This window comes from Castanea sativa, chromosome 12 (assembly GCF_040712315.1).
Source record: "Castanea sativa cultivar Marrone di Chiusa Pesio chromosome 12, ASM4071231v1".
Taxonomy (NCBI): Eukaryota; Viridiplantae; Streptophyta; class Magnoliopsida; order Fagales; family Fagaceae; genus Castanea; species Castanea sativa.
The window spans coordinates 50090986-50163074 of NC_134024.1; the positions used below are offsets into that span (position 1 = coordinate 50090986).

The 72089-nt window shown below is 36.6% G+C and overlaps 3 protein-coding genes across 6 annotated transcripts in view; 2 read left to right on the forward strand and 1 right to left on the reverse strand.

Moving 5' to 3' along the window:
- Nucleotides 1-16270: 16270 nt before the first annotated feature.
- On the reverse strand, nucleotides 16271-33614 carry LOC142619875 (E3 ubiquitin-protein ligase PRT1). Of its 4 annotated transcripts, none has more exons than XR_012841609.1 (8): nucleotides 33412-33614; nucleotides 28984-29012; nucleotides 28724-28903; nucleotides 19049-19375; nucleotides 18773-18928; nucleotides 17990-18102; nucleotides 16730-16998; nucleotides 16271-16611 (listed from the first exon to the last, which is right to left on the reverse strand). XR_012841609.1 is itself a non-coding variant. In XM_075793222.1 (8 exons), the coding sequence occupies exons 1-7, from the start codon at nucleotides 33492-33494 to the stop codon at nucleotides 16746-16748; spliced, it is 1125 nt and encodes a 374-aa protein (XP_075649337.1). In that variant the 5' UTR covers nucleotides 33495-33614; the 3' UTR covers nucleotides 16271-16611; nucleotides 16730-16745. The 4 variants fall into 4 exon arrangements, 2 of the variants coding, with proteins under 2 accessions (XP_075649337.1, XP_075649338.1); XR_012841610.1 differs by having other exon boundaries at nucleotides 16725-16998; XM_075793222.1 differs by having other exon boundaries at nucleotides 16730-16982.
- Nucleotides 33615-61171: 27557 nt separating this feature from the next.
- Nucleotides 61172-62370, forward strand: LOC142620845 (uncharacterized). The gene is made up of 2 exons (XM_075794145.1): nucleotides 61172-61504; nucleotides 61840-62370. Exons 1-2 carry the CDS (start codon nucleotides 61172-61174, stop codon nucleotides 62368-62370), a joined length of 864 nt encoding a protein of 287 aa, XP_075650260.1.
- Nucleotides 62371-66229: 3859 nt separating this feature from the next.
- LOC142620846 (serine/threonine-protein phosphatase 7 long form homolog) overlaps nucleotides 66230-72089 on the forward strand; it is a 6304-nt gene continuing 444 nt past the window's right edge. The window contains exons 1-3 of the mRNA XM_075794146.1: nucleotides 66230-66732; nucleotides 71073-71184; nucleotides 71304-72070. Of these exons, the coding sequence (XP_075650261.1) occupies nucleotides 71074-71184; nucleotides 71304-72070 (878 nt within the window). The 5' untranslated portion in view covers nucleotides 66230-66732; nucleotide 71073. The remainder of the gene's footprint in view (nucleotides 66733-71072; nucleotides 71185-71303; nucleotides 72071-72089) is intronic.

Genomic DNA, 72089 nt, shown 5'->3' on the forward strand with positions numbered 1-72089 from the left:
ATACCCTTGATTTTGCAAACAAGAGCTAGAATCTCTTCCTCCCCATGTATCACCATAATTCCTCCTTTTCAGGGCACTTTAATCTTATGATGCTAGGTGGAGGAAACAACCCCTATGGGTTGAAGCCATACTCAGCTAAATATTATAATGTTTTGTGATGTCCACCACATGAATTCTATAGTTATGTCCAATGGGACAATCTTGCAAGTGATCTTCACTATCCATGTTGAGGCCAATCTTAAGAGCAACCCTAAATGGGTATACATTCAATGTGGACCCATTGTCTATTCAGTGCTTCTAAGAAACCATCAGTTTCCCCATAACACATGAGCTTGAGTCCTCTTTAGATTTGTAAGGACCATATCTTCTTCATTTTGTTTTTCAGTTGCCTTAAGGATGGCTTATAATGTTTCCCACTCCTTGTGACATTCATTACACTTTCTCTTGGTGTTTTTTCTTAAGCTTGGAAATTCCTTTGGAAGCAAATTCCCAAATGGCCATAGAACTCAAGAGTTTTTCTTCTTCCTCATCCCAAATTCCTTCAAATTGAACCTCAACCATGTCCACTTCCATTACCTTTATCAATTGGGAACAACCCTAATCAACTTCTTCTACCTTAATGAAGTTTTGATATGGGGGAGTAGCTTAATGGTAATTAAGCAAGAGATTGTTTCGGATGTTGGACTTGGTGATGATGTTTGGATTCAGTAAGGTCTCATTGTCTATTAGATCTTATATCTTATGTCTAAGGTGGAAATAGTATTTCTTACAACCAGGTTTTTGGTGAAAGTGACAAAACTCATTGAGATTTTAGCTAAAAGGCATAGGATTAGGCATGGGTGTTGGATCTCAAGGCTTAAGGTATCCTTTGGAGGTTAGATTCTCGCAGGCTTGAGCAAGGGTCATTCCTATGTCAAAGAACTCTTGGGCCTCGACAAGCTTTCTTGGCTATGTTATGGTAAGTCATAGGTTGTCGTGGCATGATGGTACTCACACTCATGGGGTTGGATGGCTTGGCATTGGATGAACCTTCTCAATATGGCTTCTTGATAGGAGGCTTCCCCTTATTCTTTTTCAACTATCCAATATTGATAGCATCTTCAATCCAAGTTCCACAATCACATAACTTTCTAAAGGAACTAATAGACATTGACAAAAGTCTATTGTTGTATGCTGGAAGCAAGTTCTTGATAATCATGTTGATTTGGTCCTTTTCATTAAGCCTATTGACCATCTTTGATGCCTTACCCTTCCTCCTTGTCATATACTAAAAATGTCTCATTGGATCCTAGCATAGTTGTCTCAAAATTGTTTAACGTCACATCAATCATGATGTTGAACACAAACTGCTTCACAAATAGATCCACCAAGTCACTCCACACGGTTTTATTACTTGGATTCAAGTTATAGTACCACCTTAAAGCACCCTTTGTAAGTGACAAAGGAAATGCATACAAGGTTTGGTTATCATCTAATCCATTCATCTCAATTAGGATTGTGTATCATCTAACATGTTGTGTTGCATCTCCAATCCCATCAAACTTTTTAGCACCATAAATCTTAAACTTGGGAGGTAGAGGAATCGTAGCTTTGGACCCCAAATCACCAATACTGTAAAGGACGTCATTCATTCCTTGGGCCTTACAAAAGGCCAATTGCATAATTTTCATATTCTCTTTCATTGCAAAGGTATTAGCAATAAGTTACTCAAACTTCTTGTTCTTCTCATAGTTAAATTTATCCTCATCATCCCACTTCTCTCTTTCCTCTTGATCATCTATAGGCCTTTTACCCTTTGCCTCCTTTAGTCGAGTAAGGCGAGCCCCCACTTGTTCCAACATTTTCTTTTGGTCCATCATCATTTGTGCACTTTCTCAGCAAACCCTTCCTCACTTGTCTTACCCATCTTTTCTATAGTCTTAAAGTCAATCTTTATCAAACAAGTCGAGCTAGGTGGTTGGACCCAAGTGGAACCAAGGACACGATTTCTTTGAGTGGGTAGTGCTATGATGCCTGAAAACAAAATAGTCCCTTATGAGTCCATGTCCCAAGTTTAAAAGCCTTTTTGATCTTTTTTTTAGAAGTTCTTAGGAATCTTTAAGTTCATTTTAATGAAACCCATTTACAAAAGATCTCTTTCCTCTAATCAGTGGTGGCTCTAGGAATTTCGTTCAAAGCGTTTCTTAGGAAGCATAAATTACACAATCTTATTTCTTTTTAGCCTTTAGGTAATTAGATTTGATTCAATGTTATTAATTTCATTCTATTCCGAGCGTAATGGTTGGAAAATACTATGCTGGTAAACAAACCGAAAAAGTAACCCACCCTATTCCACTTTGGAAAAAATTTCAGGTCATTCTAGTCTATTTCGGGTGTTTCGGTAAATATTAGCCAAAATTCAAGATTCAGCCGGCATGAAGTTTGTGCTTAAAAAAAATTATTCTTAAAACCAAAACAAATTTGCATTTTGTACACCAAAAAACCTCAAAAGGAAAAAAAATGAAAAGAAAAGAAATGAACAAAGGTACCTGTACAACTAAAAAATAAATCTTATTGAGAAATTTGAGACTCAAAACTTAAGAAAAGGCACTGCTGCACTGGTACTAGTAGAAGACACAGAAGTTAAGAACAAGAAGGAAGACAAAACGTAAATGTAAAAGTATAGATGAAGATGTGATAAAATTTAAAAGTATGAAGTGTAAAAATCGAGGAGACAGAAGACGTGTGTGGTTAAGAATAAACAAGAAAAAATAATTAAAAATGAGAAGTAAGTAATATATGTTTGGTGAGGAAAAAAAATACTGTAATAAAAAATAATAAAAGGTTGAAAATTGTGTTGTATTGAGCAGTGTGCTTAGTCGAAGGAATCACGTCATTGCCCAGCCTGTAGTAGTTTTATTAAATTTTTTTTTTTTTTTTTATAGATTTTAGTTCAATTTTTTTTAGTTTTTCCTTTTTGCTTGAAAGACCCCAATATATTGTTAAGTTACTTAAATTATGGACCAAAATTTAATTTTATTGGCATAAAAAAAAATTTAGGGTGGTCCCAATTTTTTTTTTAAAAGGTAAATAAATATAAAATTTTAAATTTATATAATTTTTTTTTTCCAGGTCAGGGTGGTCCTAGGACAACCCGGGCCATAAGATGGTGCCACCTGTAGTTTCATTAGGGCTCAGTCCATTTACATGATGCTCTTATTTTAAACACTCATGGGCTTTCATCAAATTGGGCTTAAAGATTCTCACACCTTTGTCTCAAATATTGGCCTGTAGTATGTTCATAACTCATGGGCTGTTCACATATTTATTAATCATCAACTTTTTTTTTGGAACTAACCCTTAAGTTAGAAGGCACTATGACCTTTCTCTCAAGGTCTATGATTCTCACATCATCTTGGCCTTTACATGCATCAATGAAGCCTAAGACTAGAGATATTGAAAGGCTTTGTAAGATCCTTTTGGATGCAATGCCCATAGCATATTTGTTGTTTTAGGCCTAAGATTTTTATTTCAAAAACACTTGGTTGGGTTTAAGACACTAAATGGGCTATGGTCCTATGAACCTTTATGATTATGGCAAGCCCTATGTGCTTTAGGATAAGCCTTTTTGAGAGCTTCAGTTCTTTTCATTGAAAAGCCAAGGGGTAAGTCATAACTTTCTAGGTCATCCTTTCATTCTATACCTTATCGACCATATTTTTCTTTTCTTTTCTTTTTTGTCCTTAAAATTAAAGGTTATGATCCCAAAGGATAAGGTTGATCAAACACATACATCGAGGGTATCCTCTTTGGATAAGGTCAAAGATCACTCTAAGTGTGGGACCAAATCAGTAGGTCACTTACAATAAGAGGGGCCATGCTCCAACCTAAGGCCTAAATGGACCAAAATGGATTGGTGAGCAAACCTTTATTGTACACAAAGCCTATTATAGGCAATGACATATATTGTGAATTGGTGGGGTGAACTTCTAAGAGCTTCAGCCCAAATGGAGCTTAATCTTTCTCATTCACCTCTAACCGGGGTAACAATGGTGAACCAATGTGCGATTGTGTGAAAACAAATAAAAGGAGTTTCTATTAGATTTAGGATATAGAACACATTGGATTCTAACTTTCTATCTCCAACAAAGTCGCCACTGTGGGTGCAAGTGCCCATCCGTGGGTCTTAAATCCCCTTGCTATGCATGCCGCCATGCTCTAGGAAATACGCCTCAGCTAAGTGGACTAGAGGTGGATGGTTTAGTGGGAGTTGCCAACTAGTTTAGTCTTAGGAACAAATCTTGAGCCCCTTGTAAAGGACCTTGTAAATCCAGAATCTAGGTTCGAAGTTATGATACAGGGATGGGAATGTGTTTAAGCACCTAACCCTGCCTGGCCCATGAGCTGGCTTCCACTCATTGTGTTCAATACCCTAATTCTATCAAGGGGTCCTCTAATAGGCTATCCTAGTCATGCATGCACATAAATACTCTAGTTCTAATACATACATGCCCTAGCATACATTTAAGCATATATATACTCATAAAGCAGCAAGAATACATTATCATGTCATCATAAGACAACAAGCATTCATCATCACATGTCTATCATATCATTGCGTAATTCATCATATCATCATATCATATATGCATGTTCATGTCATAATGCATGCACATACCTTACTTACCTCACTGCATCACCACAACACCAATACATAGATGCATGTTCATATCCATGCGTTCATCCAAGTATATCAAACCTTAATCATTAAATTAAGCAATCTAATCATGTGGGCAGTTCACCTACTGACTACTTACCTAAACATCCATAAACTAACTCAAATAGAAAGCTAGAACATGTATTAGACTATCTAAATAGAAGGAAGGCACAAAACAAATAAGTTTTAGAATTCAAGGTTAAGCCTTTATGCACATATAGAAGCAAGTGCATGCAAGCTCGAGGAGCTGTGTGCACAGGGACGATCTAGTGTATGCAACCCAACTTAGAACCTAAACATACAATAACCAAATAAACTACACCTAAACTAACCTAGCATGTTTTTAACTACTAAAATTGTAAACATAAACTACAAAGCAAATAAATAAAAGCAATAAAAAAAATTAAACTTAAAGAGAAGGAAAGAGAGAGGTAAGAAAATTATTTAAGCAAGAAGCGCTTAGAGCTTGATTTTGACTACTCCCCTTCATCAATCTATAAGATAGAAACTAGAGAGTTAGTAAAATTTAACTAAAGGACGTAGACTATTAGGACATATGTGATTGATGTTCGGAACATATGTCAACATTTTATGTAATTGGCTAACCCTTTGACAAAACGCACTTTACTTGTAATTGGGTAAATCTAGGATGAGTTTAGTACTTCAAGAAACATGTTGTTCAAGTTTAGTATTAAAGCCATGAAAATTGGACCAAGTGAAGATAAGTTATTCATTAAAGTTGGATAGATAGCTCGACAGCTACTGACAAATAACTATCTATCGAGGTTTAATGAGTCTCGAAAGCTGCCAACAGATAACTATCTATTGAGGTCTCAACAACTGTTTATAAATAGCTATCTATCGAGTATTACGAAATTAGAATTTTCAGATTTGATTTTCGGCCCATGCTGACATGTATGTGTAGGGTTTCTTTTTTCACAACCGTAGACATATATAAGGTTTATTTTAAAGGTCATCACATATGAGAATACAAGGAGAATACATAAAAAATGTGACCGATGCCTTATTCTCTCAAAAAAGAAGCTACTGCGTCTTTGCGCCTTAGGGTTTTGTAACCAAGTGCTTCTTAATCTTCATTGTTGATGAAGTGAAGGACTTTGCAACCAATATTCTTCTTCCTCAAGTTAGTGAGTGAGTCACGTATTAGGATTCGTGCAAAGAAGTTAGTCACGTACTGGGATCCGTGCATAAAAGGGTGGCGTTCATGTATTGAAGAGTTCAAAGGTTCTGAAGCAGTAGAAGGTTTCTTTTGTAAATTTATCTATAGGGATTATAGAGTCTAGGGACAAAAATTTTGTACTAGATCTGAAACTTCTCTATACTATCATGAATTGCTTTTCGGGATGATTTTTCCCCAGGTTTTTTATTGTGAAACTAGTTTGTTTCATTAGTTTTCCTAGGTCATCATATCTTGTCTTATTTACTTTTCCGCTGCATATGATTTTGACATGATATTGATATTTGTTTGTTTTAACAAGTTTTATTCATAATAAATCTAATTAACAACTTGGGTTCAAAACTTGTTAATTCTATCAACCAGATCTAAATTTCTCAACAAGTGGTATCAGAGCAGATACACTCTGATTGGATTAATTTCCTGAGTGTGATACTTGACCCCATTGTCATGGATCATGGACAGTCTCTTTTGATTCCTCCTTTATTTGATGGCACTAATTATGCATACTGAAAAGTTCGTATGAAAGTTTTTTTGCTGGCTCTAGGTGAATAGGTATGGCAAGCTGTTGAAGTTGGCTGGATTAAGCCAAAGGGAGTGCTGGTGGATTGGGATGATGCAACAATCATAGAGGCAAATTTCAATAGTAAGGCCTTGAATACTTTGTTTTATGGGGTGACCAATGAGGAATTTAAGAAAATATCATCCATGGAAGTTGCTAAGGAAGCATGGATCATTCTGAAGACTACCTATAAAGGTCTTAAGGCAGTAAAGACTGTGAAGTTTCAAAAACTCACTAGTAGTTTTGAAGAACTAAGGATGGAGGAGGATGAGACCTTTAATGAGTTCTATGTTAAACTCAAGGATATTGTGAATTCTGTCTTTAACCTTGGAGAATTTATAATAGAATCCAAAATTGTTAGAAAAATCCTTAGATCCTTACCTAAAAGATTCTATGTTAAGATCACTGTCATTGATGAAGTGAAGGACATTGATCAACTTCCTTTGACTGAGCTTGTAAGGAACCTTTAAACCTATGAGATGGGATTAGGCTCAATAGGAAAAGGTGGAAAGAGTAAATACTTAGCTCTTAAGGGTATAGAGGAAGAGATTGAGGACTCTAAAGATGAAGATGAAAGTAAAGATGAAGATGAAGATGAAGATGATGATGAGGATGAGGATCTAACTTTCATAACAGATGAGATTATCAAGTTTCTTCAATTTAGGAAAAAGGATAAGGGTAAACCTCCTAGGAAATCTAAATCCTCAAGGAAGGGTAAGAAAGAGAAACCCCTCATCCAATGCCATGAGTGCAAAAGTTTTGGTCATATGAGGATAGAGTGCCCAAATTACCTTATGAAGGAAAAGACCAAGAAGTCAAAAGATAAAGGGTTGGTTGTTACTTGGAGTGACATTGAGAATGACTCTTCTAATGAGTATGTGGATGAATGTAATCACGCTATGGCTTTTGCTGCCTCAACCGATAAGGTGATTGTGAAGAGTGCTAGCGATAGTGAGGATTCTTCTGATAAGGAAATACCCAAGAAGTTGACTCTTCAAAAAACCTATGATAAGCTATGTACTGAATTCATAAAATATGAAAAGATTTCTCATCTTTGTAGAAAAAAGTTTAATGAGGTAAAAATTAAAAAGGCTGATCTATTAGTCAAGCTAGATGAGACTACAAGGTTAGTTGAGACTTTTGTTATGGAGAACACCTCATTAGAAGAGAAGGTCAAGAATCTTGAGGTTGAGCTTAGTCAAGCTAGAACTCAAATAGAGAGGATGTATAGTGCAAAGCTTGATGAGGTATTGAGTGCTCAAAAGCCCAGTTCTAATAAGACTGGCTTAGGATATGTTATTTCCTCTGACCCCTCCTTTTCCATGGCTTCTGGATCAAGGACTGTCATTGTGCCTCAATTTAAGAAAGGTAATAAAGGTATGAAATCCAAAAATGATTTGGCTAATTCTAAATCCTTTGTTAGACCTCATGTTTGTCACCATTGTAGTGTTTTTGGACACATTCATCCTAATTGCTTTAAGTTGTATCCTCAAAAGTAAGTGTTCAAACGGTCACAGGTTTCCTCTCAAGGACCTATACCTTTGTATGAAGAGTTATTAAAAGCCTTGCGTTTTTTAACTCAATTTTAGGAGAATATTAAGTCTTCTATGTCCTTTAGTAGACATACTAGGACACGTACATTTTCATCTTCACAGCCAAAAGCTCGTGCTGTGTAGGTGAGAAAGAAATCTAAGACTTAATTGTCTTTTCTGTTTGTCCTCTACTTTAATTTTTTCTATCTAAAGTAGGACTCTCTTTGTTTGATTTCTTATCTGCTTTCGGAATCATGCTTTCATGCATTTGCATTTTTCTTTCATACTTTCGCATTTTTCTTTCATGCTTTCATGTTGTTTATCTGTTTTTGTTTGGTTGTTTAGTTTTTATTTTGTTTTGTTTTCAAAATAAAAAAAATGGAAAAATTAGAAAAATACAAAAATAGTTTGTGTTTTTGTACATTGGTACTTGTGTATTTTGAATGGCCAATGAAACAAAGTCTTCTAAACTTTGTATCTCTTGTAATTTAGATGAGCATCTCTATGCACAATTAAGTAAGTGAGTTTTGTGGCTCGTGTTTGTGATGAGTAAGATTAAGTTATCTCTTGTACTTAACACTCATATCACTTTTTTTTACGGGAATGACTAGAAAATCTTAAGAGAAAGGCATAAATAATCATCTCACCACTATTACCCACCAATCATGAAATGACATTTGTATGCTCCGACATAGCAAAAGTGCAATGTCAAAAACTTAACATAATTCGGTATTTTTTTTTCTCTCTTGTATGCCTATGCATGATATGCTTAATAAAAGAAAAGAAAAAATATGCAAAGAAAAATAAAAGCAGAAGAAACAAAATGTTTTAAAATATGTTTACAAGCGTGTATTCTAGGAGATGTGGAATTTATAGAATGTACCTCGAAGGTGATAGTTTCCATCAAGTAGTTATGATTGTGTCTGAGTTAAATTGATTTACTCATATCTCAAATTGTCATAACATAGAGACACTTATGCAATCTTGCGATGTTTTCACACACAACACGCAATATTTTTTGCTACTTGTGATACATGTGCAGGTACAATATGATTTGGCCATCACAAGGTTTACATGTGTTAATGTATGCTCACTAAACTGTCTTAACTTGTTTTTTAAATATAAAATTGGTTAGACTTGTTGTGTGTGTGTTTTGGATCTAAATGCATGACATTTTTCTTGTTTGAGAGGTGTTTTTGAGAGATTAAAATGTTGATTGGATCTTTGGTTGAGTTGCATGTTTGATTGCATTCATGTCTATGTTTTTCTCATCTTTGAAAAAATGTTTTTAAACAATCTCAACAGTTCCTTGACACCTCTTGACAGCTTAGCTATCTATCGAGCTCTTCAGCTTCTTGTTATCGCAATCTCGATAGCTTCTCAATTCATTGAAAAAGTTTCTGTCTTCTCGATAAATGCTCGACACCTTCTCAATCCATCGAGGTTGGCTCGATAGCATCTCGATAGCTCTCGATCCATCAAGATCTTCTTGCATGCTTTGTTTTTCACATGTTTTGCATCTTTCTTTTATCTTGTTATCCATAGCATCTTATTTCATTACATTTATACATTTTTATGGATTCTTTGTGCCCCATGATCATCTTTGATCATCTTTTAGTTTCTCGGGTGAAGCTTTATAGCTTCCTATACCCTTTGTCAATCATGAAAAAAAGGGAGAGAAATTGTGGTTTCTTTTTTAAGATTCTACAAGTTAGGGAGAGAAATACATACTCTTGTAAGGGAGAGTTGTGTTTTATCTTGTTAGGTGGAGTGTTTACCTCCTTGTTGTTGTAGGAGCTTCTTTTAGCTTTTTCTTCTTGTACACCGGTCTTATGACCATGTTTACATACATTGTGTTTATCTTTGATATATACTTATGATGATGTATGTCTTCTTCACCTACCTCTACATGTATTGTTTCTTTTCTATCTTTATACACATGTTTTTTATTCTTGTATGCAATCTTTTATTTTTGTTTCACATTAAGATGCCTTGATGAGTTTTGTTTAAAGTGTTTTAGAAATATAGGTTGTCAAAGTCTTCTTTGCCATAAACTCTCTTCTTGCAAAATTTTTCAAGAGTTTGTGTTAGGATAGATTTTATTGTATTCAACAATTGATTATGAGTTGAGTGATTTATGACTTCTCTCATATGTTCGTTTGTTTGTTGTGGTTTTGTCACGGATTGCCAAAAGGGGAGATTGTTAGGACATATGTGATTGATGTTAGAAACATATGTCAACATTTTATGTAATTGACTAATCCTTTTACAAAACACACTTTACTTGTAATTGGGTAGATCTAGGATGAGTTTAGTACTTCAAGAAACATGTTGTTTAAGTCTAGTATTAAAGCCATGAAGATTAGACCAAGAAACAAGTGAAGAGAAGCTATTCATTAAAGCTGGACAGATAGCTGGACAGCTGCTGACAGATAGCTATCTTGAGGTTTAATGAGTCTCGATAGCTGTTGACAAATAGCTATCTATCGAGTATTACGAAATCAGAATTTTCAAATCTAATTTTCGACCCATGCTGACACGTATGTATAGGGTTTCTTTTCTCACAACCCTAGACATATATAAAATTTATTTTAAAGGCCGTCACATATAAGAATACAAGGAGAATACATAAAAAAATGTGACCGATGCCTTATTCTCTCAAGAAAGAAGCTACTGTGTCTTTGCACCTTAGGGTTTTGTAACCAAGTCCTTAATCTTCATTGTTGTTGAAATGAAGAACTTTGCAGCCAACATTCTTCTTCCTCAAGTTAGTAAGTGAGTCACATACTAGGATTCGTGCAAAGGAATTAGTCACATACTGGGATCCGTGCATAAAAGGGTGGCTCTCATATATTGAAGAGTTTAGAGGTTCTAAAGCAGTAGAAGGTTTCTGCTGTAAGTTCATCTACGGGGATTGTAGAGTCTAGGGACAAAGGTTTTATACTAGATCTGAAAATTCTCTTTACTATAGTGAATTGCTTTTCGGGAAAGTTTCCCCCCAGGTTTTTTCTGTGAAATTAGTTTATTTCATTGGTTTTCTTGGGTCATCATATCTTGTCTTATTTACTTTTCCACTGCATATGATTTTGACATGATATTGATGTTTGTTTGTTTTAACAAGTTTTATTCATAATAAATCTAATTAACAACTTGGGTTTAAAACTTGTTAATTTTATCAACTAGGGTCTAAATTTCCCAACATAGACCATAAAATGGTCTCAGCCAAGAAAACTTAGTTTAAAGGTGTTTTAACTAAATTGACTATTTTCTAATTGACTATGTGTGTTTTCAAAAAAGAGCCTAGAAGACCTTTTATAGTTTCAAGTGAGGGATGAGAGCTTTCCCTAGGAGATGTGGGATTGCCTCTGCACGGGTTTCCATCAAAAAGTTTTCTTAAATAACTCTGCCAACCCTTACCTACTCAAGTAGGCTCGAAGGCTGTGTGCCCAGGGTTGAAGGCTTCGTATGCATGTTGCGTTCCTACGTAGGCACAACTAGGGTTTTTGCAAGGTTTCTAAAAAACCAAAACGTCCCTTAACCTAAAGAGTCCTTAGCTAAGCCCTTGACCCATCATAGGCCCTTTAGTGATATTGTCATTAGGGAACAAGGGCTCGAATAGTAAGAAATACAAAATGAGGTATCTATAACTTCTCATTATTTAAAAATAACTTCATCGAATTTGTTGAAAGTCACCATGGCCATTCGCCAAGTTCTAAAACCAATATTCCCATTGCTATAGGAACATCCATAGGCTCCCCATTCATGCTTCTAGAGACATTAGGAAAATCTTTAACTTGCCATTCTTTAACAAACCATCCACCATTCTCTTCCATTGTACCTTTGCCACTTGCCTTCCACCGTAGTCATTCAAAGACTTTATGATCTCATTTGGATCTTTGTCATGCTTCAAAAACTTCTCCTTATATAACTTCATCGCCACCAACGCCACCCTATTGTACTTTATTTCACCTATAACCTTTTTCATCCACGCATAAATTCACAAATTTCTTTCTCTACACACATAAAATCTAGGAAAAAGAAACCCTCCAAACCCTAAAATGAGAGAGAGAGAGAGAGAGAGAGAGAGAGTACCAACTTTTAGAAATCAACACTGCACAGTAGAGAGAAAGGGTCATTGGTCTGGGGAGAGTGAAAGGCCGTTGATCTTTGGGTTTGGGTTGAAGACTTGAGCGAGCGTCTGTGGGTTTCAATGTCTTTTTCTTCCAAGATTGCAATGTTTATTTGCAATTTGTTTTTTATAGGTTTTTTGCTATGGTGAGAGAGAAAATGAATCGTGTCTTTTGCAAGTGGTTGTTTTGACATAGTCCCCACCATCTGAGTTATAATTTGCTTTTTACAAACCAAAAACCAAGGGAATTTCAGGTGTCCAATAGAAATTGGAATGTGTTAAGGGAAGAAAAAAAAGAAGGGAATTATGATTTATGAGTTATGAGAACTAAGATATGAATTATGAGAGATGGATAAGATAAGAACCAAATAGCTCCTAAATCTTGACTAATTTCCCTTATTCTCTCATTTCTCCCATGTCACCTGGTTCCTATAGTAATTAATAAATGTCTTTATTGACTCAAGCTCCCCGTCTGGCATTGCATTTAGAGGGGAAAAGAGCTTTAAGAGGGCTTAAAAGTCGCTTTAGTAAAATTTATCATTTGTTTGGCAATTTTGTTAAAGATCATTGTCTCTCTCCCTAAAATTGGGAATTTGAAGCTTTTGAATTAAAAATTTGTTTAGCATTATTCCGACTTTTAATATAAATAATTAAAGGAAAATTGCACTTTACCACCCTAAACTAGACTCTTAGTTACACTTTACTCCTTACACTTTCAAAATGCACAGTTAGCATCCTAAACTATAATTCATGTTACACTTTGCACTTTGCCGTCAATTCTGTAATTATCTTGGACAACACCACATGAAATGACCCAAATGCACTTCTTCTCAATCCCTTAAAAACAAAGGAAAAATTGCAATTTTTCACCCTAAACTATACTCCATCGATTACACTTTGCATCCTAAATTTTAGTTTTCTATCCAAGATAACAGTAGAATTGACAATTGGGTGTAAAGTGTAATTTGGATATAGTTTAGGGTGAATTAAGAAAAATTCCCTTTCTTATATTTCAAATGGCACATATTGTCTATCATTTTCTACAAGAGAAAGAACCTAATATAATAACAACAACAACAATAAGGTCATCAATTGAATTGATTGGATTTATTTTATAAAAATAAACACACACAAAAGGTACAAGTAATAAGGTTGGAACACATTGTTAAGTATGAAGAACAAAGCACGTTTGTTCTGTTTTCTCTGTGATAGGGGATAAAACCAACATGACAGTACCACCACGTATGGTTGAAATTATTACGATAGGGTCACGGGTTATATGACCAAGGAGGACGGATGCGTAGTGGACGGACGAGTAGAATTCATGTGTATAATTTCTCCCGTCGTTCTCCGGGCTACCTCAAATCACGCTATATGATTGGGGCTGACGTGGCCTTGATTGTAATTCACGCCAACATATATATGAAGAATTCTTGCACTACACGTTAGCCTTGATTGAAGGAATTTTATAAGGAAAAGAATTCTTGGAGGTATAAAAAGGAAAGAACTTGGTAATCAAGGTATGGAAGTCAACTCCACGCCCCTATAAATACATCAAAACCCCCATAACTCGAGGTACGCACAATTATCTCAACTCTGGCACTCTAGGGTTGTTTTGAAAGACTCTAACTTGATCGTCGGAGGGTTTTTGGCCGGCACCACACCAGTGCTTTCTGTTCGGTCTTCTATTTTCTTTTCGCAGGTGTTGCTTTGATCCGGAGAGTTTCTCGCAGCTTACTGGTGATTTATTCGGCATCATCACTCTGGTCTTTTTTTCACGCTTAAAAAAGCTTTTTATCAATTTGGTTATTAAACGTGTAACTACTTCAAAATATATTATCGTTGTGGTTTGTCAAACGTTCTATATGCAAAGAGCTTTTCGATTCAAGCTTCTTTGTCTTAAAAGCTATACAGCTTAGAGCTCATCTTCCGAAAAGAAATCCACACTTAGTTATGGTGACCAAAAGTAGCTTTCCAACGGTGGTTCAACTTGTTATACCCTGCAAACTGAGTTGCACTAGAAATGGGTTCAAAAAGTTTTCATATTCCGCGTGGGCTTCTATACGCATGGCAATGAGTAAAGACATCAGTATTATGGGACCAAATACAGGACTTGGGCAACTTTTCTATCATACATATAACATGATACAAAGGACGATGAAGTATGAACACTACCTAGGGCCTATGTGAATTCTCTTCCCTAAAATGGAGGAGGCCCTGCTTGGTAGAGAACCTCAAAAAAGAGAAGAGACGGATAATCTGGAGCAATCCTTAAATGCATTACAAATTTTATACCCAAGGTTGTATGTGGGTGTTGTCCTTTTTGAAATAAAGTAGTTGGGTCACTGATGAGGGTGATCTGACTTATTGGCCTTTACCACACTAGTTTCATTACTCTTTCTTGAGCACGTCTTCCATAGAATATCACCTGGAGATCACCATCAGGCTTAGTCTCCTTCCAGGTTGGATAATGGAATTTGCTGAATACATTTTAATTTACGCTTCTATTTTGCTTAAACCCATTTCATTGAGGTTAAGGACAATCAGATGATCATTGAGGTTAAGGACATTTTGGGGAATTGATACCAACCAGTGTAGGAAAAATCTCCGTTCATTTACAAAACAGTTAGTAGTACTGAGAATGAAAACTCCTGTTTAGAAATGAAATGTTCACGAAAATTCTTCCCATTGGACTATTTGCATCTATGTGCACCAGCCAATCTCATACATGAGTACTAACTGATGACTTATGGGATACCAACAAGTTACACACATACAACGACTAGATAAGAGTGTGGAATGTCACAAGGAAGCACACGGATTAGAGTAGTACATATGGGCCTAAATGCCTGTTTGTTTCAATGTTTTCAACCCAAAAAGCGCGTTTTGAAAAAGCAAACCCAAAAAGCCGGTTTTGGAAATGCAACTTTTGGAAAAAGTTGCGTTTTGGGTTTGTGAAGAGAACGCGCAGTGCGTTAAAGGAGCTTTGAGGTGCATTTTGGAAAAAGTCTGTGTGCGTTTTCATATATCCGTTGAACAATCTTGAGCAATTACCAAATTACCCTTCAATAAATCAAAAGAGATCAAGCAGCAGTGGAGAGAAGACAAGCAGTAAAGTGATAGGGAATCACGTAGTAGAATCACGTAGCAACTATCCACCCAGTCAAGTGCAAAAACATAGTAGAATCACGCAGCAAAGAAAGAGCAATACAATCACACAATAGAATCACACAGGAAGAAGAAGAAAAAAAAAACTCTGCGGAATAAAACTGGAATGTTCTAGAGGAAGATCAAGCACAGTAGAATCACGTAGCAAAGATCAAGCACAGTAGAACTTGCAAACGAAGTGGTAAGAGAAAAGAGAAAGGAAAAAAAAAGAGAAAGAAAAGGGAAGAGTGGGGTGTTACAGACGAAGTGCTAAAAAAAAATTAAATAAATAAAAGAGCTTGGTGTTATTGACGAAGTGCTAAGAGAAAAAGGAGAATGGAAGAAAGAAAAAGAAAGAGAGAGCTCTCTGGAACCATCTGAAGATTGGAGGAAGTGGCAGGGAAAAAGAAATAGACAAAAAAAGAGGAAAAAAAAAGAGAGAGAAAAGACTAAGGGCACGTGTGTGGAGGAGAAATAAAGAGGGAAAAAAAAAGGAAAAAAGAAGGAAATATGGTACATGGAGGAAAAAAGAAGAAGGAAATACTATCACAATATTTTCACAATGCATCTTAAGTGATAAGTTATTATTAGTTAATATTGGTGAGAAAAAAAAAATTTTAATAGTTTATCACAATACTTTCACAATAAATCTTAAGCGAAAGGTTATTATTAGTTAATATTGGTGAGAAAAAAATAATTTTTTTAGAAAGAAAAAAATAATCATAATAGTACGTTCAAATTTAAATCAGTATCAATTATCACAATATTTTCATAATAAATCTTAAATGGTAAGTTGTTATTAGCTAATATTGGTAAAAAAAAATTTAGAAAGAGAAAATTTGATTTAAGTATTATGAAGTAATTGATTTAAGTATGAAATAAACTCATTTATATTTACATTGTCATTTTTGGTAATTTATCACTCAAACCATTACTTTTATAAGTGCTAGCCAAACACTCAGTTTTTTCAAAAAGCACTTTTTCATACTACACTTTTTGAAAACCCCACTTTTTCAAAAAGTCCAGTTTTAAAAAATTGAACCAAACTCAACCTAACATGTACACTCACAAGTTGTCTAGGAAGATATTGTGTTTGGGTTACTATACATAAACGTATTGTCATCATTCATCACCCACAAAACCAACTTATCTTTCACTTCTACATATAATCAATTATACATCACATGAATTTATAAATATCTTATCAACCAAAGATTGATTGTGCGAGTCATCTACTTCAAGTCTTCAACCCTGGTGTGACCAACATGAAGCAAATTAGCTGACACTCGGTGCAAAAAATTGATGAGAATACCAGGTTGATTGTGCTCGCATACCAAGAGCAGCTTCAATCTGAAAGGGCATAAACATCAAAAAGTTATACAAAGATAATAATAAGAGGCCAAAGATATTTTATGTAACAATGCAACCAATTCAAAAGGAAATAAGAGCAGAAATGACTATACTGTGCCTTGAATGGTTGAAGCCTAATCATTCTCATCATTTTCTGAATCTTCTGAGGCAATTACAATGGGGTTGTGTAAAGGCTGCCACCACATAGCATGATCATTCTCTATAAGCTCAAACTTGTGTTCTGGGGTATGCTGCTGATTGAAGCGCCCTGGAAGCTTGGATTGGGTATTATAGCAATCACCACAAAGGTCAAAACCAATTCTCTCCTTGCAATCTTTGCATCTGTATCTATCCCCAATTATGGGGTAAATCTATAGACACAACAACCTGAGATATTATGATATTGCATACAATTTTAACCCCCAAAAAAATATGTTGTATAAATTTTTGGTGCCACTTAGAAGTTGAGTCATCCAATGTAAAAAAATTTGAGTCTATCAGTACCTATGAACATTATGTTTGACAATTCCCAATAGGGTCCCAACCCCAACTTTCTGACAAACTGGTATTGATTAACATGTCAACATCCCCTTGGGAAGGGAAAATGATCTTATTATATGGTCTAAAGAGACCTCTCTCTCACAGCATAAAGTAAATAATCAATGAATGCAGTGAAAAATCTGTCACTGTTTGATAAATCAAGCAGATCACTTTATCTATCAAGAAAATGAATCATGCAGATCACTTGAAGGATGCCAAACACAGTACAACAGGCAGCTGATAAAAAAAATTGTAATTAAAAGAGAGAGACATCTATGTTGTTTGTTCAAAATATGGGCCTTTTTTCTAATAAATTTAGGACCACATCAATATGAAACACCAACATCATTGAAAATACATGTTTGCTCCGTCACACTCTAGGAGTTGCAACATATACATGCATATTTTGCACATGATATAAATACAACTATTTAAGTTTTAGCATTTGCATATCAAGTTGACAGTTCCATTAATCTACTCAAGAAATATTTAAAAAGAGTAAGCATCATAACACTGTTTGGAGCATCAATGCATCAAAAACTATCAAATAATCAAGTTGAAACAATATGGTTTCTCCTAAAAGAGGGGGCTTAACCCATTTCTTCACATTATGGACAATAGCAACTGAAGATGGACAACATTGTGAAAGTGCCCAAATGCATAAACAATAATTCCAACATATAATTAATTGAAAAGATAATTTCCATGCCGAGTAGCAACTAAACCAAGATGAATGGATGGAGTAAACAGGTTTTTGCAAGTCTGACACCAAATATGGCATATGCTACCAAAGTCTAGGCATCAGTGCATTTGCAGGAAATGGAAGTAGAAAATTTACCCCACAAGAATCACAACCACATCCTATATGAACTCTTGAGTGAGGGTCAGACCGATGTGGTAACTTCTCTCCTTGTTTAGCAGGCTCTCCTTGTTTAGCAGTTCCTGTTGAACCTGGAAGCATATACTAGCATTGTAACAGGCAGGTCTAACTTTAAAGTATTCAGGATATGCATCAATAAGTATGCTACTGTAGGTTAATTTTAAACAGTGTACAAGACACAAAAGCCCCTCTTGTATCACTACTCAATGTTTAATCTCATTTGTTCTTATCCATACATCATTGGTACCTTGATTTCAACTCTAATTACAATGGGGCTTATTCTCTCTCTCTCTCTCTCTCTCTCTCTCTCTCTCTCTCTCTCTCTATATATATATATATATATATATATATACACACACACAGTCAATCTAACACTGTTGCCCATGGTATCATAGAATTCTAGTGATGAAGTTTGTAAGGTTCACATAGCAAATTTTTAGTCTAAAGATCCAACAAGTTTGGAGGGCTGATTATACTTTAGTATCTACCACATGAACAAGATTGATGATTTCAACTTACAAAAAAGGGTGAAAAATGTAACAAGAACAGCAAAACAGATTATATTAATTCAGGAAACATGATGTCCCCTATATGGCTACACCATACTAAAAACAGATGGCACATTCTACAATCCAAGATATTTTTAAGAACCAATTCATACTTATACTTGAACATTAAAAAGAGAAATCAAGTATTCAGGCATATGCTTGTTCTCAACATCAAATAGTTTGAGCAGAATACCATATCTTCTCAGCATATATTCTTTAGGAAATTGTTCTTCCAAGAAATGATCAAGCTCCAAACAAACTTTCGGAAATCCTCTTGGATGTGAAGTTTGACAAACTTGACATTTAAGCATCTCAACAGCTGGGATGATGACACAACTTTCACAATATACTGCACAATAAAATAAATTAAAATAAGCATAATTACAAATAAACTAAAAATATATTTTCCATAACAGATAACTTGAAACCTGATCATACATAAGAGGAATAACTTAAGTGAACAGTCTACCATGGCCACAGTTAAGAACCACAGGACGAAATAGTAGTTGCTTGCATTCCAAACAAAGAACATCAGCAACTGAAACCTGCTTGCAATACTTTTCTTCAACAGCAATGTTCCTGATTACTTCAGAATTCCCATCAGAGATTTCTACAAGAGTGCCTATGCCATCATCTTGAACCTGTGAATTGGACATCAACACATCCGTATTTGCATAAGCTTCCCCTTTCCTAGTGGACAATGGGTCTGATGATGAATTTGACTCAAAAACTATGGTAGAGAATGTGTCTTGAGAATTAACTTGCGGCGAGAATGTGTCCCGTTTCATTTCCTCTTCTGCAAAAAGAAAAGGTAACAACTTAAATTTTCATGAAATATGAGAAGTGCCAGATTAAAAATAATGATTTAATAACTGTTTGCTGCCAAAAAACAAAAGAGCACTACAACAGCAGTTACAGTGATGACAAGCTAACAGAATGAGAAGCAGATTAAAAACATCAATAAATCTTTTCTCCTTCTTCAATTTTTCTTTTTCTTTTTTTTTTTTTAAATTTTCGAAGGCCTTGATAAATAAGGTGGTCATGCCCAAGAAACACAAGTCTAGGTCACACTTCCAACAGAACTTACCATCTAAGCTTGGAGCCACAACCACGTTCTGGGAGCAGATAGGCATGCCAGAAAAGGTGATAAAATATAGACATTTACAAACTAAAATTAAGTGAATATTGAAGTTTAAATATTTAAGGATATCATTTTCATCGGCATATCCAATACCTTGAGTAAGGAAATTTTTTCAGTTTACATCCCAAGATGTCAAATGTTCTATTGACGTAATAATATCCATCAACATAGCACAAGCATCCATGGTTTGTCGCAAGTCAAGAGTATGTCCAGCTATGTATTTATATCACGGGAAATGTTTTGGCTTAGTCATGTGGTTTTACCAATGCAAAATGCTAGGTTCTTTTTCTTTTTTTAGTTCAAAACTTCTAAGTGTTTCTCATTGTGCTAGCATTAAAAAAAGAAATTTAATTATGAAGTATTATTTGAATAGTTATGTCTCACATTATTTATCAAAAATAGTTATGTCCCACATTGTTTAAGAGAGTGTTGTGTGTAGTATAAATTTTTTTTATAAGTAACGTAACAAATTTTAATAAAACAGACAACCAAAGTACACTGGAAATGTACTATAGTGGCAAAAATGAAGAGCCTAGATTACAATGATCAATTAAAACAGCAAGGGAAAAACAAGAACAAGATGGCAGAACTAGACTCCATTCAAGGAGTGTAAGGAAGGACAAGGACTTTATCTCAAGAATAGACCATTCACAGCCCCCAAAGCATCTAGCACTATGTTCCTACCATGTACACCATAGCAAATAGTGCAGCACAAACCTCCAAATAGCGACATTTCGATGTCTACCAAACTTGACCAGCCAAGAAGCTAATAACTTGACAACCCTATACCGCATAACTCAATGAATACCAAACAAACAAAAAACCATAGACCACAGCTCATGTGCTATAGGACAATGAAGAAGAAGATGATTCACCAATTCCCCGCACCTTTTGCACATATAGCACCAATCAAGCACTACAATATGCCTCTTTCAAAGATTATTTGTAGTTAAAATCTTACCTTAAGAGGCAAACCAAGAAAAGAAAGCCACTTTAGGAGGAACCTTCGATTGCCACTCCATTTTCCACAGAAATGAAATAAGAGAAGCAAGGGATAAAGAGCGATAAAAACCTTGAACCTCAAAACCTTTAATCATAGCTAGCTTCCACAAACTTTGTCAGAACGTACACCCCGCACATCTGTGGAATAGATCATATCCATAGACAAGGTCAACGCTCCTAATTCCCAATCATGCACTAAATGTCCTTAATGTATCCTCCCATCAAAGAAACATATGACCTCGGACACGAAAGACTCACTTGCCCGACTAATACAATAAAATTCAGGAAAAGCCACTTTAAGAGAACAATCCCTAAACCATACATCCTCCCAAAACTTCACACTAGTACCTTACACCTTTGCCATCGATTTTGTGCACAATCACCCCATTCACTCCCATATTTCGCCTCTACGACCCTCCTCCAAAGGGCATCCCTCTCTGTTCCATATCTCCACAACCATTTACCTAGCAAGGCACTATTAAATCTACTCAAATACCTAATACCTAACTTGCCATTCAGCATTGGCTTCCAAACCTTAAACCTTTTTTCCAAAGGTACTTTTGGATCATCACCAATACCACTCCAAAGAAAATCTCTCTATAATTTCTCCATAGTATTCACTACCTTCATTGGAACAAGAAGGAGAGAGGAAATAAGTAGGCAAGCTAGAAAGAGTACTTTAATAAGAGTTACCTTACCCCCTTTAGATAAATACAATCTCTTCCAACAAATGTCTACTCTATCTTTTCCAATATAGGATTCCAAATCGCCTTATCTTTAAAGGTAGCACCCAATAGTAGACCCAAATATTCAGAGGAAGTGAAGATTGCCTACAAACCAACATCTCCACTAATTCCAGCATATTTTGCACATCACCAATTGGAACCAATTCTGACTTCCCTAAATTAATACTCAACCCTAACACCCCCTCAAATCTGGCAAGGATCCCACGCAAAACAACTATTTGATTGGAGTTAGTATCACAAATAATAAGCATGTCACCCACAAATAAGAGATGAGACACCATCATCAATGTACCAGCTGAACTACCTATTGAGAAGCCCAAAAACTAACCTGCTGAAACAGCCGCATCCAACATACGACTCAAGGCCTCCACAACAATATCAAAAAAAGTAACAATGATAGAGAATCCCCCTTGAGGACTTCCCTAGAGCTCCCAAAAAAGTCAGACGGGGTACCATTGATCATAATAGAAAATTTGATAGTGGAACTACAACACATTATCCACCTTCTCTATTTTTCCGAGAATCCACACTGTTGGAGCATATATATTGAGAAAACTCCAATTCACATGATTATAAGCTTTCTCCACATCCAACTTGCATAACACCCCCGACACTCCCAACTTCAACCTACTGTTTATACATTTAGATGCAATTATAGCAAAATCCAAAATCTTCCTACCTTTAACGAAGGCATTTTGAAAATATAAAATAAAGCCATACGCCACCTTATGCAAATGATTAGCCAACACTTTGGAAATAATCTTATACATCCCTCCCGCCAAACTAATAGGACGAAAATCCTTCACTTCTACAACATTAGTTTTCTTAGGAATGAGAACAATGAAAGAAGCATGAAGACTCTTTTTGAGCACAGCTTGTGCATGGAAATTATGCAAAACATCCATAATATCATTTTCCAAAATACTCCAACAAGACTGAAAAAAAAAAAAAAAAAAAAAAAAAAAAAAAAAAACTGGACCTGGCGACTTATCACCATTGAAACCATTCACCACCCCATCCTCCTCAAAATGTCTTATCTATCCACATAGGATCCTTCCAAACTCCACATCATCCAAAACAGGTCAGTGAACCTCACTTTAAGAAAACAGCTCTCTATAAAATTGAGTAATACACTTTGTTAGTCCCTTGATCAATAGACATCTCTCCCATTCACCACAAGCATATCAATGGTATTAAATCTTCTATGAGAGTTTGCCAGACGATGAAAGAAATTGGTATTCCTATATCCTTCTTTAATACAAAGAACTCTTGATTTTTGCTTCCAACAAATTTCCTCCAAAAAGTGTCATTTTTTCTAACACCTTGAATTTTTTCCCTTCCAAATTTTCCTCCACTGTAAGATCACGACTGTCCTTAACACTCCAACTCAAGAAGATCAATCCACAAATTTTCCCCCTTTCTTCTATATTACCTAACTCCTCCACATTCCATCTCTTTATATCAAAATCTTCAAAACCTTCAATTTATTTCCTAAAATAAAACTAGGAGCTCCATGGAATTGATAAGACTCCTACCAGGAGCGTACCAGTTCCACGAAGCCCTCCCTTTAGCCACATATTCTCAAATCTAAAAGGCCTCCCTCTATGAAAATTACCTCCCTCTAGAAGAATCGGAAAATAATCCGATAGCAACCTAGACATCCTCCTTTGACAGACGGAAACTTATCCTCCCAGTTAGCTGTGAAAAGGAATCTGACCAGCCTAGACCTTGACATCACCTCACGACAATTAGACCAAGTGAAATTCCCTCCTTCCAAAGGGGGATCAATCAAGCCTTGCTTTGAAATGAAATAAGTGAACTGATACATAGCCTGAGTAAAATACTCAGAGCCAGAACATTCAGAGGGAAACCGCACCACACCAAGGAACATTCCACCAGCTGCACAACCCAGATAGCTTCTCCCATAAAAGCCTTCTGTCTCTATCGCAATTAGGCCCACAAACTCCAGTAAATGCACATTCAAATTGCTCGGCCACATTTTTGAATTTACACAAAACTGAAAATTCCCTATTGCTTCCTCCAACTGTCCCACATCACCAACACCACTCCATAAGCACCCACAGAGCCTAAGCATACACATTCCACATGCTGACCTCCCCACAAACTATGAATGACTCCCCTTGTAATAGCTCCAATTTAGTTCCCTGAAGACAAACAATGTCTACTTTCCAAAGTAGTGTTATTTTAAGGGTCTAGTTATAAGGGTAAAACAATTTTCTTTCCCAATGAATTCTAGTTTTATGTGAGGTCATGGGTTCAAGACACATTGGAAGCATGTGTAACTTACTACTCAAAAACGGTTAAAACAATTTTTAAGTTGGGTTTTATTTAATAAGTTATGGTCAATTTTGTATGGAGGGCCAAAATTTGATTTCTACAACCACAACAAATTAAAGGAATTTTGGTAGTTTTCCATCTCTTCTGTTTGTTTGTTTGCTGCTGCTTTGTTTCTATTCGCAATGGGTGGTTCCACGTTTTTCTTCATTGAATCCAAAACATTTGAGTTCTCCGTTGAGGAAGGGGGTTCCTTTTTCTTGTTACGGATCTTTGAGAGAGTTCACACCTCGCTGCGCTCTGTTTTTATGGGGAAAGAGAGTGCAAACAAATTTTCGTTCCACCTGGCGGAACTGATTTCTAAGCAATCACCTGGCATTATGCAAGAACAATTAGAGAGGGTGATATGGTTTTCATCCTTCAATTGGGGTCCAATGCCCATGGCACATTTTTAATGGTTTCTGAACTTCTCCACGGTCGATGGAAGGGCAACATAAGGATCCCTGAGGGAAGGTTGGGTAGTGGCTAGCAAGGCTTTGGCCTCAACTTGAGGAAAACTTTAAAACCAGCTTCTCTTACCAGTCAAGGAATGTTACATAGAATACAGAGTGCACTGAAGGCTGCGGTGGTGGTGGCTAATGGACATCAAAATCATGGTGGTGCAAGAAATAATGGAAAGGAGAAAGTATATTGGCAAGCATGCGGCAGAGTTTGGGGCGGATATTTTGTCAAATATTAATGTGATAGCCAAAAAAGATTTGCCGACTCTAGACTTCTTTTTACATGTGAAGCGTGGAAAGGAGGGGCAGTGGGCTGTTGTTTCTTCTAATATTAAAGATGTGGGCTCCAATCTGGATAATATTTCTGTAGTATTAGGGTTGGATTATGAGCTGTGGGACTCTGATGGGGTCTTGTAAACTGGGAAAAGATGAAGAATCTCTAGTTGTGCAACCTTTGGCAATGGCTAACCCAGATGTTCCACTTGTAGAGGTGGTGGGCGCTTCCACGCAATTATCACCATGGGTTGAAAAATTAATTAAAGCTTTTAGGAAGTCTGTGGGTACCTCCTTAATAGGCTTTGAAGCAGAAATTACTAGGATTTTTTTAGCTTTGGAGGCTAGGAAGAAAACTAAAATGCAGGGAGAATGCTCTCAAAAGAAGGAGGCTAAGACAAGTTCTAAAGGGCATTGAGGATTGAAAAGTCTGCTAAATTCTTGGAATCATGAGAAGAAATCTGCTTTGCCAGGAAGTGCAAGTGGGGAACAAGATTCAGTGGTGCATCAATGAATCTGAAAATTATCTCCTGGAATGTTAGGGAGCTGAAAGATCATGACAAAAGACTTCGGATTCGGAATATAATCAGAAGTTAGAGTGCTAACATTATTTGTCTTCAGGAAACAAAAATGGAATTGATAACAAGGAGGAAGACACGATGCTTGTGGGGTTGTCAACATTTGGATTGGCTATATTGGGCTCTGCTTGAATTTTCAGATTTTATTTATGAACACAGTCTTATAGATTTACCATTGGAAGGGGCTACTTTCACTTGGTCTAATTCTAGAGAAGTGGCTTTGTGGTCTAGGCTTGATATGTTCCTTCTATCTTCTGATTTGGAAGAGCACTTTCCAAACATTCGTCAAAAAATACTGCATAGGTTACTCTTAGACCACTTTCCACAGACCACTTTCCAGTTCTTTTAGGAGGAAAATTTCACAGGGGCAGCTGCCCTTTTGGCTTTGAGAATATGTGGTTGAAGGCCAAGGGTTTTGTGGAGACAATGAGAACCTAGTGGGAGTCCTCTATCATTTTCAAGGTTCCCCTGGCTTTTGGATTGCTAGCAAATTGAAAGCTTTGAAGATAGATTTGAAGAAATGGAATAGAGAAGGATTTGGCAATGTAGATGATAAGATGCACAAGTTATGGAAGGATCTTGAAGAGCTATATTTGATGGAAGATAGCCATCCTCTAACCAATGATGAGAATTTGAAAAAAGACCGGTTTCGCATTAAGCTTGAAAAGGTAACTCTTATGTTTGAGATCTATTGGAGACAGAAATCTAGGGCCTTTGGATCTGAGACAGGGATAGAAACACTAAGTTCTTTCATAGAACAGCAAACTCCCACAGAAGGTTTAATACCATAAACAATCTAATGGCGGATGGTGAGTTGTCATCAGATCCGAATTCTATATCAGCATGCATCTCCAATTTCTACAAACAATTATACTCTAAGAATGAGGATCAAAGACCTCTGCTAGATGAAGTGAAATTCTCTACGATTTCAAAGGAGGAGGCTGTTTGGTTAGATAGACCCTTTGAGGAAGAGGAGGTATATGGTGCCATCCAAGGTTGTAATGGAGATAAAGCTCCAGGAGAAGATGGTTTCTCAATGGCTTTTTTTTTTAAGGCTTGTTGAGGCTTCTTAAAGTTTGAAATTGTGGAGATTCTTGCAAACTTTCATTCACAAGCTATCTTTGTGAAAAGCCTTAATGCAACTTTCCTTGCTCTCATTCCAAAGAAAGTAGATGTTGTTAATGTGAGAGACTTTAGGCCTATTAGTCTAGTGGGCAATATTTATAAAGTCATTTCCAAGGAGTTAGCTAACATGCTAAGAATGGTGATTACTGGGATTATCTATGAGCCTCAGAATGCCTTTGTTCTAGATAGGCAAATCCTAGATTCTATTTTAATAGCTAATGAGTGTTTGGATAGTAGGCTCAAGGCAAGGATACCAGGTGTTTGATGTAAGTTAGATGTGGAGAAAGCTTTTGATCATGTCAGTTGGGATTTTCTTATGTATATGTTGCAGCGCTATGGATTCTCTAAGAAATGGAGAGTGGATTTTGTTTTGTATCTCCACGGTGAGATTTTCAATTTTCAATTCTGATAAATGGCACCCTTAAAGATTTCTTTGGGAGCTCTAGGGGGCTGCGCTAAAGTGATCCTCTCTCCTTGCTCTTATTTTCTGTTGTTATGGAGGCTTTAAGCCGCTTGTTGGATGGTGCGGTTCTGGCTGGACACATCTATGGTTTCACTATTAGTACTAGGACTAATACTCTCCATATGGCATCCCCATCTTCTCTTTATGGATGACACTTTAAATTTTTGTGATGCTTCTACTAGTCAGATTGATAATTTTCGGGAGATTTTATCGTCATTTGAAGTGATGTTTGGGCTGCACATTAACCTGGCTAGGTCAGAATTAGTTCCAATTGGGAAGGTCTAATGGGGGAGAGCTTGTGGCATTGCTAGGTTGTAGTCAGTCATCTCTGCCAATGACATACTTGGGACTTCCTTTGGGTGCTAAATTCAAGAATAGGGCAATTTGGAACCTATTCAAGAAAAAATGTAGCGAAATTAGCGAGTTGGAAGCGATTATATTTATAAAAGGGAGGTAAGATTACTTTAATTAAAAGTACTCTCTCAAGTTTGCCAACTTATTTCCCATCACTCTTTCCTATTCCTATAGATATTGCGAATCTTATTGAGAGGCTTCAGAGGAATTTTTAATGGAGTGGGATAGATGAGTCCCCTAAATTCCATCTAGTTAGGTGGGCCCAAGTTTGTACACCCTTGCAGTCCGGCGGTTTGGGCATTAGAAATTTGAGAATTTCCAATCACACTTTGTGGGGGAATTGGTTGTGGAGATATGGAACAAAGACAATCCACCTCTAGAGGCGGGTCATTGAGACTAAATATGGGAATGATCGGGGTGGTTGGTTTACAAAAGGAGTCTATAATGCTTATGGTGTTAGTCTTTGGAGAACCATAAGACAAGGCCAGCCAGCCTTTTCGAAACCCATTCAGTTCAAGGTTGCTGTCGTTAATAGAATTAAATTTTGGCATCATGTGTGGTGTCGGGATTGTACTCTCCAAGAGGCATTTTTGGAGCTTTATAGCATTAGTTATAATAAGGGGTCTTCTACTGAGGATGTTATGCACTTTCCTAACCAAAGGCTGCCCTAGGATCTTCAATTTTCTAGGGATGCTCAAGATTGGGAAATTGAACATTTTTACACTTTTTTGGATCTTATCAACTCTATGCCTCCTAATGGTGAAGGACAGGACAAACTTTGTAGGAAACCAGCAGGGAATAAGAGTTTTAAAGTGAGTGAGTGCTATCTCTCCCTTTCCTCAACTCCTGACACTCTTTTCCCTTGGAAACCCATGTGACGTTCAAAGATCCCTTCTAGGGTTACTTTCTTCTCATGGATTGCCGCATTAGGTAAAATTTTGACTCTTGAAAACTTATGGTATAAGGGTGTCGCAGTTGTAGATTGGCACCGTATGTGTAAAAAGAGTGAGGAAATCAGTGAATCGTCTTCTTCTTCATTGTCCTATTGCTTATGAGTTATGGTCTATGGTGTGGACTCTATTTGGTCTTCTATGGGTTATGCCGCAGTGTTCCTAATTTATTTTTGAGTTGGCAAGGTTCCTTTGGTGGACATCGAAGCATTGATTTATGGAGGGTTGTACCACATTGTGTCTTATGGTGTATTTGGCGAGAACAAAACTCAAGATGTTTCAAAAGGAAGGAACGGTCTATTTATAACTTAAATCTCTCCTTTTTCACGCCTTGTTGGAGTGGAGTTCGTCCTTTAATCTTTTTTCTTGTTCTAATTTTTTAGAATTTCTTGATCATTGTAATTTAAGTGTTTGATGTTTTGCTATCCATGTACACCCCCGGTATACCTGGAGTTTTGATTAATACAATTCCATTATTTATCAACAAAAAAAAAAGCTATGGATCAATTCAAGAAGAATTTAATGATATGGTGGCAAATAAAAATTCATGATTCTTAATCCTTCTGAAGGTGATTGAAAGGTTTGTACAAGTTTCAAGTTCAAGAGTGTTTTTTATATTAATGCATTTGTCATATATGTCATTAACAATCAATAGTGTCATCTGACTGTGGATGCATGCATAATGTGAGCACCTCAAATAAAAATTATGAAGCTCACCGAGAATCTGATTTTCCCTTCTCTTATAGGCAACAGGATACATCTTCAAGAGCAGAAAGTGAAGCATCTGGCAGATGGTAGGAAAGTGAATATACGGATGCCTACAAGTAGGACAATGAGACTCGCATAGTCCACTCATGGAATAGTGAACACACCAAAAACAAGATATGTGACCACAAGCTGCAAGAAAATGATATAATTTACTGAAGAGTAAAAGCATTTCAAAATTCATGCCATTCAAGCCATTAGTAAACCCTTACACAGCACTATTGGCTTGTACAAAAGATCCCTGCAACATAAGAGTGAACTCAATTTGTAAGGTTTCCACTCAAAATAAAACCAATAATAAGCAAATACAAGTACACAGAAGGAGTACAAGAAAGTCTCTACAAAATCACAATATTAAATTTAAATAACCACAATCAAGAAAAAAAAAAGGGGGGGGGGGGGGGGGGAACATGCCTAAAGGTCAACATCAAGTGATAAAATAATCTCAAAAAAGGAAGACTCTAATATGAGAGAATTTTTTTCACCACCAAATGTTTGAATATTCCATTCCCTCCAAGTAGACCATGTAAGAAAATGTGGAATATCATTCCATATGTCACCACACCTTTGACAAACAAATCATAATTTCCAAGAAGCCAGCAATTCAACAACCCTCATTGGTATCACCCAATGAATGCCAAATGGAGAAAAAACTAATGACCACATATCTGCTGCCATCAAACAGTGAATCAGAAGATTGATCAGCCAATTCACTAGAATCTTCACACATTCAACCCCAGTACACAACAATTATTCTGCTCTTAATATGATTTCCCACTGTCAATATTTTACCCAAGGCAGTGTGCACAAAAAATACAGCTTGCAATGGAACCATCATACACCATATGCTCTTAGAAGGGAATCGCTAATCCTCTTACAGCTGCATGAAAAGAGCAAACCTCAAAATTTCCATTATGTGCCAATTTCCAACATAATCTACCCTTTTTATCACCCGAAAGGAAATTAGAGTACAATGAAAATATATAAAAGGCAATCACACCACTTCCCAATCCTAAAGGATTCCAATAATGAACACCACCCTCTTCTGATCTCCCCATATAAGAAGCCACTAAAGAATCTCTCTTTTTTATAAGTTTGTTTTTGGCCCCAAGGAAGAAGGAAGGAGAGATTCAAACTAGTGACCTCTGCTTTGTGACGCACGGTCCCCAACCGATCATGCTCTCCTAATATTAATATATACAGATGCACAACTAATTACGTTTCACATCATAACACCACAACCACTTCCCAAATAAACCTGTATTAAAGTGCTTAATTTCCTAGCACCCAATCCACCAATACTAATAGGAAACCACACAACAGCACAATCTACCAAATGAAATTTAAAATCCTTCCCTACTCCTTCTCACAAAGATTCCTGCTGTAATTTCTCTATCCTATTAGTAACATGTATGGGGACAGACGCAATAAGGTTCTCTTCAAAAGCATGATCCTCTCACCTACCGCGGTCGGCTCCCCCTTTTATAATTAAGTGAAGTATCAGACTGAAGGGGAAGGGAAAAGGAGATTCGAACTAGTAAAATCAGTTTCATAAGTCATGGTCCCCTGCAGTGGCGGAGCTAGGGGGGACCATGCCCCCCCCCCCCCAGCTTTTTGCAATCTCCATTATTTGTCAGTATAATTGATAATAAACTTAGAAATTAAAAAAAAAAAATTCTTCATTGCCCCCCCCCCCCCTAAAATTATAGAATCTGCTCCTTCAAGCTCATAATTTTGAACTAACACAGTAAGAGTAAAACCCCTTCAAAAAATAACAACAAAATGGAATGGGTACATAAAAGCCCAAAAAAAAACTTCGGTAAAAAAAAAAAAAAAAGATCCCCCCTTCTGGCCCAATCCTTTGCCCATGATCCTCCAAAGTCCAAATACTAACAAAACCCCAAATCTCGTCTAACAAATCCCAAATCACCAATTTATTTAAAATAAATAGAAGAAGAAGAAAAAAAAAATGTCAACCCCATTGCAGCACCTCCTTGCCTCAACATGCAGTCTGCGATCATCTGCTCAACTTCACTTCTAAACCAGTCCAACCAGTGGTACATCTCTCTCACTCTATCTTTGTTTTCTCTCTTGCTCTAGTGTTCTGTCTGCTAACACTGCTGTAAAGCAGTTCACAAATCACAAATGACATTTACCTGTTTGGCTGACTAAAAGTAAAAACTTTGGCTGAATGTATTGTAATAAATTGTGATGGTAAACTAGCTGTACTTTTTTTTTTGATGAACCAGTTAACTAGCTATACAGCATTTCACACATTATATAATAGTTTGGTTTTAGTTTAATATAATAACGCTCTGTTTGTTTTGCTGGAAAACTTTCTGTAAAGATAGTTTTTCACATTTTTCAGTGTTTGGTAGCACAAAAAAAAACTGGTCAACGGAAAACTATCTTTAGTCAATGGAAAATCCTAATAAAAATAAGGCTTGTTTTTTATAGCTTGTTTTCCAAAATTTTTTTTTGGAAAACAATCTCTATCTCACAGTACGCTCTCTCACTCTCACTCTTTCTCTTTTCCCTTTTCTTTTTCTTTCCTCACACCCTCACTATCACTCACTCTGGTCTCTTCTCTTCCATAGATCTCTCTCTCTCACTCTCTCTCCATATTTCTCTTCCCCTTTATAACACAGTTCTTTGAGTAGATTTTTTTTTCCCTCATTGCTCAGTAATTATTTCATTCCTCTCTACCAACTTGCAAAAGAGAACATATTTGCAGTGGTAATTATTCATTCCTCTCTACCATAATCTCAATTTTTTACTTTGAATTTCAAACTTGATTTTATTTTTTTCTCTAAAAAACTTTTGGTTTGATGGATTCCATGTATAAGTTTTTTTTTGCAAATAAAAGTGCTAAAAATATATATATATAAAAACTAAAAAAGAAGAAAGAATGAATGAATGAATGAAGTAAAAAACGAAAATTTTAAACATAGTACCTATATGGCTCCAAATTACTTTTACATAGCATAATCTTTTTTGTTGATAGATACATTATGCAGATATTATGTAGTGATGATATATTATGTAGATACATTATATAAATACATAATTTTGAGTAATATTAAAGACTTCTGGTTGATCATAGTAGACAATTAGTGTACTAGCAAAAAGAGTAGACAATGAAAAGTTATTGTTATTTTGTACTTATTAAAGATGTATTCTCCTGTCAATTTTATGTATATAGACAAATGGTTAATATATATATATATATATATATATATATATATATATATATATATATATAAATGTGTGTGTGTGTGTGGAAGTTCCTGTCCATATATATAAGTAAAATGAGTAGTAGAGATCATGAAAATTTGATAACTAATTTTTATTGTATTTATTGTCAAAATTTTAATATGAAAACCAAATTCATCCTTGGTTTTTTTTTTTAATATTGATTACATTAGTTAGTTTACATAATACGCATGTTTTAAATTACACAAGAAATATAAAAAATAAAAATAAAAATTTGCATACCAAACACCAGAAAACATTCTCAAGCTCATTTTCAAGGTTGTTACCAAACACTGAAAAATGATATAGTTTTCTAAAAAATGCTCTTTGAAAAATGAACCATTTTCCAGAAAATGTTGATGCTAAAACAAACAGAGTGTAATAATAATAATAAATAAATAAGTAATAGTTTGTTGAATTTATGATATGTAATAATTTTTATGTACTATGTAATAATAGTTTGTTGAAAAATTTTCTGGCTCCACCACTGGTCCACTGCTGATTGAACTAACCCTTAGGATTATGGTGATCCTTTCACCCTTGGATGGATGATCCCAAAGGCAATCACAAAGAAGTCATAGGCAAGGACCCAACTTTACAACCCAACAAAAGAAGGAAAATCCAAAATCCCTGGGACCTCCCTTATGGGCCACTATTCCTCAAAATCACTTTCATCCCAGCTAAGTTTCGAAACAAAGAAGTACAAATATGATACTCTTGAGATGATCTGGATCCTAATTGCTCATATCAAGAGATCTTTTCCTCAATCCTAACTCAGTCTCTATCTATTAAGCTGCTTTCTTGGAAAAATTAATGCTTTGAGAGCATATCCATTCTTGACCAACCCCCAAACCACCATGTAACTCAAATAGTTCCAAGGGCCCCTCTATTCTCTTGGCAAATAACATGTATAGTTCAATTACCATCACAAAAATGTTAAACGAAATTAGCAAGAGAAAGATATGAGTGAAACTAATTCTCCTCCAAGAAACCCAAAATCCAACTCAAATCAGTCCTTTCCTTCCAAACCCACAAAGGAAATCTCGTCAAGAATCCACAATAGGTCAAAATCTTCCCTCTACATACCCAAAACCTTCAAACCGAATCAAACAAAGTTCCCTCTCACCTACCCACAAATCTAGTAATAATGGGTTCCTTGTCAATTGATTTTTTTTGTTTCATTTAAAAAAAAAGTAGCAATCAAGATTGATGGATCAATTTGTTTCGCATTTCTGAAAAGTATTTTCAAAGCAACTTGTATTTTTTAAATTTAAAAAAAAATTCAAAGCAATTCTATAAAGTTGATACTGAGAAATAAATATCGATGCGATCAAACTTTAAAAAAAAAAAAAAAAAAAAAAAAAAGATTGGTTGAGGACGAGATTGACCTGCAGACGCAGCAGATAAACGAGTGAGAGATTTCATCTAAATCTGATCCGCCGTCGTCTTCATTGAAGGTTGGATTATCCATCACAATTTTCTACGCTCAAACAATTCAGAAAGAAAGAGATAAGCCGAAGGGGTTGAGAGGAGATATGTCGAGGAATATTTTTGGGGTTGAGGTTTCCGGGTGTGCACAGCGAAAATGGGAAATTTGCTATTACTTTCCAATTATATATTATTTAGCACTATCTCGAGTGTTAAAGACTCGATTTTAGACCTATAAGACTCGATTTATGTGATGTGGACATCTAGGTCTGACGTGATCGGTCCACGTAAAAAAAACAAGAAATCGAGTCTTTAAAACTCGATTTTAATTTGGGATTTTTTCAAAAGAGAGATATTACGTTCACAATATTTTTATAACATTTTCACAACAAATCACAGGTGGTTAGTTGTTATTAGTTCAAATTTGAATCTAACACTAGGATTACTATTTTGCCCCAACAATAACAACTAGTAACAACCTGCCATTTAGGATTTGTTGTAAAAATGTTGTGAAAATGCTATGGACATATCATTTTTCTTTTCAAAATTAACGCCTCTCACACAGATCAGACACTCTCCACTCTCACTCACCCTCTCTCTAACACAGAGCAGACTCTCACGCTCTCACTCTCCTTCTTACCCACCCTCTCACTCTCACACCGAACCTCGGCCTCTCTCACTCGCTCACCCTCTCCACTCTCACTCACTCACCCTCTTCGTACTCATCCACTATTCTCTCATTCACTGTTCTCTCACTCAGTCTCCACTCTCAGTCTCCACTGTTTCACATTGATCGCCTTCGCCAAAAGATTTCATAAAGCCACAGCAAGGTGTACAGAGCTTTGGTTCCTTCAATCTACGTGGTCTCTCAAAACTAAAAAAAAAAAGGTGAGTCGTTTTGTACAAAATTCACTATTTGGTTGCCGAGAAACAGTGGGAAAAATAATAAAAAAAAACTTTGGTTTCACTAAGTTTTTTTCTATTTTGGTTTCTGTATTGAATTTCTAATAGAACTGTTAAAAAAGATCGAAACTTTATTGTTTTTTGAGATTGAATTGGCTTGTGGGTTTGATTTTTTTTTTTTTTTTGCGCTTTGTTCTATTCGTGGGTTGAAGTCAGGAAAATTTCAAATTTCTATCATGAACTATGCATTGTTCTGCAGTGATAATGTTAGGGTTTGTTAACTGGGTCTTTGTTAAATTAAACTTTTGATGTTAGGGTTTGTTAAAGTTGATGATTTAGTGTTTAATTGGATCCATGTTACTGAATGTTTGATGACTTTCTTCTTGCTAAATTTGATAATGTCAGAAATGATATTGTGTTTATTGATGTAATAATGTTGAAGTGTTATTTTATTTGATTTTATTTGCTAAGTAGTTGCCTTGCCTGCATTTATTGTGTTGGGATATTTTATTTGATATTGAATTATTGTTTGTTTACTTCTGTCATCTATATCATACCAGTCCTCCCCTAATTAATTGGCTAAATAGGTTACCATTTCCATTACTTTTGGCTATTTTTGCTGATTGCCTGCTCTACTTAAGTTTTTGTTTATATAAAGTTCTCCAAACTCTAGTAAAAAGCAATTGTGAACACTAGGGTTGCAATTTAGACTTGCAGTAAAGTGTATGTCAATTATTTGACAAAGAATATCAAATTATGGCTCTTGCTATGTGATGATCAGGCATGTTATTAGATTAGATCATCAAGTTATGAAATTGGTTGGGTAAGAGAGTTTGAGGTCAATGATAAAGACTGGCTGTACTTTCTTGGCTTGGAGGGCATATGCCCTCATGTTGCTCATAGAAGGGGTATTGCACTGCAAATTGATATTAGAGTGGAAGCATTTACTATGCAGACCAAGCTGATAAGTAGCTGGGAATTTAAGAAACAAAAAAGGAAAACAGTAAAATTTTAGGCATCGCACTTAGGATTTCCTTGGCATCACACGTCAAACAAAGTTTCATAACTTATTAAAATTTAGAAAACTTGTTCTTCTTCGCTATAGAATAGAAAGCATTACATCCATATAAAGAGATAACTAATACCCATAGAAAGTGTTACATCCATATAAAAATTTAGAAAATGTGCACTTTACAGTTTATTAATCTGCTTGCATATCAGTTTATTAATTCTAATTTGGCTCTTCTGCAGTTGATTGCTACTACTACTCTTTTTCTTGCTTCAAAACTTTACCTTAAAAATAAAATCCTAAGTCTAAAAAGCTCTGTGTTCATATTGGCCTCTTTTGGTTCAATCTTTCATCTTTAACTGAATTCTCGTTGTACAAACTGGCTTTAGTTGCTCTAACTCATACCTAGTTCCATAAGCATATTGTGTGTTCATTTCTCAAACTAATTGCTTATCATTCTTGTGCAGTATGGCTATTGCAAATGCTGGGCGGATTGACTATACACAGCCTGGACCTATTGACAAGTCGGAGTTGTCAAAGCAGCTCAAGCATCGGTCCAAAGCTATTTGGAATAAGCAGGTAAAACACAACACTAAAGATTCAACTAATGTACATGCATTTAATTCATAAAATGTACATGCATTTGCTGTCATATATTAATCCATGGTTCTGTTCTGTGTAGGATCCAGGGTCTGTTACCTGCCGTAGCTGTAGTTCAGAGTTCTCCAATTGAGAGCCAATGGTGGACGACCGGGTCAGGAACATCATCAAGGCAGTTGGTTTGGAAGGACTCATTTGGGTCCCGGGTAGAGAGATTGACCATGGCCTAATAACGGCCTTAGTGGAGCGATGGCAGCCCGAGACTCACACCTTCCACATGCCACATGGTGAGGTCACCATCACATTGCCGGATGTGGAGGTTCTTCTCGAGCTTCCTGTTGATGGTGACGCTATAACAAGGAGCACGCAGAATGAAGGAAAAATTCTGGTTTTGTATCTCATACAAAACACATAGCGGAAGCAACAAACAAAAATCTATTTCATTCATGATTGATAACGTGCACTATGTAAATTTCAGAATTTAAGAACAAGATAGCGTACCTTGGTGTGGAGAAATTCAAAACAAAGATTAGAAGCACTTGGGAACACTTTTAATCTTCACTCCAATTCCACTTTACGCCCAAAATGTGTGGTCTCTCAATCAGTTTTTTAAAGGAAAAATGAAAGTGTGTCTCACACTCTCTCACACACCATTTCTTATTTTTTCTTTTTTTTCACAAATAAAAATTTTGTATGTTTCTCCCTTTATAACTAACTGATTATCTAATTGGATTGGTCTATTGGGTCTTTCCAATTGGCTTTAGTGTATGGCTTGGAGTGGGATCAAAAGGGACCAATAAGACACTAGCTCCAATGGGCCTTGGGCTTTTCCGTCAACTCTTGACAAATTCAAAGTTACCATTAATTATATTTAATACCACTATATAAATATAATTGCACTCTAGGCCTTATTAATAATTATAACCCGAGACTTTATTATACATGCAACCCCTTCATAAAATATTTGTAGTAATACAAAGTCATGAATGTAGACTGTCACTTTGTAAATTACTACATCTTATCCTTGAGTACCTGGTTTAATCCTTTAAAGTTATTCATTATATATTTATGAAATCCAATTTCATAAATATATACTTTAGTAATTTCTTATTAAAGTGGTTAGGCCTAACTCTCTGAATAACTGAACCCATTAAACTTATCTCAAGGAAATATTTTATATCTCCATCAAGAGACTATGAATTCCATCTTGAGAATATATGTTTCATCAACACTAAATGTGGCTGCCCAACATACTGAGGTTTTGACCGTCACTTCAGATCTCACTCCTGATATATCAAAGCAACTTATACTTCATGATCGAGTCCATTATTCTCTCAGGATTAAGAGTTCATACAAATAGAAGTCGTGAAATTTATTATTCATTTGACAGTCATTAGGAGAATAATAAATCTCACAGCGATCCTGTTCAATATGTTTTAACTCTTAAAACATATCAACATATCAACTAGAAGTCTCCACTTCCATGATCAAGACAAATTATCTTAGTTGACACGTTATAGTCTTCGCAGATGAAATGCCCAATTTCATCACCGACTACGAACTATAAATTCTAAGTTTACAAAGAACTTGTGATTTACATCTTCTGTGACTTTTCACATAAATCACATACAATGCATCTCATGGACTATATGATAATGTCTCATATTCATGTTACCATTATTTTAGATAATAATAAAATAACTTTATCAATTACAATATTAAGCCATACATCATATCATATATAATGTCATACATAATATCATACATAGCATCATACAATAGGATTTAAGGGCACTAATCCTAACGCAGAAAACTTGGATGGATGTGTGTCAGGACTTCCTTGGCTTTCAACCTATAAATCAAGACAACCATAAGCAACTTACTGGCTAGAGGATTCTCATCAACTGGCTAGAGGATTCTCATCAACTGGCTTTTGGAGCAAGTTGCTAATCCATTGCCGCCTAATGCTGAAGAGGACCAGCTGCATAAGTATGCACGATGCTACATCCGAGTGCTACTAGGGGACACAATATTCATGGACAAATCCGACGATAGGGTGCATCTAATGTGGGTGCATCTAATGTGGGTGCAGCAGTTGGAAGACCCTTGCAACACACGAAGGTACAGTTGGGGAAGTGCTTGCCTTGCATGGTTGTATCGAGAGCTATGCATGGCAAACGAGGGCACCAGTCAGATTGGTGCTTGCTTACTGTTGGTCCAATATTGGGCATGGGCCAGGTTCCACTATTTGTGTCCGGCAGTTGAGCATGGCCCGCCAGTGGGTGCTTATGGTCCTCCAGTGCGTGGTCCACTGTCCCTAAAGTAAGTCTTTACCTCATGCACATCATATACATTATGTGATCATTACCTAAGCCCACAATCATGTAACTTGATTTTATTTATTTATTTTAAAGGCTTCTAGCAATTTTTTGTGTCAACATTGCATAAATTTTAAACAGAGGTTCAATATATATGATTACGTTAATATACTCTAATTTTGTGACTGTCATGTGGCTTGTATGTGCTTTGTTTTTTATAAGGACTGTTTCTTATTCTAGTGATATTATTAATTAAGTAAATATCTATAAGATTATCTCAGTAGTTATATGTGATTACATTATAGTTTTAACATTGGAATTATCTCAATGGGAAAGTTCTAGATATTAATCCCTTGCTCTTGATTATAGGTGGTTGTGGGTCCCAAACAAGAAAAATAGGTCCGCCCACATCTTCAGGGACAGGTATTGCGAGCAAATAACTTCAATGTTTCCAAGCTAGGTATGAAAATGCATTGTTTTACATGTTTAGGAACAAGTTATAGGTTTGGTGAGCTTTGAAATATAAACATTATTGCCTAATGTGTTGTGTACTTGTTTTTTGGCTGTTGTAGGTGGTGTGACAGCCATATGAAGCTGAGTTAGAGGACCTTTCACCATGGTGCGTTGCAGGGAGGGCCGTGTGGACGGCAACGATACTGCTTGTATGTTTCCACCTAGTAGAAAAACATACACCGGATCGTGTCGTTCGTCAATTTAGGATGATCCAAGAAATTCCCCGCGATGTTGACACTGACACAGTGCTTCATGGCATTGATTTGAGGGGGAAAGTCGGTGTTGATTGGATGCGAAAACATGCTGTGCATATCGATAAGTGGGGTAATCGCCTTCAACGACGTTGTGAAGCAGTGCTTTGTGATATGCCTCCATAGCACGAGTACCACGACTGGTTCAAAAAGGTAACTCGGAGGTTCATCGATAGGTCCAGTGCTATAGTGACTCTGCTGGTAACTTCTCAATGTCTTCTACATCTTACCGTACTTCTTAGCATGAAACCACTGTTTAGAGAACATGATATATGTTACTACATTTTCTGCTTAGCACTTGGTCTCCCTATAATTTGCAATTATTACTAGCAGAACTAAATTCAGAACCAACATTTATTTTATTATTGATTGGCATTGTTGATTTGGTATTGCATTACTAATATGTGTGGTTTTCCATGTGCAGATTGAAGGATATGTCCTTTTGTTGAGACGTCACCTAGTGGGCACATTGGACCACAAGGACATTACTGAGGTGCTGACGGTAGTGCATGCGATTGAACGTGTACAACCTCCTATCCCTGAGGCCCCAAATAAGGAGGCAGCTACTCCTGCGGGCCCAAGCACTACTGAGGGCCCAAGCACGAGCACAGCTCCGGCCAGACGTCGCCCTCGTCCGCCTGTTGCTACCCCTCGGGTTGTCCCTACCCCCGATCCCTCTCCATCCACCCCACATCCATCCCCTAGCCCCACCATCCCTTCATCCACCCTACATCCATCCTCTAGCCCCACCATCCCTTCACCCACCCTACATCCATCCCCTACCCCCATCATCCCTTCATCCACCCCACATCCATCCCCTAGCCCCACCATCCCTTCACCCACCCCATATCCATCTCCTCGCCCCACCATCCCTCCACCCACCCCACATCCTTGTCTTGGGTTTGACATTCGTCCACCCACCCCACGGTCATTTCCTCAGCTGTCACCCATTCCATCCTGTGACCTGGGTATTGATCCAACCCCACCTGACATGCAGCAAGAGCCACCCTCCCACAGTACGCCTACTGGCCCTTCTTCAGCCATCAACCCACCCTATGTTCAGGCTAAGCAAATTGTTGGGTTACCTGCAGTGGCTGAAGGTCGGCCGAAACGCATATCTAAGGCACCTCCTTGTGGGACAAGGGGCACAAACATGGACACAATGCTGGGCCCGAGGCATCTGATGAAGGACATGCAAGACCTCCTCCTCATTATACGAGACGACATAAGATTCAAAAAAGGTAACTCAAAGCTTAATGTGAAACAACACACTTTATTCCCAGTGGTATTCCTCTTTTCACATTTCAATCTAGTGTTGAATACTTCATGATATTATTTTTGTTTTCAATATGGTTTTAACATACATTTTTGGAACTAGGTGATGGGAAAGAGTACCCAGGGGGCCAAAATGACATTGATGCGGGTGAAGAAGATGGTAAGCAATATTAATTTAATGGTTAAAAATTGAATCAAAACAATCTTGATTAGTGAAGAGTTCAAACTTTTATTGTTGTTTTGGAAATGTGCATTATTTTCATCTTGTATGTTTTCTCAATATTAGAACGAACCTTGTCAGTCCTTTTTTATTTCTTGTTATATGAATGATCTACATTATGCAATATAGAGTCTCCATTTGAATTTTGGGCCCTAGAGGCTATGAAGCACGGACGCGGCTGGGAGGGTGCCGCACCGGAGTCCGACGTGGGACGCGGTTGCCTGCGCTTCGGTGTCGCGTCTGAGTTTTCTTTTCTTTTTTTTTTTCACGAATTCGCGCTGACTCGGCTCGATTCGCGTTGAATCGGCTTCGATTCGCGCCGAACTGGGAAGATTCGGCTGGAATCAAGCCGTATTGGCCAAATCGGCCGACGACCGAAATGGCCGATACGTACCGAAATGGCCGAAATATGCCTTGAATCACGCCGGAACAGCCGAAATCAGCTTTGAATGACACCCAACCATCCTAAATCTGTCATTCCTTAATTTTTTCCTGAATATTTGTTGCTTCTTTTGTGTTTGTTGCCTTCTTCTTTCTTGTTTTGTGAATCAAGGCATAGTAACGTGTTTTTTAAGAAAATTTTAATAGTAAAAATATATAGAAAATATAAATAAAAATATTTTTAATAATTTTTTAATCGCCCACCCCGCCGCACCCGCACCTAATTTTTTCAAAAATTACCGAGTCTCGCACCCACACCCGCACCTGTACCCGAATCCAGAAACGCACCCGTGCTTCATAGCCTAGAGGTAGCTTTGGAAGCTATTTGTAGTTTCCTTGCTGCACGCACAACAGAATTGGAGACCGATGCTTATCCTCCATTAGATGAGCTTAAGTCTAAGGTGAGTGCTTATGTGTTTCCTCTTTCTTTAACCGGTCCATTGTCTTGCTGTTTTTTGTAGTTGCCCCCACGTCCAACTACCTCAGCCAAAAAAAAAAGAAACAGAAAAAGGAAAAGACTCTCGGTTAGTGGTTTAGTTAAGGAAATGGGTAGACTGCTTATATAAGCTCATAAGACTGATTATTTACTTTTGGATGTTTAGTAGGAATTCAAGGGGAGAATTATTAAGGGTGTGGTACCGACTCATGGCACTGGACAGTTCATGATCCTTCATGTTAGATTTAAAATTTTTGGGAGTGCATTTTTTTACTGTATTCCTTTATTTATTTATTTTTTAATTTTGGAATCATTTTAATGCTATATACATCCGACCTCCTTGGCTCTTTGGGCTCTTTTATTCTTCATCACTCTTTCCTGCTCTGCACACTTGTAATGCTGTTCAGCCTCTTGTAGTGTATCATTATTGTCAATCTTTTCTGAACAATTATTCTTTACAGATTAGTAGCCGTAACTTGGATAGGGTTTGTAAATTGAAGAGTGCAATGACAAGGTTAACTGCTCGGGTTCAAAAGGTATGCACTTTTGTTGTGATGTGAGAAATAATGTATTTCTGCTTACCAAAAGAAAATTTTTGTTATCAAACTCGTCCTTTTTAGTGTGTGTGTGTGTGTGTTTGATGAGCTTGTTTGGCTTATTTTGTTGCAAATATAATTTTCCCAAGTAGTAAAGCTGTACCTTTAAAAAGTGATGCTTTAAAAAGCTCTACAAAAGCAAATAGTAAATTAAGCTGGCATTTTAGGCCAAGACAAACAGATCATTAGTGTTTTATCCTTTTAGAAAATTTTATGATATGCATTATGGACATTATATGTAAGAAACATTGTTGACTAACCTACTAAATTTTGCTCCTCCTTTTGTGTGTGTGATGGCTGGATTCCTAATATTTTCTTTAGTTGAAACATAGCTTTTGTTCTCCCAATTTTTGTGCTTACAGGAAAAAAAAATCCTATTTTGAAGTATACTGATCAAAACTAATGTATAGATTTTTATTTGGCTAAAATATTGTCTCCATTGCTAAAGTTGGCATGAATTTTGCTTTTTCCCCCTCTCACTAAGAAAATTCTTTTTTCCTCCCAAAACTTTGTCAATAGTTTAGGGATGAAAAATGGACTTTTTTCAATAGAAAGTGAATTTTATAGATTTGACAAGGTTGTTACCTGTAACTTGATCTATTAGAATGCGGTGTACATAGTTATGGCTTTGGATTTTGTGCGTAACTGGCCATATAGGTTTGGGTCAGCAAAAATTTGGAGCTGATATGATATTTATATGAAAATTTGGAGCAACAAATCTGTTGACATGCTCAATATGCACCATCTAGGTTACAGTTGATTGTCTTGATTATATGGTTTTAGGAAAATGGAAATGGATCAAACAATCTACTGATGATAAAAGAAATCTCGAATCTTTGACAGATAGCATTTAATTGCTCTAAGTGTGCAATGCCACATCAGTGCAACTCGTTGGTTGAGAAATGTATTTGCAGTTCTGCCTTTTCTTCTGTTTTCGTAAGCAGTATCATCCCCACTAGATCATGTTACATATAAGTGTAAACCGTGTAATCCAACAGGAAAATATATGGACCACTGCCACTCTGAATTTGTGATGTGGATTTGATAATAAAGTTACTTGACCAGGTTACAATGAAAGAAATATGTTTACCTTTCCTTTAATTCCTTAAAATCTTAGTTTTATCCACTTCTGATCACTAAATGCAGGTTAGAGATGAACTTGAACAACTACTTGATGGTGATGATGATATGGCTGACCTTTACTTGTCAAGAAAGTTGGCTGGTACGTCTTCACCAGTTAGTGGCTCTGGCACTGCCAATTGGTTTCCTACCTCCCCTACCATTGGCTCAAAGATATCCAGAGCAAGTAGAGCTAGTGTGGTAACAGTTCGTGGGGATGAGAATGATGTGGAGGAGCTTCAAATGTTACTGGAGGTTAGAACATTGATTTACTTCTCATTTGTCATGTTTTATCTGCAGTGAAGTCTGAATTGTGCAGTAATTTATTTTGCCGGCTTACTTTATGCAAATTGATGGCACATTGAACAAATTAACCACAGTACGTGCTATTTTGGATATTATTTCTTTATCTTTTTTTCTCTTGGCTGGTACTTATCAATATGACTGATCACGTGCATGCGTATGTCACTGGTAAAAGCAAACTTTAGACACGAGATGCTTGTAAAAGATCATGTAGGGCTGATGCTAGCGATCGGTGACTAGTGACGAGTCATTTTTGAATTGGACTAGTGGAGAGCAGAGTTGGAAGGATTTTGACTTTTTTATTTTTGGGACTAGGTTTTTTTGGTGTATCTTGATTAAATTGAAGTTAGGCTAAACCAACTTTAGTTGAATAAGGGTTTTTGTAGATTATGAGACTTATTATTTTTTTACTTTAAAATCTGTTTCTCTTATATTTAATGATATTTTCACTTGTAAGCTTCTTATCATTGTGTTTTGGTTCTTATATGCAAAGAGGGAGAATTATTTTCAGGTTTCTTTTAATTTAAGGTTGAATAGCCACACCCCCCCCCCCCCCACCTCTCTGCTCTCTCTCTCTCTCTCTCTCTCTCTCTCTCTGTTTTCTTTCTTTTTTACAATTTTTTTCTAGTTATTCTGGCTCTTTTCACGGTCTGTAACCCAGACTTAATTATTTGCTAAATTATGCTTGCTTCCATGAGAGTGTAGAGGAAGATTCATATTTTAGTGAAAAAAGAAAATTTTATGCTGCTATGGCCAAGAGCCTTGTAGCTCAACTATGTTTCCAACAGAAATGTCCCAGGTTCAATCCCCTCTCCCCCATTCTAACTATCGAATTATTAAAATAAAATTAAAAAAACCGTGTTAGCTGTTATGAAAAGAGTAAGATCATATCATTTAAATTTCCTTAAACTTAATGTAATCCAAATCTTCAAAGTTCATGTATTAGGTTCTTCAAAGAACATTTCATGCCACTGGTTCAATTTGGTATGCAAACTAGATATATATAAAGATTTTTACTTCCTGATATCCCCTATTCTTTCTTTGTAGTTTGTTAGCTTCTTGAATTTAGACAACTGAAAAGAAAAGCAATGGGGGGAAGAGCTTTTCATAAACCTGATTAGAAAATTGAAGCAAAAATGATCTTATATAATTAGAATAATATGTAAGTATATTACAAAGAAAATTCAAATGTCCAATTTACATTCAATTTCTTTTCCAGTAATAGTTAAGTCACTAATGTATTTACTATTGTACAACAATTTTTTCATTAAGCTTTATACAACTTACGCAAAAGGAATATACTAAATCAATAAAGTTTGTTGTGGTAATTTTTTTTTTGATGAACAATTTTTTTTTTTGTGGTGCTAATTTAATAAATTCCTATGGAGCATGAATCAATGATGTTAAGAAAGTCTAAAAGAGAAAGTGAGTCAATAACCTTCGTTTGTATGTTAATTTAATTAATTCTCATAGAGCATGATGTTTTTCAATCAATATAGACACGAACGCTATTTTATGATATAAACTGGTGTAAATATGCACTTCTATGCATATTTGGTGAATTAATGATTATAAGTTATTTACATGGTTATTTGTATCTCAGGTTGCTGACTATAATGTGGCAGCTGCCCAGCAAGGCATTGTTTACATTGATGAAGTTGACAAGATTACCAAAAAAGGTTTCCCTTTTTTCTGGTCAATCTCTCTATCTCTTTCTGTTTTGAAGACCACTTCCATGCTCCTTTTATACTATTGACATCTTCCACTTATCTACTTTGCGGGCTGAGAGCCTTAATATTAGTAGAGATGTGTCTGGAGCGGGTGTTCAACAGGCATTACTGAAGATGCTGGAAGGAACAGTAAGTGCACTTTTATGTAAATTGAAGATATTAGTTAATTGATGGTCCCTTTTTAAGTTACTAGAAAGTATATTATGCAATAGGTGTATGCAATGCTCCTCACATGTATGTGAAGTAAAATATTCACTCTACCCAATAAAAGTTTACATAACTCATATCAGTTAATTCATTCATCTATGCTAAGGTTATAATATTCTACAGAAGGGCTCGGAGGCTGCCTCAATAGTACCACACCATCTCCATCATGTTTGAAGGGCACCTGGTGGTTGGTACTTGTTACCCAAGGTGGTATCTTATGTAACACGTATATGAAACATCACTTTCACATGTATGGGAGAAAGTGACGAAAACTAGGCAAAAATACAAAGGAAGAAAGTGACGAAGAACAACTAGGATACAAAGAACAACTAAAATACAAAACCAAACTTAAAACATGAAGAAGGAAGCTACGGGAAAGTAAAATAAGAGAATAAGGACGAGCTAACTACAAGACGAACACACTGACTGGGTAATGGGAGTGTAAGAAGATCATGGAAGCTTATTATGGCATATATTGCTAAAATACTATAGAAAATAACAACAAAATATGGAATAGAATATAAAACAAGATACAACAAACTGAGGGATATTATTAGATTGAGCAAGTTTTTTACAGGACTGGAAAGACATAAACTGGGAAATATTACACAAACTAGCTAACTCTCTAATTTTACAACTCTCTCAATCTACTCTTGCTAACTCTTAGTCTCTTTAAAACTCTTTCAACTCCTCCTGAATTAAGGAAACAAAAGGCCTATTTATAGGCAAATATTTTACAAAAAGACAAAATATTTTACAGTGAAGAAAGAATACTGGCTTTCTTCTTTACAGTTGTCGAAGATTTGTGATGATTCAGTGCCAGTTGTCTTCTGAATGGGCAGGAAATATTCTCTTCAGGATTCATTACTGACAATGGGCATAATGGAACTGAGCAAAGGACGAAGCATCATGCCATTCAATTGTTGGTATCTTGAAAAAAGTGTGACGGCAATGGAGAAAGGAAAATCAAGACAAAAGTGGGTCCCACATTTTTTTTTTTTTTGCATATATCTTTTGTACATATCTTTCTTTAATCATCTCTTCCTTGAAACCATTCTTCATCAATATCTGCATCTGGATCATGGTTATGGTAATAAGGATCATCAAAGTCAAAAGAACTAGGCATTTCCCAATGGTGTTGATAGGGTCATTGCTGTCGGCAAACATCTGGGTCGGCTGGCACAATATCTGGGAGGATTCCTTGATTGAGGGATTCTGCCATCGTGAGTGAATAATGGCAAGATATCCAAGATACGTCCATGTGTCTGTGAAGAGTACCATCAGCATTTGTTACCCAATGTACATCTAGAGGGTGGAAAATTCCTTCTGCGTGAACATTATTTTTGGAGTTTTGCTTGGCTACTATACATGCAGAGGTAATTTTGTGACCAAAACGGGGGTGATCTGTTCTGTGATACTTGAACCATTGACCATCATGAGCATTGTTTTTCAAAATTTCATGCCAAAATTTGTGAAAATATTTATTTTCATGAGGAAAAGTGTATGAGTAAAATCGTGGTTCAAAATGAATGCACAAGTAGTACTCATTGAGTAAGTACCACATGTAAAGGTAATGCGCAACATTCCAATATGTTATCCAAAATGCAAATGGAGTTTTCCATGGTTGCTCAATATCTGGGAAGAGGGCAAGGAAGTGACTTTGGTGTTGTCTGGCCTTGACTAAGATGAAGTCTTCATGGCAGAACCAAAGGTAGAAGAGGAAGATGATATCCTTCGCCCTAAACAATCTGCACCACCACCACCAATATTTCCTACACCACCTTTCATCCCTGATCATCACACAAGATTAACCTACTCATCAACCACAGATTCAAAGCACTTGTTTACCTTTGATAACAGTCCTCCTTCAAAATGGCATGATGAGATTTTCAACATGTATTCATGGTGTACAACTGAACTTCAAGCCCCAAACAATACAGTTGCCCAGATTATTGCCAAATTTGTCGCAAGACTTACAGGAAGACTGCGACAATGGTGGATTAACCTTGGAGAATACAGGCAAAGACAGGCAGCCTAGTGTAACACACATGAGGATTTTTTCACGATCCTCCATAATGAATTTCTTGGTTCATTAGCACATTACATTGAAGTAGCAAGAGATGAATTCCTACTCATGAAATGTTGTTCTTTTGAAAGAAAAGATTTGGAAAAGCATTTTGACAGAATGTCAAGTAGGTACTATGCCTTTAATGGCATGGATAATGTGAATTCCAAGCACACTTTCCTGTATTCATTCCCAGAACCACTAGGTGATGAGACTCTTCGCATGGTGAATCTCCAAAAAATCACCCTGCAGCAAGCCTCTATAGGAGAGATTTATCAACATGTCCTTATTGCTTTGGAAAAACTCTGCAATCAAATAAAGTTTCTTTCAGAGATTGATAAAATCCACAGCAAGCTTAAAGACAATTGTAAAAGGAAAGATTTGCAGATCAAGTGTTATGACAAAACTTGTGCTTGTCCAACCAAGAGAAGAGATTATTACAAGAAGTACTCTTGGAAGAAGAAACATTCTCATCCAAAGAAGAAGTTTTTCAGAAAAAAGAAATGGAAGTTTCTCAGAAGAAAACAGTTCCAAGGCAAAACTTCAAAAGTTTGCTTTGTATGTAAAAAGCCCGGTCATTTTGCAAAAAATTGTCCAAAAAGAGAAAAAGCAACAAAGCTTTTGGAACAAGCTCAAATTCATGCAGACGATACCCCATTTTCAGATGTTGAATCACTCTTTCCCTGGATGACGATTATTCTCCTCAAGCCTTGGCAGTCATGGCTTATTCAACTTCAAAAGATAAGTCAGATTCAAGCAATACTGATGATTCAGACCCAGAAATCCAAACCATATACACATCTCAGCCTCTTATAGCCCCAATCATTGGCCCCACACCAATAGCTCAAGTTCACATCCTCCTTGATACTTATTCCAGACCTATCCTAGTAATAGCTCTGTTTGATACAGGAGCAGCAGCAACAATCTTTCATCCTAAGATTTTACCAGAAGATTTTTGGCTACCCCATCATCAGATGTTCAGAGCAGCCAATGGAGAAACATTTCTGATTACCGAGCAAAGTAAGCCCATTCACATTCGAATCTTTCCAACCCTTACCATTAAACACCAAGTCTTTGGATCCCCCCTCACAGGCAGAGACCTCCTCATAGGATTTGACCTCCTTCACCAGATACCCAACCTCAGATGGTCCTCAAAAGGCCTCTTGCATAAACAACACATTCTCACCTGGACCTAGGTACCACATTTGTTCTCAATAAATCCTTTTGACTCCTTGAAATTCCAGATCATCAATGAATGTTGTGCAACCACCCACTTTGAATTCCTCCTTAAAAATCCAAATCCTCTGTGAAAAAATCCAGCCTTTTTCATAACCCTTCCCTTCAAAAAGAATGAAGATGTTAACCCCAAAAAAGCTAGTCATAGAGGTATGAATCCAGAACACTTGTCCCTAGCTAAGCAGGAGTTATCCACTCTTCTTTCAGAAAACCTCATTGAACCCACAACTTCTTCATGGGCGTGTGAAGCTTTCTATGTTAACAAGCATGCAGAACAAGTTCGAGGAAAGCTTAGATTGGTAATTAATTACCAAGATTTTAATCATTTCCTTGCTGATGACAAGTTCCCTTTGCCAAACAAAAGTGCCTTTGTCCAGCATCTTTCCAATGCAAAAGTGTTTTCAAAGTTTGATCTCAAAGCAGGATTTTGGCAATTAGGAATCCATCCAGAATAAAGATACAAGACAACCTTTTGCATCTCAGACCACCATTATCAATGGACGGTAATGCCTTTTGGCCTAAAAAATGCTCCATCTCAGTTCCAAAAAGCAATGGTAACGTTGTTCCAACCACTGTTGTCAAATGCATTGATCTATGTAGATGATATCCTCCTATTCTTAAAAGATGCAGAATCCCATGAAAAATTGCTTACTGAGTTCTACAATTTAGTAAAAACTCAAAGGATAATGCTTTCAGAAAAGAAAATGGTCATAGGAGCATCTTCTATTGACTTCTTGGGTGTAAACATTTCAGATGGAAAGTACACTTTGCAGCCTCACATAGTAGTCTCTCTTAGTGAATTTCCAGTTATGCTCACCAGCACCAAACAGATCCAGCAGTTTCTTGGAATTGTTAATTACATGTCAGATTTCATCCCAAAAATTTTCAGACACAGAGATTGTTTGTCCAAGTTGTTGAAAAAATCTCCTCCAGCATGGAATTCAGTTCATACAAAAGCAGTTCAACAATTGAAAAAATTAGCAGTAAGACTTCCCCCTTTGCAGATTCTAGGAACAGGAAAAAGAATTCTATAGACAGATGCAAGTGATGAGTATTGGGCAGCAGCTCTCTTTGAAGAAATTGATGGTAAAAGAAACATTTGTAGATACAAAAGTGGTGCATTCAAGCCTTCAGAACTCCATTATCATTCTACTTTCAAAGAAATTCTAGCAGTCAAACATGGCATTGAAAAGTTCCAGTTTCACCTCCTTGGTCACAATTTTCTTATAAAAATGGATATGTCTTCTTTCCCAAAAATGCTCCAATTCAAAAGAAAAATACTCCCTCATCCCCAGTTACTCAGATGGTCAAATTGGATTTCACAATGGTCCTTCCAAGTCAAACACATCAAAGGTACAGATAACCTTATCACTGACTACCTTCAAATCTAGTGTTTTGATGTGATTATCACAGATGATTCACTTATTGTGGCAACTGTAAATCACAGAGCATACTAATCAGGACAATAATCAAAGTATACTAATCAAAGGAGAGTGAAACTGGTTGAAAGGCTTTAGCAGTTTTGTGTTGCATAGCACAATGTGTTGAATAGGCTCTGATACCAATTATGGGAGAAAGTGACGAAAACTAGGCAAAAATGCAAAGGAAGAAAGTGACGAAGAACAACTAGGATACAAAGAACAACTAAAATACAAAACCAAACTTAAAACATGAAGAAGGAAGCTACGGGAAAGTAAAATAAGAGAATAAGGACGAGCTAACTACAAGACGAACACACTGACTTAGTAATGTGAGTGTAAACCAATTTGATGTGTTTGACTTGGAAGGACCATTGTGAAAACCAATTTGACTATTTGAGTAACTGGGGATGGGGAAGCATTTTTCTTTTGAACTGGAGCATTTTTGGGAAAGAAGACATATCTATTTCCACAAGAAAATTGTGACCAAGGAGGTGAAACTGGAACTTTTCAATGCCATATTTGACTGCTAGAATTTCTTTGAAAGTAGAATGATAATGGAGTTCTGAAGGCTTGAATGCACCACTTTTGTATCCACAAATGTTTCTTTTACCATCAATTTCATCAAAGAGAGCTGCTGCCCAATACTCATCACTTGCATCTGTCTGTAGAATTCTTTTTCCTGTTCCCGGAATCTGCAACGGGGGAAGTCTTGCTGCTAATTTTTTCAATTGTTGAACTGCTTCTGTATGAACTGAATTCCATGCTGGAGGAGATTTTTTTAACAACTTGGACAAACAATCTCTGTGTCTGGAAATTTTTGGGATGAAATCTGACATGTAATTAACAATTCCAAGAAACTGCTGGATATGTTTGGTGCTAGTGAGCGTATCTGAAAATTCACTAAGAGAGACTGCTATATGAGGCTGCAAAGTGTACTTTCCATCTAAAATGTTTACACCCAAGAAGTCAATAGAAGATGCTCTTATAACCATTTTCTTTTCTGAAAGCATTATCCCTTGAGCTTTTACTAAATTGTAGAACTCAGTAAGCAATTTTTCATGGGATTTTGCATCTTTTAAGAATAGGAGGATATCATCTACATAGATCAACATACATGTGAAAGTGATGTTTCATATACGTGTTACATAAGATACCACCTTGGGTAACAAGTAACAACCACCAGGTGCCCTTCAAACATGATGGAGATGGTGTGGTACTATTGAGGCAGCCTCCGAGCCCTTCTGTAGAATATTATAACCTTGGCATAGATGAATGAATTAACTTATATGAGTTATGTAAACTTTTATTAGGTAGAGTGAATATTTTACTTCTTTATAGTCTGATCTATGAATCTCCATTTGTTCTAGGTTGTCAATGTTCTTGAGAAGGGAGCTCGAAAGCATCTTAGAGGCGAAAACATACAGGTACAACTTGAAAGTAGTGACCTCATTTGATATGGCTCAGAATTGTTTGTGCATCAGTAATTGATTTGGCTCAATTCTTGAACCACTTAATAGTACAGATGTAAATGATGGCCTTTATCTGGCCAACTAATTCTCCAATTTCTATTTAGTTTTAATTGATTGATCTCAGGGTACGTAGGCTTATGTAGTGTGGATGCTTGGTGAAGTTTAAAAAACTTCTTTAGCAAAATCTTTCTTCTCTAGGCTGGGTACTGGCTTGTGAACAGAGAAGTTCTTAAATTATGCAACATTTTATTTTTGGATAAGTAAGAAAGCTTTATTGATATGGAAAAACATAGATAACAATAGCCCTCAGGAAGTGTACTGATAGTGTAGCAAAATTAAAGAAAATTACAGCAATCAATAAAGTCCAAAATTCTAGAAAAAGAATGACTAAACAAAGCCACCATCCGCTACTGGATTAGGTATTTTTTGAAGAGGGTTTTTCCCCTGGTTTTTGCCTTTATTTGGTATGAGCTAATTTAATTGCCCTTTAGTCAAGATCTTGTAGTTGATAGGTGTCCATATTTCTCTCTTTCTATATTGCATTTTCATTCATAGACTCTTTGATTGTAATGTTTTCTTAACTAATCCTCTATTGGAATTCTTAATTAATATAAGTATTTTAATTCTGATCACTTTTCCACAGGGGTTCCAACAACCATTGAATACTATAAACTTATACTTGATGTGGAGGTAGGCAACCAGAACATTGCTTGTGTATTTTCAAATCTTTATTTAATTCATCTTTGTTTGTGGCTCTGTACATGTATGTTTCTTCTCTCTTTTAAGTGATATGAACTCGGAGAAATTCAAAAGTTTTGGATCTAATTTTCGAGTTTTGCCGGTTTATCACAGGATTTCAAAAATGGCAAAGTTGATACTGCCTTTATCCCAAAGCATGAGCAGGAATTAGCAGCAATGAGAAGCTGATTGATCTTGAATATTCACACATATGTATACATATATATAACTATGATTTTTATTTTTATTTTTAATTATCACTTTTTCATACATATATATAACTATGATTTAAATTTTTTTTTTAATTATCACTTTTATCTAGACTGTTTGGTATCTTACTATCTTGTATACTTTTTGGCACATGCCACATTTATTACTTTATGTTTAAAAAAATTTTAGTAAATTGACTCCTGTTTGGTTCATTGTTTTCAAATGTTTTGCAAGCCTATGCTATTAAAAGAATTTCTAGGCAGCCCTTGATTTATGTACTTTGTTCAAATTCGAACTCCAAATCTAGGTTTACAAATAAAATTTAATAAGAAATTCTGAAATATGCATTTTGCCATGACTTTCAGTTTTTAATTAGGGGCCGCCAATTTTTTTTATTTAAATATTCCAGTATGTAATACTCTTTTCTATTCAAAGTAAATAGTTATCTAGTTGTGAAAAGAGTTTTGAAAGTTTCCATAGTTATAACTATGGATAAATGCGGGGTAGAAAGTCAGAAAAATTTAATACATTTGTTTGGAGCAAGTTACAGTACCAACTTACATTTTCTAAAAAAAATAAAAAAAGATCCTCACATTACCATTGGAAATAATATATGCATTGAACTGCTAATTAAACAAGACTTTAAGTCACTAAAAAAAAAAAGTCTTAAAGTGATTGCCTTTTTGCCCAATGTTACCTAACTAATATAGCCAATGGAACATGATTAATTGCCTTGTTTAGTGCTCCATCAATTTTAAAAATGTACGCACTCATAATTTTTGTAGGACAATAGCAAATATGGATTTGAAGCTGGATTTGTCCCTCCATCCCTAATAAACTTTGAAAATAGACAGCTTAGAGACCATAACTTTTTCAAGATGCCTCAAGACAGTTAACCACAAAATCAGCTCCATATATTGAAAGTGGTTCAAGTCTCCAGTGACCATATGTCGATAAACTCACATCATAACCCACACCGCCAGATAAAATCAATCATTGGCTAGAAAAGTTACTAATTTTGTCATCTTTTGGAGGTTCATATGGCGGCAGGTTTTCAAGTTCTGCTTCAGCAGCAGCGAGATTCTCTTTAGCTTTAATGATTCTTTGTTGACAAGATTCTTCTTGCTTCCTCAGGTCTTCCATTTCTTTATATTTTTTCCTCGTACTTGCACCCCCTATAGAAAATGTAAATGAATGTAAACTTGAGGATTTAGAAATACAATCGTGATACTGTCATTGAAAGAAGCTAGAGACTATCTTTCTGAAAAATTTCACAACCAAGTGCTTGACATAGTGTCCCAAGTGAAAACCTTGCTACAAAGTGATGCTGTTTTGAGGCATCCAGATGATGAAGGAGTTGGTAGAAGAAATACAGGCCATAAACCTTCGCTATACATGCATCTTCGCATTGGGCCTTATGTTTGTGCAGAGTGGAATTTTCGGTAATGAAAAATTTCCTTCTTTCTTGATGATGGGTTTGTGCTCTGAAATTCTTCTTGTTAATTCACTTTTTTATTTTTGGTCTTAGGGGGTTTCCTGTTTGGTTGAAGCATGTTCTAGGCATTAGTTTTAGAACAGAAAATGAGCGTAAGGTTCAAGGTTTCTCACTCTCTCGATCTAATGCATTATTTTCTGCATCTTTCATTGCAAGGCAAGTGTTTGCAAATTGGCTGGTTGGTGAGAATTTGGAAAAGAACATTGTATCTCCTTCCACTGCAGCTATCTTCTTGGCAATGATAAGCATTATTTGTTTTACTAGAGGATTGAGAGGAACTTCTGGTTGCTTATTTAAATTGTACCAATTTAAATATGAGCCTATTTTCCATATATAGGCATATGAATGGTTTTTCTTAACCTTCATATTTTTATCCTATTTTGTTTGCGGGTCTTTTTCTTTTTGTGTGTCCCATTTGTATATGATCTGTGTTCAAAAATTACATCTCTTCGTTGTGATCTTAAATATAATTAATTTTCAAATGGAAATGAAAAAGAAAAGATTTTCAGTCTGTTGCAATCTTATGAAAAGGTAATGTGCGTAGACGACCCAGTGGGCATGCTATTTTGTCTATGAAATAGAATTGATTGATTTATTTGTTAACAGATACGACATCAAGTTGAACAATGCTATTCTTGCGGAGGACAAGCATTTGCCCATGTAAGTTTCTCTCTTTTTCTTTTTCTGTTACTAGATATTGTCTTTGATTTACTTATGTTGGTCACATTTTATAAAAATTAGAATCTACTCTGCCCTATTTTGTCCCTGATATTTGAGTACTAATTGCCAAGTAAACACTTTTTCTCTTGATAAATGTTTTCTTAAAAAATGAGTTCTATTTTGCATGGAGTTATTTATTTTCACTGTTTTCAATGCATATTATTTAAATTTCTTTGATACGTTATATATATATATTTTTTTGGATTTGTTACTAGATTAAACACTGCATTATGCTGAGGTTGTTGTTGTTGGTTTTTTTTCCCCTAAAGGTATGATGAATTGGCATCTAAGCAGAATGTGGAGTACATTGCTGGAGCTAATGTGTTTATTTCTTTGACATGAATGCCTAATGATACCATTACTAATATGTCTTTATGAAAGATACCTATTTTTAATTTTGTTATTATCTGTCTTGTAATGAGTAACGAGTTCCACATATTGTGTCACCGTAGGTGCTACACAGAATTCAATCAAAGTTGCCCAGGTCTGGTTTCATATTTCTAAGATAAAATTATTCATTTTTTTAATCTAAATTTTTATGAAATAGAATTGATTGGTTCTCCCTACCCTGCTCTCTTTTTTTTGTCTCTCCCAGTGGATGCTCCAAATTCCTGGTGCAAACCATTGGCTCCATTGGAAAGGACAAGTTTGGAGAGGAGATGACAAAAAATTCTTTATCAGAGGGTGTTAATGTGAGTTGCTCTTCGTCTTAGACTTACCCCTCCCTTTAAATTATCACTTTCTTCCTCATGTTAAGACGATTATCAAAATTGTAACCAGGTACATTATTACGAGGATGAATCTACACCAACTACAACATGTGTTGTTTGTGTGGTTGGTGGTGAGAGGTCAGTTCTATGTCATGTCTGCATGTAATATCTTTTTCAAGCTCAGTTCTATAGGGATTGCTTTGATTGTTCAGTTTCATAATCATTTACATGTTGAATTGGATGAGTTTGGTAGGTTGTGTTTCTTTGAGAGATTGATTATTTTGGTGCTTTCACTTGCATAAATGAAGAAAATAATTTGGAATTATATTTAGATAATGCATATGCCAGGAAATACTCTACATGATTGGCCCATGTCCTACTCTAAAACTTTCCAACTCATGGCTACCATTATTATGCTCAAATCTGCCATAGAATGTTAAAATCAAAAGGCATCCAATTATCGTCTATTTGTTAATAATGAATATACATGTGCAGGTCACTTATTGCTAACTTGTCAACTGCAAATTGTTACAAATCTGAACACTTGATAAATTGTATCTCTTTTATTATAATGAGACTTGTGTTGTCTATAGTAGCTTATGATTATCAGGTACACATCTTATATTTATGAAATTATGAGAAATATATTTTCCTGTTGTGGCTCTGGTGTTAGATGTTAGGACATTTACACTGTTCATTTCTAATCTGCAGGAAATTGGAGTTTTAGTCACACTATTTTGCCTGTTCCATGCTTGTGTTGGCCTGATTTTACCTTCACTTGCCAAATTGAGGACAATGTATGCTAAAGTAAGTGTTCTATCTTATAACTTTAGAAGAGTCAGTTGCAAATTTTGTTATGCATTCTTTGTGGTGCCTCGTAGCTGTACATTTCTTGTCACACGATTGTATTTCTAAATCCTCAGGTTTACATTCATTTACATTTTCTATAGGGGTGCAAGTACAAGGGAAAAATATAAAGAAATGGAAGACTTGAGGAAGCAAGAAGAATCTTGTCAACAAAGAATCATTAAAGCAAAAGAGAATCTCGTTGCTGTTGAAGCAGATCTTGAAAACCTGCCGCCATATGAACCTCCAAAAGATGACGAAATCAGTAACTTTTCTAGCCAATGATTGATTTTATTTGGCGGTGTGGGTTATGATGTGAGTTTATCGACATATGGTCGCTGAAGACTTGAACCACTTTCAATATATGGAGCTGATTTTGTGGCTAATTGTCTTGAGGCATCTTGAAAAAGTTATGGTCTCTCTTTTTTTGCTATCATCAAATGTATTGGTATACCTATCCAAAAAAAAAAAAAAAAACATTGTATTGGTGCAAGAGTCTCCAATGGAAGATTGTATGTATAGGTTTTCTATTTGCAACTGTTTTAAGTCTGGAATTATATTAATGGTCATTTGCCAAATTATGGCTAAAGGAACAAGTAGCAAAAGTGTGACAAAGAATTGATGGATACAATTTTGAGATATTTATTTTTTATGTTGTAACTTCTTGAGTTACATCAACCTTCAATCCAACTCAAGTACTTAACTTAGGCCACCTAATATTAATATATGCATGATTTTATTTATACAAAAATCCAATTTTATGATAATAAGCCCTGTATAAGGCCAATAAGAGGGCAGGCCTATGATTTAAGGTGGTAACGAGATGAAAAAAATCTTACAATTTTAAAATTTTTAACTAAACTATTTAATTCCACAAGTTTGAAATTAAACATTGAAGTTTAAGATAGATTAATTTCATAGTTTTGTTATTTATAGAGTTCTGAAATTAGTTCTCAAATTGGGTAAAAAAAAAAAAAATATATATATATATATATATATATATATATCCAGTAGAAATCGAGCCATTGAAACTTGATTTTCAGTGGAAATCGCGTTTTAGAGACTCGATTCCTTTTCTTAAATTGGGAAATATATATATATATATATATATATATATATATATATATATATATATATATATATATATATATTCCAGTGGAAATCAAGCCTTTGAAAGTTGATTTCCAGAGGAAAACGAGTTTGAAAGGCTCGATTTCCTTTTCTAAAATTTGGAAAAAAAAAAAATATATATATATATATATATATATTCCAGTGGAAATCGAGCCTTTGAAACTCGATTTCTATAGGAAAACGAGTTTTAGAAACTCGATTCCTTTTCTCAAATTGGGAAAATATAAATAAATAAATAAATATATATATATATATATATATATATATATATATATTCCAGTGAAATCGAGCATTTGAAAGTTGATTTCCACAGGAAAACGAGTTTGCAAGGTTGGATTTCCTTTTCTCAAATTTGAAATATATATATATATATATATATTCCAGTGGAAATCGAGCCTTTGAAACTCGATTTCTATAGGAAAACGAGTTTTAGAAACTCGATTCCTTTTCTCAAATTGGGAAAAAATATATATATTCCAGTGGAAATCGAGCCTTTGAAAGTTGATTTCCACAGGAAAACGAGTTTGAAAGGCTCGATTTCCTTTTCTCAAATTTGGAAAAAATATATATATATTCCAGTGGAAATCGAGCCTTTGAAACTCGATTTCTATAGGAAAACGAGTTTCAAAGGCTCGATTTCCTTTTCAGTGGCTTTTTCGTAAATTTTTCTCGCAGTTTATTTACGAATATGCCAGCCAATGGAAATCGAGTTTCAAAGACTCGATTTCCACTGTGATTTTTTTTTTTTTTTTTTTTTTTTTTTTTTTTGCAGCTACTCCTGCAGTAGTAAACCAGAATTAGTTTTCCCTTCCCTTGCAGCAGTAAACTAGATCCTAAACACATCACATGGGAAGCGGTAAACAACTAGATACAAGCATATGATACCAGTCAAAGGGAGTACATCAGATGCAAACAACCGGATTAAAACAATTGCCCTCTTAGCACACAAAAACATTCAATACTAGCTATCATCACTTCGAACAAGGCCCCTGTGGTTGAACTTGCCAAAGTAGTATCATTGTTGGCATTATAGGAAAAAATTGCACAACGCAACTAATGTAACGAGTACAATGGATAGCAAATACTTCAATTACAACAACATTCAGCAATAAACAAAATAACAACTAAGTCAAATTAACATAGTCTACATAGTCACCTAGCACTTATCCATACAAAAGATAACCATAAGTCCCACATACAATGCCATTAAAATAGTAATCGAGTCTCCGCTCACCTGACAAACATGAAAATACGGTCGTTAGTTTCCAAATGCGAAGAACAAAAACCAAATGAAAATCTAGTGATATTATTATATAAAAATAGTGAGGGCACTTGCCTAGTTTGTAGCACTACCACTTGTCGAAGCCCCACGGGAATTGAGATAGCTTCTGCGGTTATGCCCCTCTTGATGACACACTCCACATCGCTGCCTTGGTTGAATCTCCCTCAAGTCCGGATCTTCCCTCCGGCTTCCCCGTTCTCGCCGTACCCCATCCATTTCATTCCTTATTCTTGACTGCACAGGACGACCTTCGGCCCGCAACAGCTATGGGTCAGGCACTCACCGTAGTCCGCAAACGTCGCTCCACAATGACTCTGACTTTGGCACCACAAAATGATGTGAATATGTGTAAATGGCGTTGTTCAAACTGTAACATGGGTCAATATAGCTGGTCGCATCGAGGTGCAAACCTTGAAGAACTTTAATTGCATGTGAACAAGGGATCTTCAAGTTTTGCCACTTTTCGCAACCACATATTCTATCAAATACATGCACTTCATGACTGTGGTTTCCCCCTCCACCTTAATGGTTGTTGTATGGGGTAAGCACTTAATATACACCAATTTCATGATTAAAATTCCTCAGAATGTGTCTTGCATTTTTCTGTGCATTTTTGTTATAGATCTCCATTACATAATCACTCCACACCTTACCTCGAAAGAAATCAAAAGTAATTTGTTTATGCGATCGTGGAAATATGCAACAAGTTTGCACCAAGTGAACTCAACCATTGCCGCAATGGGCAAACCGTGGGCACCTTTAAGTACCCCATTAAAGCACTCAGAGATATTGGTTGTCATTGCCCCGTAACGTCTTCCACCATCATGTGACTGGGTCCATTTGTCCAGATCATCACTCATTAAATATGTGTATGGCATATAGCGTGCAACATTGTGATTAGTAGGGTTTACACCCCTCAGTAAATTAATCTCGGCCTCCTTAATGATTTGCATTATGGACTCAAATTTAGCTTCATGAGTCGCATATCCAGCTTTCAAGGCCAATGCCTTTAGAGTCGGGTCATCAAAGCGTCTGTTGAAGTTGCTAGCAACATGTCAAAGGCAATATCGGTGAAATACCTGTTCTGTTCCGTCCCGACCTCTAGGCCACTGTCGAATGGCGCATTTGATACTTTTATGTCGGTCAGAAATAATGCAAATGTCCTTGTTAGGTATGACATGCTCTATCGAAGTCCTGAGACACTCTAAAAACCACCCCAAACTAGGCTCTGACTCCTTGTCCACAACAGCAAAGGCGAAAGGCAAAACCTTTTGGTTAGCATCGGTTGCCATTGCAATCATTAATACTCCTTTATATTTACTATACAAATGAGTCCCATTAATACTGATCACTGGCCTGCAATATTGGAATGCAGCAATGCATGGAGCGAATGCCCAATATACGTAGCGCAGTAACGCAGTACCTTCGTATGGCCTAGGTATGGTGTGATAGTTGTACTGGGTACCCGAATCCTGATCCAAGTATGCCAACAACAACTTTCGCAACCTTTGGTAAGACTCCTCCCAATCCCTAAATATCTTAGCAATTGCCTTTTGTTTTGCGTCCCAAACTTTATAGTAAGAAAGCTCATGTTTATACTTAGTATGTATGATGTCCTAGAGCTCATCAATACGAGCAGTGTGATTTTGTCGCAATTTCCCATAATTTCTGATGCAACAAAATTAGAATTCATCATTTTACCGTCTCTTCGCAGGCCAAAGGGTATACAAGTGTGTGGACCCACATAAGACGTGACCATCCACAGACCATTAAATTTAGCCTTCATGAATGCCCTAACGCACCACTTGCAGTTGTCGTCAACGCATGCGGCGCACAATTTAGTTTTGGTCGACCTTCGAATTACAAAATTTCTATTATCAGTTGATGCTTATATTATCAATGCACGCTTCACCGCTGCTTTATTTGCAAAAGTCAACCCTTTACAAAAATGCATCCCATCTTCCCAAGTAGAAACAAATGGTATCTGAAGAGGTGAAGGATCAACCATATTTTCCCAAGTATTTGCGTAGAATGAGTCGGCAGGAGGTCTGTAGGTAGTGGTCGTATTTGTATCATGTTGGACGCCAATATCATCGTCTGCATCACCTTCATCATGGTACTCCATATTTTCCTCTTCAAAATTGGGAACAACTTCATGGTCATCCACATCGTTCTCAAAGTCGCCTCGCTCAATCCTCTCTTCTTACTTTATTTAGATTTCTATGATTGTAATATGTGTTGTATTTTTTTTTCCTGTAAGGACAATGTATTTACTATAAACTTTTGGTGATGTAAGGAAAAATTATTATCAGCATTACATTGTTATTTCCAGTGTTAGCATGTTTCGTTCTGTTGTGCACATCTATAAGCGTGGTTGTATGTGTGTTTCATTTTTTGTTAATATTCCGAGCGTAATTACTAAATGCTACTCTCATTTTTAAATACTACGCTCACTATACAATTTTCATATGTAGTAATGTCAAAGGGAAAAGAGAAGGTGGGCGTCACTAAGCAGTTCAGGTGGCTGCCCCCCATGCACACGGCTATGCTTAGGCTACTTGCTGATAAGGCTGCGAAGGGCAACAAGCCTTCTAACACTTTCAAGTCCGGCTCCTTTGCTCTTGTAGCGAAGGAGATATCTGCTCAATTTGGAGTCGAGTGCCAGCCCTCTTATGTAGAGAATCGGTTGCAAACTTTAAGGACCATGTGGACCACTATTCAAACAATTAGGAAGAAGAGTGGTTTCGGCTGGAATGATAACATAAAAATGATAACATGCGATGTGAAGACATATCAAGAAGAAGTCATGGTATGGCTTCCAACTATATTTTCGTAATATAAATGATAATATATGTTTTTGGCTTTTATAGTGTCATTCTTTTTAGGATTCCATTGCTTTTACAAATTTTCAAATATAACTTTCATGTGCGGATCTATTGTAAAATCTGGTCTTAGCATTTGTACATTGTATTTTCAGTTGTACTTATCTTCAAAATCATGGGTTATGTATTTTGTTCCCTAACAGATTTTTTTGTTTATCATTGACCTAGATTCGATCTAATGGCATCTATAATGAATTGAATATTGAATTTATGAGTGAAGTGATTATTGCATTGTTATTATACATTCATTTCTCCCTTACAGGCGCATCGTAAGCATGCGGAGTATCTGAACAAAAAGATTGAGATGTATGATGAATTGGCTATTGTTGTGGGGAAGGACACAGCCACGGGTAGCTTTTCTAAGTCGTATGTGGATATTGAGAATGAGCCAGACAATGGGGACAGTATTGAGTTTGTGGAGGACAATGTGGAGGAAGGTGTGGTGGACAAAGGGAAGAATGCAGTCGAGTCATCCACCACTGGGTCGGGAATTTCCAAGTCCCGTAAAAGAGGGCGTGCACCTTCTAACACTGATGATAGTGTGCTAACTGATCTGTCTGATCAGCTAAAGGAAATAACTGTGGCTTTGAAAGAAATCAACGGGGGCACGGTGGATTACATAGCTCTTTACAATGAGGTCATGGCTATGGTGGCGGATGGGTATAACGAAGACATGCTCGCAACTGCGTTTGACCATCTCTGTGAAAATAAGAAGGCAGCACGAGGATTTCTAGCCAAGAATGCTAAGCTGGGAAAGCTGTGGATGGATAGTTTTTTGTTCACACAACTCTGACTTGTTTGTTTCATGTTGACTGTGACGGTAGCTTTAGGAATTAACTTTTGTTGTAGTACTAGTATTCACCTACCATTGTATTATATATGTAGTCTTTTGTATTATTGGGACGATACAATTGCCCAAATTATGTATTTGTACTGTTCAGATACCACGTGTAGGTACCATTTTTGTACACCATGGAGGTGTAATGCCAATGGTGAAAGATTGATGTGGCTGTTTTGATATAAATATTATGGGTATATTCGGATGATTATTTTTTATGTTGAAGTGGATGATTATTTTTGTACTGTTATAGGTTTGTTTGGGCAATGCAGGTGCTGAATTTGTAAAAGGCATTTCATAAATTCCGTAAAATGATCCACAAACCAAACATGGGAATTGATTTTCCGTAAAACGGAAAGCATTTTCTGTAAAATGTTTGAACAAACCAAACACTGGAATTGATTTTCCATAAAACGAATTCCGCGGCAGCCAAACAGCCTGAATACATTTTACTTTACGGGAAAACAATTTCCCCCGAAATGATTTTACGCTCGGAAAAGAATTTTTGTTGAGCCAAACGCAGCCTTGGTGGTTTTTGAGTATATTTGGTAATTTTAGAGATATTGGGAGTATTTTGGTCATTTTAGAAGTTTCATGGGTATTTTGCTCATTTTTTGACATTTTGGCGATATTTTGCTCATTTTAGAGATTTTGAGAATAATTTACCTTGTTTATTATGACCATAAAGTCATTTTACCATAAAGGAGCAAATATTTACATGTGTTCCATAAAGTAAACACATGAGTGAATATAGACAAATAATCCCATTGTAAATAGTAGAATCTATTAAGCCATTAAAGTCATTAAATAATCCCGTTGTGCTTTAATCCTAGATAGGCAAATTAAAATTAGGAGCTCCATGGAATTGATAAGACTCCTACCAGGAGCGTACCCGTTCCACAAAGCCCTCCCTTTAGCCACATATTCTCAAATCTAAAAGGCCTCCCTCTATGAAAATTATCTCCCTCTAGAAGAATCGGAAAATAATCCAATAGCAACCTAGACATCCTCCTTTGACAGACAGATGAAAACTTATCCTCCCAGTTAACTGTGAAAAGGAATCTGACCAGCCTAGACCTTGACATCACCTCACGACAATTAGACCAAGTGAAATTCCCTCCTTCCAAAGGGGGATCAATCAAGTCTTGCTTTGAAATGAAATAAGAGAATTGATACATAGCCTGAGTAAAATAGTCAGAGCCAGAACATTCAGAGGGAAACCACACCACACCAAGGAACATCCCACCAGCTGCACAACCCAGATAGCTTCTCCCATAAAAGCCTTCTGTCTCTAACGCAATTAGGCCCATAAACTCCAGTAAATGCACTTTCAAATAGCTCGGCCACATTTTTGAATTTACACAAAACTGAAAAATTCCCTATTGCTTCCTCCAACTGTCCCACATAACTAACACCACTCCATAAGCACCCACAAAGCCTAAGCATACGCATTCCACATGCTAACCACCCCACAAACTATGAATGACTCCCCTTGTAATTAACTCCAATTTAGTTCCCTGAAGACAAACAATGTATACTTTCCAAAGTAGTGTTATTTTAGGGGTCTAGTTAAAAGGGTAAAACAATTTTCTTTCCCAATGAACTCTAGTTTTATGTGAGGTCATGGGTTCAAGACACATTGGAAGCATGTGTAACTTACTAATCAAAAACGGTTAAAACAATTTTTAAGTTGGGTTTTATTTAATAAGTTATGGTCAATTTTGTATGGAGGGCCAAAAATTGATTTCTACAACCACAACAAATTATAGGAATTTTGGTAGTTTTCCATCTCTTCTGTTTGTTTGCTGCTGCTTTGTTTCTATTCGCAATGGGTGGTTCCACGTTTTTCTTCATTGAATCCAAAACATTTGAGTTCTCCATTGAGGAAGGGGGTTCCTTTTTCTTGTTACGGATCTTTGAGAGAGTTCACACCTCGCTGCGCTCTGTTTTTATGGGGAAAGAGAGTGCAAACAAATTTTTGTTCCACCTGGAGGAACTGATTTCTAAGCAATCACCTGGCATTATGCAAGAACGATCAGAGAGGGTGATATGGTTTTCATCCTTCAATTGGGGTCCAATGCCCATGGCACGTTTTTAATGGTTTCTGAACTTCTCCACGGTCGAAGGTCGATGGAAGGGCAACATAAGGATTCTTGAGGGAAGGTTGGGTAGTGGCTAGCAAGGCTTTGGCCTCAACTTGAGGAAAACTTTAAAACCAGCTTCTCTTCTTACCAATCAAGGAACGTTACATAGAATACAGAGTGCACCGAAGGCTGCGGTGGTGGTGGCTAATGGACATCAAAATCATGGTGGTGCAAGAAATAATGGAAAGGAGAAAGTATATTGGCAAGCATGCGGCAGAGTTTGGGGCCGATATTAATGTGATTGCCAGAAAAGATTTGCCCACTCTAGACATCTTTTTACATGAGGAGCGTGGAAAGGAGGGGCAGTGGGGCTGTTGTTTCTTCTAATATTGAAGATGTGGGCTCCAATCAAAATAACAATGGAATGAGGCCCAACATGAAACTCTTCAAGGTCCGAAATGGGAATGACAGAAACTAGGCCCCTAAACCAAAGCCCAACCCATCTCTCAGCAGCCACCCATTTCGGTGACGGCTGCCGGTGAAGCACGTCTCACACCATGCCTCCTCCAACTACCAACAGCACTTCTTATCCACCACCAGTAACGGCACCGTTACGCCTTTGACGTTCACCATCATTAAGGGCACCACTTCTCCACCGATGACTAACATCAACACCTCCCCACCAATGATGAACAGCCCCACTCCTCCATTTCATATGAGCTCTTCTGCGGTGACCAATTCTACGGCCTCGGATCTCATGAGGTCACGGTTCGATTTTTTAGTCCCTCTCTCACTATACCACTCACCTGGGAGCATGTCAGATTTTAATGATCTTTGAGGGACCTAAGGGACAAGGTAACAACACTTTCAAGGAAGAAGGGCATATTGTTAGTTGGGCAGATGAATGTGATGGTGCTCTGGATAATATTTATGTACTATTAGGGTTGGATTGTGAGCTGTGGGACTCTGATGGGGTCTTGTAAACTGGGAAAAGATGAAAGAATCTCTAGTTGTGCAACCTTTGGCCATGGCTAACCCAGATGTTTCCACTTGTAGAGGTGGTGGGCGCTTCCACGCAATTATCACCATGGGTTGAAAATTGAATTAAAGCTTTTAGGAAGTCTGTGGGTACCTCCTTAATAGGCTTTGAAGCAGAAATTACTAGGATTTTTTTAGCTTTGGAGGCTTGGAAGAAAACTAAAATGCAAGGAGAATGCTCTCAAAAGAAGGAGGCTAAGACATGTTCTAAAGGGCGTCGAGGTTTGAAAAGTCTGCTAAATTCTTGGAATCATGAGAAGAAATCTGCCCTGCCAGAAAGTGCAAGTGGGGAACATGATTCAGTGGTGCATCAATGAATCTGAAAATTATCTCTTGGAATGTTAGGGAGCTGAAAGATTGTGACAAAAGACTTCGGATTCGGAATATAATCAGAAGTTAAGAGTGCTAACTTTATTTGTCTTCAGGAAACAAAAATGGAATTGATAACAAGGAGGAAGATACAAAGCTTGTGGGGTTGTCAACATTTGGATTGGCTATATTGGGCTCTGCTTGAATTTTCAGATTTTATTTCTGAACACAGTCTTATAGATTTACCATTGGAAGGGGCTACTTTCACTTGGTCTAATTCTAGAGAAGTGGCTTTGTGGTCTAGGCTTGATATGTTCCTTCTATCTTCTGATTTGGAAGAGCACTTTCCAAACATTCGTCAAAAAAGACTGGAACACCCTTTCCAAATAACGTTACTGTGCTAATGATTTCGTTAGTTGGCCGGTTTTGGAGAGTATATGGGAAACTAACATCTCGAGTTTCAGAAACTCGAGATTTAATTAAAAAATCGAGTTTTTAAAACTCGAGATATGGTGTTTTGTTACTTCCATTACGTGGCCAAATTTTCCATTACGTGGACAAATTTTCCACCTGGAGGAATTGAGCCACGTAGAAATCGAGTTTATAAGACTCGAAATCTGCACAATATTCTCCCTCTTTCCCTTTCAAACGCAAACACTCTCACTCTCTCAAAAATCCTGAAACACTTTCTCAATCTCTCAACTCTCAGTGTCTCAAACGCTCTCTCTCAATCTCTCAACTCTCAGTCTCTCAAACGCTCTCTCTCAATCTCTCAAACACCGAAACCAGTCACCCTCACCCTCTAACGCGCGCCTCTTTCAGAACCCTCTCTCTCTCGCTTCTCAGCTGCTGCCACACCGACTGCCGGTCCGCCATAACACCGCCGGTAAGCCTCTCTCTCTTCTCTAATTCCATGGGTGCTTACACCTTTTGGTCCTGTTACTCTGTTTTGGTGTAATTTGTTTGAACATGGCTTTTTCTGAAATGGGTTCTTCTAGATTAATTCACAGAGGCATGCATTTAGGAATTTAATTTTGTTTTTACTGATATAGCAACATTTAGACATCAAAAATTGGCCTTCTCCTTTCTTTAAAGGAATTGTTGTAGCATTGATCGCTGGTTGTGTAACAATATTAGCCTGACCTTGTGACAAAATGCTTCAGTATTATGGTTTTTAAATTTGGGTAACGCGAGTTCTTATTTTTTGTTTGAATGTTTATCATAGCTTGTGTTATCTTAATAGCGCATGGCATGTTACTATACTTCCCATCTTGTTAAATTGATTAATCCAGCAAAGCATGAGGAAGCTAATCTGTTGGGCATTGATCAAATTATGTACTTCACAAAAATTGCAAGATATGTTTGATTCATATTAAAGCATGAAGTAGGAAGCAGTATAATTTATGGACAGTGAAATTCGTCAAACATAAAGGCCGTTTGCGGTATTAGGTCTAGTTGTGATAAACTATTATATTGTAAAAGGAACTTCTCTCCGGAAAATAATTGATAATTATAACAAAGGCGGTAGATGGGCGGTGTATTCGGGGGTTTAGAGTGGCTGGAAGGACGATCAAGTTGCCGATGATTTCAAGTCTTTTATTTGCGGATGATACTTTGGTATTTTGTGGGAATGATATGGAATAACTTTGCCATTTGAAATGTGTTTTGTCGTGTTTTGAAAGCATATCTGGTTGCAAGATATCTGCTTTCCGCCTATGAAATGCTTGGGGTTGTTGTTGGGGGCTAGTTACAACTCCAAAGCGATATGGAAACAGAAGTGAGAAGGATGGAAGAAGCTTTACTTGTCAGAAGGAGATAGAATCACCTTAATAAAGAGTACGCTCTCAATTTTGCCCGCATATTTCCTATCCCTGTTAGCATTGCTAGTTGCTTAGAGAAATTACTAAGAGTTTTTTTGTTAGGTGGATAGGAGATGATGTTAAGTTTCACTTGGTAAATTGGAAGATAGTTTGTGAGCCAATTCAATGTGGGAGTTGCATTAGAAGTTTTGGATGTCCTAATAGTGCTTTGTTTGGGAAGTGGCTTTGACATTATGCCATGGAAAAAGACACATTATTGAGAACTTTGATAGATAAAAAAAATTTGGGTTTGAGGGAGGCAGCTGTGTTTTGGGGGTAACCAATGAACCCTATGGTGTGTCCCTTTGGAAACATATTTGCAATGGTTGGGACAAATTTTCTAAACTAATCAAGTTTGAAATGAGCAATTTTTATTATTATTATTTTGGCATGATCCATGGTGTTAGGAGGGGATTTGTAAGGAGACCTTGAGCAATTTTGAATAGCCCGAGATGAGGAGGCTTCTGTGGTAGGCCAGATGGACTAGTGGAGCTATTCATTGGGACAATATGTTCACTAGAGCTGTCCATGATTGGGAGTTGTCATTTTTACAATCCTTTCTTAGCCTTCCCTATTCCACTAAAATTACTAGGGCTGGGGAAGACTGGATGTGTTAGACTCCCACTAGGAGCAATATTTGGGGTTTTACTAATGAAAACCCTCATTTTTCTCCCATGGAAAATCATTTGGAGGGTAAATGTTCCTACCAAAGTAGCTTTCTTCATGTGGACAGCTGCTAGTGGAAACATTCATACCATGGATAACTTGCTAAAGAGAAATATTTGTATTGTAGAGTGGTGTTGCATGTTTAATAGTGTAACAACAATGGGGAGTTTATAGCCCATTTACTTCTTCACTGTGATTATGTGCAAAGCCTATGGTTATTGGTGTTTTAATTGTATGGACTCCAGTGGGTTATGCCTAAGAGGGTAGTGGATTTGTTGGGTTGTTGGAAAGGCGGTTGTGGCAGACATCATTTTGCACGACTTGGGGGAAATTCTATGATGCCTCATGTGGACTATTTGGAGAGAATGAAACCAACATACCTTTGAAGGGATTAAGAGTTTGCAGTTGAGTTAAAACTGATTTTCTAATGCTTCATGTATGATTGGATGGCTGCTTTGATTGGAAACTCCTTTTCTACTGAAGGAATTTCTGGATTTATGTAATTTTCGATGATACTTTTAGCGTCCCTAGCACACTCCCTGTCTACATGGGGTGTATACTGTTTTTAATAATTCAATTAAATTCTTCAATTACCTATAAAAAAAACTGATAATACCTGTGTTGTGTCAATGCAGAAGGGGAATGTCCCTTTTTTAGGGGACTTCTCTCATATGAAACTCAATTATTTTTTCCCCTTCAAATAAGTCCAGATAAGATTCAAAGTTGTCATGGAAGAAATTTGTCTTTTTTTTTTGGGAGAGTTTTAAGTTCATTACTACTCGACCAAAAGGGGAAAAAATCATTACCGGTTTCAAATTGTTTTGTTTTGTTTTTGGAGTGAGACTACTTTCGCGGTATGTAGTGTGGTGATGTAACAGTGACTTGATGAGCAATACTTGGAAGGTTTGGTAATGGCATTGCCAATGTTGTTGTTGGAGTTGGAGGCTTTGGAGGTGTAGGTGATTGAATTTGAGGATGATGTTCGAAAGCTTCTAATTGATCAAAAAATCGATAGGTTTTTCCATCGGGTTTCCCAGTGCGACCTTCTTTGGTTCTTTTGTGGTACATGTACACGTTCTCGAATTTCTCCTTGCATTTCTTGGCGCTTCGATTATAACCAAGTTCTCCAAATTTTCCGATTTAGAAAATGAAACAAAATAAAAATCCATGAAAAATATTTATTAGAAAATAAAAAAAAAACTCGGTCGTTTCTATCACACATTAATTTTAACAAGAAAACAAAGTAGCATTGCCACATAAAATAGACAAGAAGAGTTATGACATAATGAAAACAAGATGCTATAGAAGAGAAGGATGAAACAAAACATATAGGAGGAGTTAAGAATTGGTAGATAACTAAGCACTGTTGTCTCCGATGGAAATTATAGAGCTCAAGCTGGGAGAATTATTCTAGATTTAATTTTACTAGTACTTTTCGAGAACTAAACTGAACAAGAGTGAACAAAGTGAGATAAGAAAACCAACTGATGTTTATAGACCGAATATAAATTCGATATCCTTTTTGGAATATTGGAAAAGGGGAAAATGCTTGAAAAGAAAACAAACCCGAATTCCATATGCCTAGAATGAACCTTTGAACTCAACCTACATGTTATATGAGAGAGAGGAAATGCGATTAGGTCCAAAGACCCTGGGCAATTTTCCATAAAATTTCAAGAATAGAGTCTTGGCCTTGTGAAAACATAATCAAGCAGCCAAAACCGCAACCCAAATCCTACAATCACAATTTTTTCTCTAAACATACTACTATCATAGGGTGCGAACCAAGTCTAAGTGTTCAAGTTGAACCAGAATTCTGTCAAATGCAACCCAACCATTGACCTTCAGCAGCTAATACTACACACAGCTTAAAGAGCATCAATCTCCCTTACACTAATGAACACCGGTGGAACAGATTTAGGCACTACAATGACATCAAACCCCGGCAACACCGGCATGATAAGCAAATCGAAAGAATGCATCTTCCGGTTCAAAAAATACAAACACCAACTTAGAGGGTGCAATTTGCATTTTAGCCTTTATTTTAAGTTTGTGCTAAATTCAAGTCGGTTGACAAGTCTGATCTCACTTTTGACTAGTTGGTATTATTGAGTTAGTTGTCTCTACGAATCTTTTTTTTTTTTTTGTTTGATAGGTCTCTAGAGAATCTTGAAAGTAGTAGGTATTTGTTAGGAGAATATAGAACTATAAAAACCAGGTCTACAGCTAATGTAAGGCAGTCTATTGCTGATTAAGAATACTATATCCCATTTAGGGCTCATGTCATTTCAACCTGTTTTGTCTTCTCATAATCTGTTTTAGATTGGTTCCAGCAACCCTTGGCTGCATTCATGGTTATGTAGAAGCTCAAGAATCTGAGCCTAGGAAAATTGGAGTTCAGTTACTATATTTCCTAGTTTCAGTAGGAAGAGTAAGAGCCTCCATTTTTTAGCTACATGCCCAAAATCTACAGGTGGAATGCAATCTAATGTGTTTAAATTGTTAGTTTTAGACTTGTTATGTACATACATACATATACACGTGTGTGTGTGTGCGTGCATACTTCAACTTTAACAGCCTTTTTAAGAAATGAAATAATTATGTATTTTAACAATTTCACTAGGCTTAATATAATTGTTTGTGGGCATTAGAGTTATTTATGAAGACTTAATTCTGTGGAATATTGTTGCACTCTTTGCAGTATGGAGCCTGGGATCGATGAGGAGCCAGAGATTGTGCGCCCTGGTCCAGAAGATCCTTCATTGTTGACGCGACAACGAAATCATCGATCAGAGGACATTTGGAATGGCGAGGTGAAATATCTAGTTTTAACAACTGCTTTAATTTTTACGTCGTCTTTGACTTTTAGCAAGTTCTTTGAAAGTTGTATATCTAATTCTAACGACCGCTATAATTTTTATCCATTTTACAGGACTCGGGCTCACTTACATGCCGTGGTCGCGCTAAGGAGATGGCAAAGATAACGATGCAAGATAATCGGGTGATTGATATTATCAAGTTGGTGGGGTTAGAAGGATTGTTTAGGGTCCCTTCCAGAGAGATAGATCATTGCCTAATATCGGCCCTAGTTGAGCGATGGCGGCCGGAGACTCATACGTTCCATCTTCCACATGGTGAGATGTCAATCACCCTAGAAGATGTGGAGGTCATTTTCGGACTTCCTATAGACGGTGAGGTCTTGGTTGGGCCGACTACTGTGGTGGATGGGAATTGGAGGCAACTGTGCGTGGAGTTGCTTGGTTTTGGCGTTCCGGAGAATGACAACAAAACTTTGGTGGGGCAAAGAATTCTCATTAGCCGCCTTGTTGAGCGCATTGCAGAGCCACTGCCTCATGATGCAACGGAGGAGCAAGTACATCAGTATGCCCGGTGCTATATTTTAGCACTACTAGGGGATAAGATTTTCATGGATAAGTCGGGAGATAGGGTGCATCTGATGTTCTTGGAGTTCCTACGGAACCTTCATGATCCGCCAAAGTATAGTTGGGGTAGTGGTTGCCTGGCATGGTTGTATAGAGAGTTGTGCCGGGCAAGTGATAAAGAGGCATCGCAGATTGGTGGGGCGTTGCAATTGGTCCAGTATTGGGCATGGGCGAGGTTGCCATTCTTGTGCCCGAGGATAGAGCCTCCACCTGGATGCGATTATGGCCCATGGCCAAAAGCTCCACTTGCATTTAAGTAAGTATTCTCCTGATAC

Bases quoted from the DNA above. Each gene is read 5' to 3' on its own strand.
- LOC142619875 (XM_075793222.1), bottom strand. From the start codon at position 33,494: ATGGATAATCCAACCTTCAATGAAGACGACGGCGGATCAGATTTAGAT. The intron at 18,929-19,048 runs GTAGACTGTTCA...TTTATTGTGCAG, and splicing joins GGTTCTTAACTGTGGCCATG to TATATTGTGAAAGTTGTGTC. The intron at 18,103-18,772 runs GTATTCTGCTCA...ATATGCTTCCAG, and splicing joins ATATATGCTGAGAAGATATG to GTTCAACAGGAACTGCTAAA.
- LOC142620845 (XM_075794145.1), top strand. From the start codon at position 61,172: ATGTCAAAGGGAAAAGAGAAGGTGGGCGTCACTAAGCAGTTCAGGTGG. The intron at 61,505-61,839 runs GTATGGCTTCCA...TCTCCCTTACAG, and splicing joins CATATCAAGAAGAAGTCATG to GCGCATCGTAAGCATGCGGA.